Source organism: Syzygium oleosum, unplaced genomic scaffold (genome assembly GCF_021117445.2).
Source record: "Syzygium oleosum isolate NSW1041296 unplaced genomic scaffold, Sole_v2.1 Sole_v2.09, whole genome shotgun sequence".
NCBI classification, from domain to species: Eukaryota; Viridiplantae; Streptophyta; class Magnoliopsida; order Myrtales; family Myrtaceae; genus Syzygium; species Syzygium oleosum.
The window spans coordinates 938,438-992,045 of NW_026607493.1; the positions used below are offsets into that span (position 1 = coordinate 938,438).

Sequence of the window (53,608 nt, forward strand, 5' to 3'; positions counted from 1 at the left end):
ACGAAAGAGAGTATCTTGACCATGGAAGGACTCATTTCATATGTGAAACCCTATGTAATGTCTGCTAAGCTACTAATCCAAGAATCTACGTGCAATCAATACTCAGATGAATTTCGTTGGGAAATGTCCCAAGAGTCTCGTTAAGTAATTGGATGAGTGCCACTGATCCACATGACCAAATCAAAAGACATGATCTTCGGGTCTCTTATGTCATTTTGAGATGGTTGCTGATGATGAGGAAGGAAAGACACCAAGCAGCAGCAGCAGCAGCAAAAGAAATTAGTCACTTCTTTCCTGGGATTGGGAGGAAACAGAGACGAGAGATAGGAGAGGAAAGACACTTCATCTCGTCCCTCTCGTACTGGCGTTCACCGCATTTATCAGGCAGTAATACCTGTTTATCCAAATTAATTTCATCGATACGGGATGCGGACCACGGTCCTCCTACCCCAAGAAAGGAGAGACTTTTGCTTTCATTCTTCATCATCAATCATCAGGCAATTTGGCCGTGCCGAATGTTAGCTCGGCCAAGACAGATAACAAAACCTAAAACAATGGAACAAGCTCCCCTATCAGTGTCGCTGTAACGCCACGCTAACACAGTCAAGTCACTGAATGTTTACCAGTGAAGCACTGGGCGATTAATGACTATGACAGTCGGAGCTGTGACCAATTTAGTGCACATTCAACTCGTTTTCCTTTGCTAACTTTGCTCAACCTCATGCGCTGTTCTTTGGGATGAGCTCACCAGAGAGAGTATGCGCTCTGAAATCTCTGCCGAAGCCTCAGGCTTTGCTGCTTTCAGAGCCCGCTCTGACATCACAGCCAACTGTTTTTCATCTCCTGAAAAGAGGCAAAACAAAATTTGGTTATACTCCATCTGCTGATTTTAGGTCCACAAAAATTATCTTAGTCCGGTTGCATCTTACCTAACATCTCTTCAATTGCCACTTTGAGGGTGGCTGAATCAAGTTCATCTTCAGTTATGATCCTGGTTCCTGCTAAATCTGCCATTAAAGAAGCGTTTTTGAACTGATGTCCCTCGTCAACGTTGGGTGATGGGATCTACAAAGCCAATGAGAGATCGCTGGTACTTCAGCTTAGAGATACAAAAGCATCAATCTCTGTATGAGAGGATTGCTTAACTGCTATCCAACTAGTAGTTGTATCGTTCACGCAATATGTGACATCAAGCAAGATTGCTGCTTACTCTACATTATTTAGTTATTTTCATGCATGAAGTGCTTGATGGCTAAATAAAGAAATTATTGCATAGATTGACGAAAACTACTACTATAGAATAATTCAACACTAAGTCCTCATACCTTTTATCCAACCCTCAAAACAAGGAAGAAGAAGAACAAGAAGTATCCGATGGGAGACAAAAAGAACACAAATATCTACATTTATGCCAAAGTATAAATTACATCTATCAGAGAACAAATCATCCATTTATAGATGAATAGTTACTTAGCACTAGTTCTGAACCCAAATCACTTGAGACCTCCCATGGCATTTTAATTAACATTATACTAAGGATGAAAACCATGGACCTCGCTAGCAATGATGACATTCATGACACTTTCCAGATATAATGATTGCTCTCCAACATCTTGCTGAGTTCTTCTCTGGTAATTTAGATAAGAGATTATCCAGAAAGATGATTTATGTCGAGCAACTTTCTCCCGATTTATGCACCCATTAAAGTTTTCTAATGAAAGAGGACTCGCAAAGCCAATGAGCAAAAACTCTATTTTGTGTAGTCATTCTATTATAAACTATGACAGCAATATGCAGTGATCATACAGTGATGGATAAACTGGTAACAAAAGAATTCTTGTACTACCAGGATGGAAGGTTTTCCAGTTGCCAAAATTTCAGAACAAGTCATTGCACCAGCTCTGGAGACAATCAGGTCGGAAGCTGCATATGCCATATCCATGGAGCGCAAGAACCTTGAATTTCGCAAATAAGTCAGATCAATAGATAAAAGAAGTATCATCAAGAAAAGCCAGGCACCATGAGACAAAATGCATACACTATAGTAGACATACTTTATCCCTCAGACCAGATGATGAGGAGAATATTCACAGGACTCAGAGGTGCCTACGACAAATATAACACCCATCCCGTCCGGAAAAATGAAGTTACTGCAATCTTAAGGAAAAAATGACTTGCCTATGATGCAACAGCTGCTTATTATTGGCAGAACAGACTTGGGTTCACCCTTATCGAAAGTCTTGAAACCTTCTCTTCTCAATGATATAATATATGATGATAGGTGGTAATTTTGTTCATAACATATAAAAGTGGCATTCTCTGAAGCTGACTGCAGCATAAGTAGGTAATAATGTTTCCTCAAAACTCTTTATGATAGCAAACCTTCAATGTTGGCTCTTTCTTGATTGTCCTATTCCATCCACATTTTTATATTTCTATCGTGCATATAGTTAGTCTAATAGTGCCAGATTAATTCCTCTATCCCATGGAGGAATGACAGCATGTCGATTCAATTTGAGACTTCCTTCAGCAATGCATACTTTACCCCCAACAAAGAAACTAGACAGCCTTAAGTCGGACCATGCCATAATGAGAGAGATAGCTAACTAGTCAACCATCAAATTTAACAGTACTCACGGCCGCAACAACAAGCGGGGATGATTTCTAACGAGGCTTTCCATCTCGTCAAACGACTCCACCCCAGTTTGCCATATGATGAACAAGTTCTCGTTCTCCATCAGCATCTGGTTATACAAATTCAGCAAGGCGATGTTAATAGTATAAGCACCCAAAGAGCCGCCGAGCACCAAAACCACTTTCACCCCCGAATCACCCACGCTCTCCACTTTCGGGAAGAAATATAACCTTGCCTCCACCTTGGAAACATTCCTCTTCAAGGCCAGCCTCACCGGGTTCCCGCACACCACGCACTTATGCTTCGGAAAGGAATCTACCGTCGAATTGAACGCGACAAACACAACGTCCGCAAAATGTGCGAGGATCCAATTAGCCAAACCGGGAAGTGCGTTCTGCTCTTGAATCACAAGCTTAATCCCTTTCAAAACCGCGGCCAGACAAACAGGAAACGAGACATATCCGCCGGTACCAACGATAATATCAGGATCGAATCCTTCCAATATCCGATAACTACGAATCAACGACTTAACCAAACGGTAAGGAAGAAACACGTTGCGGGGAGAGAATACCGGACGGTACAGCGGAGCGGCGGGAACGGAGGCGAAGTCATAGCCCGCAGCCGCGACCGCCGTGCTCTCCATGCTCTTGGGCATGCCGAGGAAGAGGACTCGGGTCCCAGGTTTCATGATCCTGAGCTCGTCCGCGATCGCCAAGGCCGGGAGTATGTGGCCGCCGGTGCCGCCAGCGGCGAATGCCACACGGAGATCGCCGGTCGAGGTGGACCCATCGGAGCTCTCGGCAGCCAGGCGACAGAGAAGCTTGATGGACCTGCAACAACAACGAATTGGACACATAATTCGTACTGAGAGACAGAGACAGACACAGAGAGAGACAGAGAGCTTGCCTGGGAGCTCTCGGAAAGGAGCGGCGGTTTGGCGGATGGAGAGCGGGGTTGGTGGAGAGGGAGAAGTGAGAGACGGCGACGGAGGAGGCCATGTTTCAGGGGTTGGAGTGAGGGTGGAGCTGGAGGAGGTGATGCTGCATTGGGGCTCTTCCGGAGGAGAAGGAGAAGGAGACAGATTCAGCGACCGTACTCTCTCTTGGGTTTCTCTTTGTGGTTGTCTTCTGATATCTGAGCTCGCGGTTTTAGCGGAGCGAGAATGACAGTTGAATTGAAGTTGAAGAAGACAAACCGGTGGTGGGGTCAATCCTCAAAACTAACTGTTTCTCCAAAAAAGGTAATTAGCAGTCGTTATATAACCATATATCACATGAAAATTAAATTGAAATATATGTGGTTTACGATGAATTATAATCAAGATTCATCTCTTGATGACCATAGAAAGCTCGAAGTTGGTTATAAATATACATGAATAAGTGTATTGGAAATCCTAAAATTTATCGTAAAAGTGCAGTTGAATTTTAAAATTTTTAAAATGTGTAATCATATCCTAAAATTTGTCAAATTAGTCCGATCAAGTCCTAAAATTTGTCAAATTGGTACGAATTTGGTTATAAATATATCAGCACGTTCCGTTTGGTGAGTGTATCGCAATTGTCCTACAAAAGCACAAGTGCAAAATAACAGTCAAAGGCTTGCCCCGACTTGAGCGTCCTTTGAATGTAAGCTAAGATTCGAATATGTTGTGACCAATGATATAACCTAGAGGGGTGAATATATTATTTAACAGACTTGAAAACTTTTTTATGGAATTGAGTGGATGCAAGTTTGTATGTGCAAAAACAAACTTGATATAAGCAGAAATTACGTGCTAGCGTTGCTTTAATCAAATAAAATGAAATGGCAAGCAAAATGAGATAGAAGTAGATCCACGCACATTTATAGTGGTTCGGCTTGCGAGAAGCCTACGTCCACTCTTCCTATTGTAACTAGCAATATCACATAGAGGGGGCTGGATAGATTATTTTAAGTAACTCTTGACAATTTAATGTGGAAGTAAAACGGTCAAATTGAGTATTATCGAGTTCGAGTGAAGTCAGAATCTGAATATTTACAATGATATGATGATATTCACCAATGCACAAAATTCTATTAAAAATAATGAACAAGAGTAGAGATATAAAAGAAATTGCACACAAAATTTATAGTGGTTAAGCTTAGAGTCCACTCTCTCATGCTAACAATTGGATTTCACCAGTCAATCAATAAGAGGTTACACAAGTGAGTGATGATACTCTAGTTTGTGATAGTTCACTCTATCACACAGTCACTCTTTCAATGCCTCTCGAGATGTCTTGTTTGAAGAATTTCGTTGCAAAACAATCTTTAAAATTGAAGATCACTCGATGCTTTTTATATTGGAAATCTGAACCAAATTACCAACTGTGACAATATAAGTAATGAAGTTTTGTGTCTGAGTGTGTGTACCCAAAAGTAGATTTCCTAATTTGATGATATTCACCTTTAGCATAGAATTAAAAGAAATCAAATGGTCTGATGATATCTACATATAAACTTTGTTGATATATACATTGTTGCTCTGATGATATCTATGCATTAATGTTGATGACATCCATGAAGTATCTGTCTTAAGCTTTAGCCGCGATATTTAAACAACGTTAGAGAGAGTCCGAATATAGTTAAGATTAATATGAACTTCTCTTCATGAGTAGTTCCCGAAACAAAATACTTCAGTCATTTATCAAATTCTGGATAAACTATGGATGTTTTGTCATCTTCAAAATATACTATGAGGTTTTCTCAACACTTCCAAACTAAATAGCCACCAACAAAGTTGGAATTCACTCTTAAGGTCCATCCAATCTTACAAGTTCTTTCACTTAGTGCCAATGATAGTTTCAATGGTGTTAAATCATCAATAGTCACCTAAACGGAAAGAACACTCGCATCTATCAAACCACAATGGCAAGAGATAGTTTTATCGTTGTTTCACCAGAAAATGCTCCCGCGGCGAAATATAATTCATCGAAAGTCGTTCTTCGGTTCTTAATGTGAGGAGACCGGGTTCCATAGCGACTCCGGACAGGAAATATCCAGGGAGACAAGGAAAACGGCAAACTTTTACTCCGAACTCGAACCGACTATATGTACAAATCGTGCCGGAATTTAATCGACGACAAAGCTTGAAAATACAGTCGCACACGTACACAAAGATGTAACGCCGGAATTTAATCGATGACACAACAATCGGGATAGAGATACACGCCGGAATTTAATCGACGACACGAATCGGAAAGCTACAGCTAAGGAAAGATAAAGTGCAGTACATGAAAGTAAAGAGAATTGAAAGATAACAATCTTGTCTCATGTCCATGTGATGCCATGATTCTGCTTTCAAAATAACTGTCTCACGATCTTGTCCACAAGTGATAACTTCCTCATAATCATAGTTTCAAGTAACTGTTCTCTCAAAATACGCATGTATGCTCTTTAGTGGTTTCCAACAGTTACGTTGAATCCACTACGTTGGCGGTTCTTTTTTGACTACACTACGTTGGCGGTTGCTTTGACTCCACTATGTTGACAGTTACTTCTTCTTTCTGCATCTCCAACCAGTCACAACCGTCGACTTCCTCTTAATGTCGAAAACTCTACAGTGATTTTCTGAGTAAACTCAAAACATAAAAGTTGTAGATCCAGAAGTCTTCGTTCTTTTGGATTTAGAATTAGGTCAATCCGATCTGTCTCGAAGAAGTTATGACCATTTTCCCGAAATAGCGCAGAACTGAAATTTTGTCGAAGTCCTCGACAAGATGAAGTCACGACCGTCGACTTCATTTAACCTCGATGTAATTTTCTGAGAAAACTCAAAACATAAAAGTTGTAGATCCAGGAGTCTTCGTTCTTTTGGCTTTGGAATCAGGTCAATCCGATCTGTCTCGAAGAAGTTATGACCATTTTCCCGAATTAGCGCAGAACTGAAATTTCGTCAAAGTCCTCGACAAGATGAAGTCACGACCGTCGACTTCCTTTAACCTCGATGGATTCTACAGTGATTTTCTGAGAAAACTCAAAACATAAAAGTTGTAGATCCAAGATTCTTCGTTCTTTTGGCTTTGGAATCAGTTCAAGCCGATCTCTCTCGAAGAAGTTATGACCATTTTCCCAAACTAGCGCAGAACTACAATTTCGTCGAAGTCATCGACAAGATGAAGTCACGACCGTCGACTTCCTCTTAATTTCGAAAACTCTACAGTGATTTTCTGAGTAAACTCAAAACATAAAAGTTGTAGATCCATGAATCTTCGTTCTTTTAGCTTTGGAATTAGGTCAATCCGATCTGTCTCACAGAAGTTAAATCGTTATCAAAATTCTCGAAGGTTTTCTCAACAGAATCTAAGGTCGAGAGCTCTCGAAATCACTCAAAAATAAGTCTTGTACCACTTGATCAACCACTACCATAATAGGGATTAGCATATAAGAGCACGTATAATAACCATTCCGTTTCTCTATTTTTCTGTTCTAAGGAATAGGTTTGGAGCAATCCGTTTGAACGCAATTTCATTTTTCTATTTTTAGAACAAATTTTTAGTCCAGAAATATGTTTGAAACAAAAATGATAAGTAAAAATGTTCTACTTTTATGTTTTTAGAACAAAAAGAGAAATAAAATCTTTTATCATCGCTCACCCTCGTCTCCCGCCGCCCTCTGCATATGATTGTCGCCCGCCACCGTCCGCCACCCATTGATGAATGAAAAAGAGAGTAAGAGGGAGAAATTTTTTATTGTTATCAAACAAATTTCTATTACTTCAAAAGAAATTTTGTGTTATTATTAAGCGCATATTTCCGTTCAGAAACTCGTCCAAATAATAGAAATAAAAAAATCTATTTTTGGCCAAAAATTTATTCCAGAAACAGAATGGTTATCATTCGAGCGCCCTAAGCAATTCGGCCAAATGTTATTCGGAGTAGGCAAGCCGATATACATCATCAAGCTCAAAACCTAATGGAAAGAAATTGAAAGAAAATAAAAGGACAATATACAAATTCGGAGTTTTCTACAGCCCCTAAAAAAAATTATCCTTAAGAAAATTGATCATACCCGGATTATAAAATAAATAAATCTCAACCGCTCAAGTAAAACTTGCTAAAAGCTTTTGGGATTCAATGTCTTGAATTAAAGTTACAGCGAAATGCTGCATAACGCGTGGAGTACGACGATGGACCGATTTGTCGAACGGTGAATCAATCCTTCAATCGCAAGAGTATCGTAACTATATACAATTTTTATCGTGACTTTCACATACAAGTTTTCGTACCATACACAAGCCTAAGAATTTTACCATAAGCAGGAGTAAAATTCTAACTATTTTTTGATAACTCGGAAAACAAAAGGCGGGAAGAGGATAGATAAGCGGTGGTTGGTGGGCCCGATGGACGACGTGGCGCACTTCGAGCCACTTGATCTCGACTCCCCGTACGTTCTATTCTCGGATACGGATGGTTTGGTTTTTTTTGCACTAAACGACTGGTTTGGTTTGGACGGGGCTTTGCGTGCGTTGCCACCAAAAAGACCGAGAAAAATATCCCACCAATCGGAAAGAGCACTTCATCTCATCCCCGCAAATGATATCGAGGCGGCATCCACTTACATCGAAATCACGCTTTCTTTCGAAAGATTTAAGTTTTCAGAACGATTAATAGCGATCTTACGAAATCTCGCGAGTTATAAATATATTAAGATTAACTTATGGAATCGATTCGCTTATTCATGTGGGGTTGAATATTGATTGAATATTCCTATTCACAGCCCATCGTATCTGTGAGATTTTGATGAGGTCGCTGTTAACTGTTCTAAAAGTTTAAGTTGTTTGATGAAGGCGTGATTTAACATTTAATTACTCTAACACTCCCCGTCACGCCTAGTTTGATTTATTTGCCTAGTATTAAATGTGGATATATTAATTAGTTTGAATTCGGGACCTCCTAACTATGATACAATTTGAGATTTTGATGAAACCGCTACCAACTGTTCTAAAAGTTTAAGCTGTTAGATGAAGGCTTTGTTTAATATTTAATTACTCTAACAATACCATTGAATATATATATATCTAGATAGTCAAACATGCAAGTAATCGCTCAAATGCAAATTCATTGGCAAAGTAGGAAGAAAAAAAAAACTTCTTTGTCACTTCATTCGTTTTAAGGATGGGCAGTGCGTCGGTCGTGGCTACAGATTTTGACAGCCACCTTCAAGGAGAGTATTGCATTTGAATCGAGGGTCGTGGATCCTCATAGATCTGTGCCTCGGAAAACATTTATGGAAAGAGATGGAAGTATCGAGAGATTCCTGCGGAGTCCAAACAAATGTGAAATAGATAAATGTTGGGTTTGGGCCAGCTTTGGGAAGAGGTTTTGAGCCACTAATATCCCTTGAATAAATGTTGGGACATTTGGTAAAAAAAATTTCAACCGCTTTGAATGAAAGCTAGCATTGGCAAAGCTTGAAGCCCTCCCAAGGATCAATGAATTTTTTTTCAGTTGTATTTCTTGTCCTTAGAAACTTACTAAAATTCCACTCTTACCCTCAAATGCCCCTTGGATACTGCAAACTTAAGTAGTCGCACTAGGCCTCAAACCAACGACCTCGGAACTCGAGTAAAAATTGATGCTTTTTATTGAGAAAAAAAAAATTCGGACGAAAATTATCACTCAATGTAAAGTTGATGTCTTCTTTTTTTTTTTTTGAAATTAGCCCGTAAAAGATCTCGGAGGAAATGGTTTTACATTTCCCTGGAGCTCTCCCAATAGAGCCTCAAATATCCCGTGCAAAAGATGAAAAATTAATGGGGTCCCTGTTTTTTCATTTATGGGAAATAAGTACCAGTGAAAGATTCATTTCTTGCACTTTGACCCATTCGAGGGCTTCTTAGCTTCATTGGGCTCCTTAACGGGTCTACAACCAAACAAAATTGGGCTATGAAATTTGTCAAAATGACTCCATTCTGTTCAGCATTTGATAAGCTCAGGCCGCAAAATCCCAGGCCCACTAATCAAATTCACGTATGATGAGAGGAGACACGACCAAAGTGTCGCTATTCGAATGTAGTTTAGTCATCTAGGAAGTCAGAAAAACAATAAACAACGACGGACGGTTCTGGTTAGGTTACCCCGGATCCAAATGTGTGTGAAACCGTTGAAATCCACATCATTGGCTGTTTGACAATCTTGCTCGTGATGAGCCAATGAAGGCGATGATGTTTCCAGGTAGGTGAAGGTTTTGGACGGATCGAAATGCGCGTGAAGCGTTGAAATTCAGATCTTGGGCTGTTGACGATCTTTGCTGATGTTGAGTCAATGAAGATGGCGATGTTTTTCTGAGGCCGGCTCGTTTTGCATTTATAAGTGGCGAAGGAAGCAAGGGAAGACTCGCAGTTTGAAGCGAAGCGAAGCACGATGAGCCGCTTCCTTCTCTTGTTGAAGATGGCAGTCGTCACGACCCTGGTTCTGGCCACACACCCATCTCAGCTTCATGCAGGTGATCATCGAAGGAGACATTCCGTTCGATCTCGATCTGCTTTGTTCTTTCCTTTTTCGATTACGAACCGCTGAACGAGTTAAAAGACTTGATCGCATGGGGTCGAGTTTGATAATATGTTCACTTTTTCTTGGCTCTGGCATGTATATTGCATGATTCGTTTCTTTTTTCTCAGCTGAGTGTAATTTGCGAGTCTAATTGATGTAATCTGATCATTGATATCTGATGATCACAGGAGGTGAGATTGAGGGAACGAGAATCATGCCAAGCCCACCTCCACCTCCAAACCGAGGCAAATGGCAGCATCAAATCCCTCCTGAGACCCCTCCTCGGCTCATCCCTATTCATCCCTAAAGTCAATCGTGTACGCGTCACGACATGTTTCAATCTCCCGAAGTCGTAATGGAATAAACTGTCAGTTACATGTAGCACTGGCTTTTCCTTTTAGCTCGGTCATGTTGAATTGCCGGGAAACCTGGATTTCCCGGACATAGTTTTTCAAATCCGGATCTCTATCTTGACACTTTTGCATTTCAACAAGAGGAAAATATCCCAAGAATCAATACTCATCAGTCCGCAAAAGTTATAGCCTCGGTTCGATTCGCGTCGTGGTCCAAATCGTGAGATCGTTTATGGGCAATAGTTGCAACAAGTGCCATTTACATTATACACCATATACATGGAACTTATTCTGAAGTCCTAGCTTAGTTCGCATTTCAACAGTCATGTTCCTACTTGACCACAAACTGAAAATCAGCGTGCTTCAGACGCTATGCATACGTGCGCACTACACACAAGGTGTGGTGAATATTCATAGTCAAAATTCCTGATCAGTCAAAGCGAAAATGACCAAAGATCAACTAGAATCGATGCCATTCAGATCTCTCAAGAATACGTGACCCCAGCGCATCCACAATTCCAAGCCAAAATGGGAAAGAATAAACTTTAGGAAAGTATCGAATGCTCCCCAAACACAGCCAGGAGATCGTCGCAGAGAAAGACCGGTCGAGGAGCGCCAAGACTGGATCGGACAGCACCTGGCCGCTAAATCCAACAAAAATAAAACAGCCATTTTCGGGGAGCCCTAACTCCATCCGATATCATCCTAATAAAAGGGTAAATTATCTGGCATTAACAAATCAAATTAGGATCTCTATTTTTTTATTTTTGGTAAGCTCAAAGAATGGTTTTCTTTTTCTTGACACAAGAGAGAAGATATGAGAGAGCGTATTCGTTTCGACGCAAGTTATGTGGTGATATATCAGCGTGACCACTTCTAATCTTAAAATCATGTAAAACACATTCTCCAAAGTACACATGGATTTGTTAGAGATTCTCTCTCGATATCATTCCAATTTTCAAGTTATGAGAGAGCGTATTCGTTTCGACTTCTTTTTCCTTTTCTCGAAAAGAAAAGATATTATTTAATGTCATTTTTGTTTTAATATTCCTTGAAAAACCGAGTTTTCATGGGCCATCAAAGTTCAATAATGGAGGGATGAAATGGGGTGTCGACACGTGGGGAACATAATCAGTAACCCAAATTGGTCCCTCCCCCCTTTAGTAGTGACAGGATGAGGAAAGTATATGCTTAAGAATGCTTTGGCTTTTGCCTCCTTTTTTTTTGGTATTATTATTTCTTTCCATGCTTCATGGCAAGTTGCAAAGCTGAGAGATGAACTTTGTGCTTTGTGATCTTTTGATTCTCCAATACTTTTTAAATATATAGATGCACATTTCTCAATTGGATAGTATAATATTACAACATGGAGAACATTCCAAATATATTTTTGACCCACAGCGATGATGACAATTAGCTTAATTTTTTTTTTCAATATTAATCAAATCAATGAGGGTCTCGGATTTGAGCCTTTGAATAAGACGTTACTTTTTGTCAGCTCCTAATAATTTGGAGACAATATCATCGAGTCCGCACTAGATGATATAAATTGTTAGAAAGGCCGGTCCAAAAGTTTTGAACGGCAAGGCTCCGTTTGTTTTGCGAAAAATGAATTGAAAAAATATTTTCCTAAAAATGATCACATGTATTGCTTGCAATAACTAGTTAATGAAAAATATTTTCATTATCGATAACAATTTATGTCCAAACATTTTCGTGGATGATGAAATAAAGCCTAAAGACTCGCATCACAACCTAACATTTAAGCTATTTCGATATACTTTAGCATAAATCGTGACATAACCCGCCAAAGTATGCCGGTGTATCCTTACTCTTATGCGCACTATGGAAACTATCATCCAACTATCGTTGGTCCAAAAAGATCATTCGGTTGCGATGTAATTAGAGAAAACTTTAGATTTAGGAACAAATACCGCTCCAGAGCAAATATTCTACGCTGCGAACTCTACTTACTCGATATCCATGCTGATGGCTTATTGCAGACTAAAGCGATGGCGAGCAACAGAAGGTCACTCACTAGTCTTTCGCAATGATTTAGCTGGCTGTGACTAGAGATTCGGTCTCTAGAGCTATTATCGTAATCATCTGTGAAAGAACTCCTTTGTCCACTTCCAGAATATTCGGGCAGTGACTCGATGCTCCCTCGCATCCCTGGTCTTGCCATTGGTTGCTGTTCAACCACGTAGCATCTTGCAAAGATTCTAGTGCTTGTGGAGGGACCATTAGGGTTTCCATAAAGATCTATCTTTAAGAAATCAAGAAAATGAAAAACGGGAGAGAGAGAGAGAGAGAGAGAGAGAGAGAGAGAGAAAGAGAGAGCTGTCTTAATAGCTAGAGGATGTTAGATCAGATCTTGCCCGACAATGAAAGAGCGGTCTGTCTAGATGCCTTTACATCATTCTGGTGAAATGTATTATTTCTTGAGCAATTCACCCACTAGGAAAGGTGTTGTTATAGGAAAGTGAAAGTTTGAAAATTCCTAGGGTCCATGGACATCTCAATAATTTGTCCTGATACCTAATCATTAATCACGCCCCCATTGAATTCTTGGTCGGATAAGCTGATAAATGATCCAATAAAGTTCTTCACGATTCTCACAAATCAATAGAAGAGTGAACAGTTTAGGTCCTACGAGTGATCAGGTGGATTAACCTACCTTCAAACCCTAAAATTTGATTTTTTTTTTAAAGTAAAGCTAGGTCATCGCCAACCAATACTTAAAAGTGATTTACAAAGTTGATTTTCTAAATGATGTGTCAGACTGTTATTGATTATTAAATATAACACACTTTTTAGAGAGTCATTAATAATCTAATACATCATTTAGTAAAATTGTAGCGTTATTCCTTAGACATAGCGATGATCGAGCGAAGTGTCGGCACAATGTGGGCCTACCCTAATGTTGGAAGTGTACGGTGTGAATTGAGTATGATTTATTGAGAATTTATCAAGATATTTATTATTTACTATTCGTTGAAAATAAGAAAAGGTTAAAAAAAATAGAGATGGTCCAGAGAAGACGAATCTGTTTGCTATATACACTAAAAAACCAGAATCTAACTAATTTCCATTCCCTCTTTTTACTATAAATAGAAGCTACGGCCTGTTGGAGTCTCTCACAGGTCATCATCTCCCAACCCAAGAAACCCTATCCTTTCCTCATAAAGTAACTTAACTTCCTTTTCACTTTTATCGTCCGAAACCCTAGAGGCAGTGGCTAGCCAGCAGGGAGAAGGAGAAGATCATCTATCATCAAAAGGCTGCCTGTTTTTGTCCTTTCTGCTTAACTTGTTAAAATTGTTTTGATTTTTGTGAGAGAAAGAGAAAGAGAGAGGTACACTGGTGTTGTTGACAGAAGATAGAGAGCACAGATGAGGATGTGCCATTGGAGAGTGTTTCTGCATCTCACTCCTTTGTGCTCTTTATGCTTCTGTCATCTCACCTTCTTCCGCCCCTCTATTTCTCAGTTCATTAACATATTTCCTCCATATGGTTTTGTTGTGTATATGTCCTTTTGATGACATGCTCGAAATGGGTTTTCTTTTTTATTATTTTTCTTGTTTTGTTCAGTGAAATCTAGCTAATTTGGGATTTGTCCACCATTCAAGCTTTAGGCCTTTCTTGCGCGCTGAACATTTTTTTCTTTGAACAAGCTAATTATTCCTCACTCACTTGAGTTATGTATAATTTATACCTTGTTCTTCAGTTCCCTTTTTGCAGTCCGCTACTGGAGAAGGAAGGAAGAGAGCAACTTAGACAGTTTTCTGTTCTGATCCTAATTGCAAGGTATTGAACTTAGATTACAAATTGAAGGTAATGCGTGGTTTATATAGTTTGGGGCTCTCACCTTAACAACTAGCTTTCAGTAAGTGATTCACTCAATACAGATCTATGGAAGCTTGTATACAATATTGAAGTAAAAAATAAGAGCACAGATGATGAAGCGTTTACTAAAATCTTAAAGTCAGCCTTTGTTCATAGAGAACGAATTGAAGATACCCACTAAAGTTTATGAGGGCTCATGGTCAGGTGGAAAATTCCTGAAGTTCATAATTATTTTCAAGAACTACATCTGTGATAGCTGGTTATTGTTTTGTAGGTCTTTGGCTCTGATCTTTTATGCTCTTTCACATGTAATTGAAATCCATCTTCTATCGGGTATTGCTTCCCTTGGAAAGAAATCGAACTACTAAATGGATGGGAAAGAATAATCAGATACCAGACCATCAGTATAAGTTGCGTACTCTAAATTGCTGTGTGCACACCAAGGCATCATGGTTCAGATGCATAGGTTCCATCTCATTGAGTTATAAATGGCCTCTTTTATCGATCTGATGAACTAATACATGCTTTGACTTTCACATTACAAGTAGCTGGGGATGATTCGCCAACAAAACGATAAGCAGCTAGTATGGATACCAAAGTACCACATGGTTGGTGGGAGAGGTGCCTAGTCTAAGTACATGTGTGGTCAGAGATTATTCTTTCTGATTGTTCTGAAAACTGCCAATGCTAATTTGAAACATCATTGGCATCAGACATTCATTTACAAGTTACAATGACAGTGTTGTAATAGTGACAGTGTACAATGGGTTAGGTTTGTTCTTTCTTCCCGTTTTTCTTTGTTGCGATTATGATAAAGGAAAAGCATCTGCAAATGTTGGGCAAAAGTGTGTGCTCGATTTGCTAGCTTAGAAGCTTAACTAAGCTTTGGGAGCAATCTATAAATTGTTTTTACCTACACTTACACTTAATCCTTTTGGGGGTAGATAGAACATGATCAACTCGAGCTTACAAGTCTATCTTTTTTATCTTTGTAGTGAACTGGCATATGATGTTATCCCAAACATTCGGGAGCCAGACTAACAGCTTTGGCGCAGAGAATTTCATGAGGAAGAGGGGAGGTCATGTATGCAAGTATTGCTACTTCCGGTAATATTAACTGGACTCTCATCTATCACTCACCGACAATAGAGAAGTTAGTTTTCACAAGCGGCCTTGAGGCATTTACAACAGTTTGTTTGGTTCATTCGTACACACTTGTTGCTAAATTCACATTGTCTGCAGAAAATACACTGGCTGGCGGGGTTTTGCAATGAAAATCCATCACCCTAATCAACATTAAGTCCCTAACTGATGATAGATCAGAATAATTAGCATGCATGCAAATCTTGGGCTAGTGTTTCGATTGGAGTGTCACAAGCACGCTATGGAATGGAGAGTACTTGAGGAAAGTCAAGATTAAAGGTAAAGAAAGGTATCTTAGAATCCTTGTTCACTCAGCTTATTGTCATCACTGTCATTTTCCACTTATCATCACCTCGGAATCCCCAAGTTGATGATTGGTCATGCATTTCAAGACCTCTCAGCTGTACGTTTTCACTTTGATTTATACTTTTTTTTACGTGCCTTGACATATTTATGGGATAGATTTTGCCACTAAAAATTACATGAAAGTGAAAGAATATCATGACAAAACCGATAGTCATATTTATGTAGACAAAGATTTCCACCCCATGTAGGTTTTTTAATTGTTCCGCTCTAGTTCTCATTGCTCGCCCTTTTCAATTTATGATTAATACAGTCTAATGGCGTGTGCTAGGTTTCCCAGGGAATGCGATTTCTCGTAGTATCTACATCTATATAGAGATTGACTGACAGACTATAGGTCTATAAGAAAAGAAATTGTCTATAGGCCTTCCATTTTCGTCAAAGAGGTGCATCGAGACGTGAAGTGCTATGAGTTTAGAGCATGGACCATGCTTTACGAAAATCGAAGAGATTGCTTTTGAGGCTCTAGTCTGTTTGACATTGCTCCCCAGGCCCTACAAACATTATCTTTTGGTTTTGGTCAATTATGATGTGGAAATCATTACGCTGCTCAGCTCATGAACCGTGTAAGTCGCGAGCCAAAATCTCTGTAGCTCAAACATGAAAAATTTGAACACCGGGATTTAGGAAATCAAAAGGGACAGTGTTTAAAATTCGTTGGCTGTGGTGGAGAAGAGGGGTTAACAGACTTGAGATTGCTCTAACGCTGGTTTTACATGGCAAATCTGAACAAGAAGAAAGTGTGGAACATTTTAGAACGCGGCAGGTTATGATTCTTTGATGAAACTGGTGTTAATAGTTGAATAATTTTCCTAAGATGTATCCATGAGACAATGTTTAAGCTGTCTATGGTACATGATTAAGCTCCACGATAATGGTTATGGTGCAAAATATATGTACGTTACACTCCACATTTCTCTATCGTTAATTCATTGGTTACGGTTTCTTTAACTTTCTTCTTTGTTTTGTCGCCGTTTAGAGATGAAAAGATAATCATTCAAATGATCACTCTAAATGTTGCACTTGATTATCAGCTCATAATATGACTTCACGACATAAGTTGGATCAGTCGGCTCGTCATTTGACCGGTATAAAAATACGCGCTTTGCAATCGCTCTCCCATATTGCATGTTTAAGTATATTCATCCGGTTGCGCCAATGTGACCCTGTAGGTAAAGGTTTGTGTCCAAGTTGTGTACTTAAAGTAGTCGATGCAAAAGTTGTGCAGAATCTTTAGTTTCCATGGTTTCCGACTCATAACCCCGAATGATCAACTTGCAGAATCAAATCAAGTAAAAGTGGTGAAATTTCAAATCTATCACAATTGACATAATCGACACCGGAATGATGCAACATGAGAAAGAGAGAAGATATCAACTGAGAAGGTGTGAGAAGCTGAGAGGCTGAGGATGGATAAATGGTCTAAGCAATGGCACCATCGGAAATCAGAAATGCCTTAAACTGAGGAGATGCATCTAGCCAAGCATGAAGAAGTACAAGGAAAGGATTTGAGAGCAAGTGTGCCCAGAACAAATTCGGTTTGGAGACAATGATATCGTGCTTCGATGCGAACCTAAAGAGATCAAAAAAGAACGACGTCGCTATATATGCAAAGACATGAGATTTTGCCGATTAACCAGTGACACCAGAGGTTGAGCCTCGATTCTTCCCTCTGAGTAGAGGACAGTGGAGATGGAAATCCTCGAATTTTTTCACTTCCCTGAGATGGAAAAAAAAATCAAGAACAGAGTCGCAAGCATTCACAAGTTACATATGAAGCAAGTTGTTTTGTCATGATTCAAAAGTTCATGTTGAGGAACCTAAGGTTTATAAAAGTTGTATGAAGCACTGAATGCCTAGTTTTGAAATTGTCAATTACAAGATGATATCACACACAAAGCAAATATACTTCCATAGCTCTTCCCATCTTCTTTACTGTGAACAGGTATATGCAAAGTAAAGAACGCCAAATAGTAAAAAATGGAAGCTACATTTAAACCTCTCCGTCCACACAATATCCACAACCAAAGTGCAGTCAATATGATGCTGATCACTAATTTTAATAAGCCCTTATGGAATAAATATTCAGCCGTAACAGGCTAATAACCATTCAATCACGACAGAGTTATCCATTACCATCAGCACTTACGAAACTGACGACTCCAGATCGTTGGGCTTTATCTCCTCTTTCAGTGAGTGACTATGCAGTTCCCGCGTAAAACTGGTAGTTGTGTCCAAGAAATAAAGAACAAATGACATCATGACGCAGCAGACAAACATCGGTATCGGCCCGAAGATCCAGAGGAAGAGAGGAAACGACACATAGAATGCCCGTAATCCCAAGGACCAAAAGAAGCTTCCCCGGTTCAAGTTCCGGGCGGCATATTCAATGGAATCTTTTTTACCTTGGGATGTAGGCAGGGTGGCCAAGAAACTGACATGGGCATAGTATCTGATGGACTGCACATTGCAGAGGAAAGCGACAAGGAAGCATACGAGTATAGCAAAGTACTTTATAGAAGTTATCATAGCGGTTTGGTTGCCGTAAACCAATTGTGAAGCTGTGGCAGTAGAGCTGGATGAGCTGCTTGCGAAAACACTGATCAGTGAACTGAGAGTGATTGCTGTCGTTGCCAAGAGTGTCGATGCCATAATATTGTTGCGTATCGTCTGGACGGTCAAGACACCATTCTTCAGGGGATCCTGAAACACCAAAATGGATGTATCACTTAAAAAAGTCAGACACAACATAATTGCGCAACTGCAAACCAGCTGATATTTCTCAAGATGCCATTTTCGAACTAGAATTTGGAGTTAATTGAAATATACTTTGTCAAATCCAAATTGGGTCTTGCTCTCGCATTGAACAGAGATATACATGCATGACTTATGAATATATTGATTGAACAGAAACATAGCTGTGCCCCAAATAACAGACGTCAGCATCACATTACTATCTTCCATCCTCTGATCTGAAAAAATAGGTTTATGCTTTGTTCTGCTTCTCCAATCTTGTAACTTACCAATGATACTTTGGACAAAAGAAAGAAAAATCACAGCAAGACAGTGCAGGTATCATAGGCTGAGCATTTCTCCGTAGATGGAAGAGTAGCATAGACAAGCTGATTTAATTTTGAACAGTGACTTGAATATTCTCTCTGGATCTGTTATGAGCTCTTCCAAACAGTACCGAAACGCTTAATTATTTTTTGCGGCCAAACACTGGACGCGATTGGACCGACAAAACTTCACCTGTCTTTGAAGCAGAACCAAAGGTTCACCTGTCTATAAAGCAGAACTGAAGGCAATCGAGAACTAAACCGTATCGGCCGTCACTTTTATTTCCTCCAAGTTTTAATTTGTCAAAATACGCATCCGGGGGGCATCTATGCCTATAACGCAACTCTGGACAAGTAATCTGAGGCGGGGAAAAGGACTGGTACTTAGTACTAGAAGAGGTACACCAAGTTCTGGAGCTAGTCTTCTGAGCAGATGAACAGCAATTGCTTTCTCATACATGTAGTACTTACTGGCCTCTCACATAGATTGAACTCGACATGAATTACAACAAAGGCATACACCAAGTTCACATTTTATTCCCTCTTTTCTCCTAGTCTGGGGCAGTTCTACTGTTCTAGTATCCCAGTATCTTCAAGTTCTGAACACAGAGCTCTGCTTGTGCCCATCACAGAGAACTCGTGAAATTCTAAACACCCATTAAGCCAAACAAAACACTGAGACGACACACGGAGATGGGATGAGCCCAAAACGCATGACCCAACAAAAGGCTCTACTCTTTCAAGCGAAAATCATTGGTGGGAGGGAGGGAGACTGACGGTCATGAGAGAGTGAACCCACTGGTGGCGAGACTCGGCGTTGAGGCCAATGACGGTGCGCCTTGGGCTTCGAAAGATGGTGACCAGCAGCCAGGCGTGGTACGCCCCCAGTATCAGCAGCCCGAGCGGCACCAACACGTAGTCCAGCCTCTGTTCCTCCATTCTTCCTCTGTGCGTGATCGGCGAGATGGGGAAACGGCGAAACGGAAATCCAGAGAGGAAGGGAAGGGAAGGGGAGGGAAAGAGGACGGAAAAGGGAAAGGTTAACGACACGAGAGTAATGGAGAAAGTGAGGTGATCGTCTATTGTGCTTCAATGGAGGAAAGTTCGCCATTTTGAGCTTTCTTTAATAGGCTTATCTGTCATCATTCCACCGTGATGACAATGATGACGATGTTGATTAGTAGGAGGTGAGTAAAAAGCAACAGTCCGGATGGGACCGAACCGGCCGGTTCCCTGTTCCCGGTTCCCAAAATTTAGACTAAGTGAATATTGGTCCGGTTCTTGATTCCACGTTACCCGGATCATTTGGACCGGATCAATATTTTTTTGTTTAATTTTTATTTGGCCCGCACTATTTCCATCATTTGATTGGCTCTTGACACTCTTATTACATTGAATTGACCACATTATTTCTGTCGGTATTGGGTCTCACTCCTGATTTAAAATGATTTCTTAACCTTCTTTTTCTTCTTCTTTGTCTTTTGTTTCACTTTGCTTCGAGACAAAAGTACCCATTCACACAACATTTATTAAGGTTAAATGTGGGATTACTCTTGATTTAAGATTATTTCTTACCTTCTATAAGGCAGGAAAAATGTCCAAAAAGTCATAAATCTATTGTGCGGCGACCAATTTAGTATTAAATCTTTCGATTTTATTAATTTTATCCTAAAATATTTGACAACTTACCAATTTAGTCACAAACCTTTCAATTGTGCCAATTTAGTCCAAAAGATTATGATGATTTGGCAATTCAGTACTAAACATTTTAACAATTTGCTAATTTAGTCAATTCGGATAATTTTGGTTAGAAATCGCTTATGTGGTGATCTAGTCAATGCCAACCGTTCTATGTGGCGAGACCGGCGCTAACGTGGATAATTTTTTATTTTCTTTTAATTTTTCGAAATTTTTTATAAATTTTTTGAATTTTTTCTTTCTTTTTTCTTTCCTTCATCCTTTGGCCGGTTGTCAAGGGTTGGCTAGGTCTACCTCGCCAGCCTTTGGCTTGTTAGCCACGCTTTGCGACTGGCGAGGGTTGAGCCTCATCGGCCAGTGGAAGAAGAAAAGAAAAGGAAAAAATTCAAAAAAAAATTATAAAAAAAATTCTTAATTTTTTTTAAAATGTAAAAAATAGTCCACCTTAGCGCCGGCTGTGCCACATAGGATGGCCAACGCTGATTAGACCGGCACATCAACGATTTGGGGGAAAATTGACCAAAATGACTAAATTGGCAAATTATTAAAAGATTTAGGACTAATTTGGTAAATTATCAAAATACAATTGAAAAGTTTAAAATTGAATTAGCTGCCGTGTAATAGGTTTAAGACTTTTTTGGACAAATTTTCCATTTCAGGGCCACATGATCAACGATTGATATACAGCCCATTGTGAATACGAATTCAGAAAAAAAAAACAAAAAAAGAAACAAATATTCTACTTACGAAGCATTTATTGATGGGTCAAAACTATTGAACACAAATGAGATTCGCTACATTCAATAATTCATCGCGCTAAAGAGTGCTTCCAAGTAATATAATAAACAGTAGTTTGGTGTTACTGATCACAAATTATACGAAAAACAAACGGTACATTAAAAAAATATTTAGTCGATTAATAGGTGGTCCAGAGTCGTTAATAAAATACAAGTGGAGGGTGGATTTCAGATAAGCCTCTTGCATTGTGTTCAGTCCTTGACATTAGATAAAAGGTGTCATGTAATAGCTTTGCGAACATGTATCTTCTTGCCCTTTCTTCATTATCAACAATTTCTTGTCTTGATTCAAACCGATACATCGCCAATGACAGGAGCTCTTCACATTACATGGTCAGAGACAGAGACAGAGAGAGAAGAGAGAGATCTGACACAAGCATGCAAAGATAATATTCATGTTTCCTTGCAAATCTGTGCAGAGGGTGGGCCAATCTTGCGCCATGGTTGTGGCCAATCTGGTAGTTTTTCTAATGATTGACAAAAGATGATGTTCAGATGCCAATCCAGGGAGTTCTTGTCCAAGTTCTTGTGCTTTTGTTTTAGTTGGTTTGTCTGTTTATACCCATGCCTCAATAGAAGACAACCACACAACTCATTTGAGCTTCGTAGCTGTTGAATGTCACCAGGACCTGCGTCCAAGTTCGGGCAACTTGCTTCGTTGGTCCACTAATTTCCTTGATGTTTTCTTGAACAAGATCCAGCATGAAACATTATTTTTTCCTAGAGATGAACAATGTCACTATGCTAGGCAATGTTCAGAACGAAGCCTTGTTGAGAATGTCCGCGAGTGCTCAATAGATACGAAATCAGAAAAGGAACGATTGTGGTCCGGCCGCTAGAGTTTATGCAATTTTTTATTTTAAACTTGCTACGTGTTTTGCCGTATCGTATCGTGCGATCGGCAAGAAGCTAGAGCAACCAACACCGGCAGAAGTAAAGAAAAGCACTAGTGACGTGGTCAGTGAGTTAGCAAGTAGCTCATGCCCTATCTTACTTAGCTCAACCATTGGATCAATTGAACACAACTGACTCGATTCGATTCATGTCAAAGCTAACAATAGACTGTCCAAGAGGAACTCGACTGCTTATCTTATAGGCACACTAGCGCAAACTGCAAGCTGGAGACCATCCTCTTCCCTGGGCACGACCCACGAGACATGTACAGTTACCATTCCGACAGTGCCAACTAAAGGCCCGTATGTAACAAAAAATCCACTACAAAGATGCGCCTAGCGTACGCAGACCATGCCTACTTAAGCTTCCATGGCGGACAAGCACACATCCTGTAGACCTTTTTCCTTATTGAATGCCCATCAAAAAAGAGGGTTGTTTCTTCAATTGTGAAACACCGCGAGCTTTACGCACCATCACCAGGAACGATATAGCATCGAGGGAAAACCAAAGTGCTCAAGTTTCCCACATTGTCGCACAACATGCAGGTACAAGTAAGCGTACAAAGAAACGACAGAAAAATACCGAAGAATTAATCTCTCAACCACACCGAGCCGCGCATTAATAATATCTTTCTCCATTACGGTATGAAAAAGAAAGGTCCTCAGGAGGAAGTTACATATTAATGTACATGATATAAGTCAATTATTCTGGAGAGGCTTTTGACAAATTATGATCTCTTTATAATTACTTGAGGAATACAAGGGAGCAAAATTTTCTGTTCAGTTTTTACACAGAAAAGCTGAGCCAATGATTTGGCATGGGTGCAGCTTTGTCCAAGCGACAGTTTGAGCCGCTTTACCATGCAAGCTTTGTGTAGCTGATGCTTGAACTCCTCAAGTGCCTTTTCCTGTAGCTTTTCCCAGGGAAGTCAAGCTCCATCTGCATAAAAAAAAAGGAGAGGCCCTAAGTTCCCCCATGTGGTGGATGACTAGTTACACTAGGATAATACCCCCAATTCCTATATCCAGCAGTTACTCGCAGATACATTTCCGATTTCCGAATGCTACCATTAGAAGCTAAAGAACCTATAACAAGACAACAGCTCAACCAAAAGCGCAAAGGTGATCTACCTAATGAGCGGTTTCCTTTGTGCCGGAGGCGCTGGAGGATTCACAATTGATGGTGGTGCCATAAGTTCAGCAGGCTTGGGCAGGAAAGAGCAGACAACAAGAGAAAACATAAGATACAGGCAAACAAAACCAACAAAAGTAAGAAGCAACAAGAAAAGAGAGTTTTCAAGATCTGCCAGTAATGTCCCAAAAACTGCCTGTAAAACTTTTATCAGGGGAAATAAGCATGACAGCATCTTCAAACAATTATTTTAAGCTTGACACATTTAGGGCCCACCTAAAAGAAGAACAATGTGTGCAACCGCTGAAAATTCATACCAAATAACCTCTCCACATTAATGACAGAACGATAATTTCTAACCTGAGTATAACCAAGAAAGGTCAGCAGAGATTACCTCGAGCTCCTCTAAATCCCCACATGTGTAGAAACTACCAGAGGTACTCGTTCCATTGCTAGACGTTACTGCTGTTGCTGCCACATTTGATGTCAAAGACACCACTGGCGGGCTTTTCTCATTTTTAGCCGTATCTTCATATTTGTCTTTCTGTTTAACATCATCTTCAAGTTCATCAAGTTCTTGGGAAAAATCTTGGCAGGCAACATATGATACAGATGTGATCTTTTCAATTGCTAGATTCTCTGCTTCCTTTGAACTTGATTCATCAGCAACAGAACCTGAAGGTTTCCCATAGGCAGAGCCACCTGTTATGTGATTTTGAACTACGTCATGCCCTATATCCCCAGCTCCATTAGTCGCATCAGAAGTAAGGACACTTTCTTGAGCTTCTCCAGCAGATGAAGGTGAAACAGCCACAACTCTCGCACTTTTTAAGTTTGACTCTACCTCCTCCTCTCGCTTTCTCTTCCTGTCATCGTCTATTTCATCAGGAGTACCCTGTCCTTCAGAAGATTTATCTACTTGACTACTGCTAGCAGCTTTCAACTCCGTGGCCCGCCTAGAATCCCAAGTAGCTTTTGATGGACGGGGAGGTCGAACACCACCAGGAAAGACGAAGTTAGGGATATTCTTACGCAGTACATGACTTACATAAATCTCCATCCCAGGCTTCCATAATGTGTACAAATTGACAGAACGCTTAAATTCCTCAACAGTTAACCTAATGTCAAACTGTTCACCTCCATTCGCTGGAACCCCTTGTTTTCGTTGCAGACCCATAAAATAACAGTGATGAAAAGGTCTGGACTTGTCTGAAAAATCACCCGGGTGGGGGTGGCACTGAAGCATGTTATAAGTGTGCCTCTCAATCTACATTTGCACGTCAGCAGCTTAATCATTATACTCATATATGTCTCAAGAATATGGAAAAGGAAAACATCAAGAAAAAAATGTTTCACCTTCAATGTGAGCTGACGTAGACGAGACTCAACCCAACCTTTCCACTTTCTTAAATCATCAGCATTTTCTGCAGAGATATCTATTTGCAGATAATTCTTGTATGCTTCAAAAAAGGCAAAAGGCTCAAAGAGTGTATCCCACTCAGCCTTGCTAGCCTCCATAGCCTGTCACCAAGCAGAAATATCGTATTTATGGCCAAGGGAAATCTGGAGGAAGATCTAACATATCACTATCTTCAGGCATGAAAGCCAGAGAGATAACAGAAAACAGGTCAAATAGGTCCTATGCCCATTAATAGATTAAGCTGTCCACCTATCGTGCTAAGGGGTGAAACAAGACGGGACAACTAATGCATTGACCTGGGCGATTTAAGGGACATGTGAGCATGGCTCACTATGAATCAACAGGAGCATTTACGTCCTATTAAATAATCACATTCCAAACCATATTCGCCTTTTTTTCATTTTGGTTTTAATTTTTCCTTTCTAGGGGAGGGGATGTGCAGCACGGGAGTTGGATTCTTTCAGAGAGGCACCGCTGCAGAAGCTGCAAATCCACCCCCAACATCAAGGCATATAGAGAATGCAGAAGAAATGATCCACCAACAGATACTAGGAAAATAACATTCATAGTCACAACAAAGCGCAGTGGAAAACTCACTTTACAATGTCAATTACTATCCATGCACCAATCAACTTAAACTCCTCCCAGATTAAATACCATGTGAATATTTGTAATGTTGAGCCATCATAACTGAAAGTTCCAAGTAAAACACAAAACTGTAAACATATACAGAAGACCAAACCATCATACCTCACATATATCACTCCCCCTTTGAAACTCTTCTGATATAATTCGCAGAGTACTGGTAGAGACATTATAGCTAGAATTCATGCAAGGGTATGCAGGAGTTATTATCGGCATCATATGGAACCTGTCCTTTGGATTTCTTCTAGGATCCCAGATCTGCAACCCAAGAGATCCTTCTTCGATATCACACAGCATGACAGGGTTTGGCCAGCGCCACTGTGTATAGACCCTGAAGAAACGGGAGACCAACATATTGGGTAAAGCATTAGGATATAGCTGGCATATGCGAGCAACAAGCAGAGCCCAATTTATACCGCCAAGAAATCCCGTAACCTATCATGACCAGAAAAAGGAGATGAGAAACTGCAAAGTATTCAAATCAAATAAGTCGAGCAGAAAAAATTACTTACATTGGAATAGACTCCACGGCGCTTCGCCCAAAACCTCATGCATCTCAATGTCGTACGGAAATTCTAAAGTCCAGAAAGAGAGACGCAATTAGTGAAAGATAATTCAGCAAAGTAGTAAAAGCCAAGAGGTCTCTCCATGCGCCTAAAATTCAGATTCAATGGACAGCAACCTGTATATTAGGAACCAGTCGCAGAATCTGGTCAGTTACTCTACATCCATTAAGACTACGAACTGTCTGGTCATCTGCATTCTGTAAAATTGAATCTTGCGAAATATCCAAGTCCTGCTCAAGAATAATATGTCATTCAAATGTTTTAAGCAAATAGTCAGACTAATCTAGAAAGTAAACTATAACACAGTCAAGCATGATAGGAACAACATTAGGTGAAGAAGTTCTCAGTATAGTCCTACACCTCCTGTACACCCCTATAAAGCACCAATATCGTCACAGTTACATTTATGCAGCAATTTTGACTTTACTACATCTGATTAAATAAGCTATAACCGTAGTTATTACACACTAACTGTCATCAACATGCGTATTTCTATTCATGTGAGTTCTCCTCCACCAAATTATACTTAACTTTCGGAATGTTCTCCCTATTTCCATTCTCCAATGCGGTAAAACCAAGAGTGCGTCTCAGAAATTACTTCACAAATGGAGTAGGTCCAGAGCTACCACTGGTATTAAAGAAAACTACAGAGTTTAATTTTAAAAAAGGAATAATGGTCCACCATCTGCAGAATAATGCTGATAGTGATGTATGTAGAATTGCACTCCAGTAATTAAAGCAAAGGTAACAAAGTACCTGACCAAAACACCACATGGTTTTTTCTAATATATGCAGTGATAAATGCAAGAGAAAGCAAGTTTCAGACGAGGTGCAGTACCAAATGCATGATTATTAGCAAAATCCAAAGATGTCACTTACTTCAGGGATAACCCAAAGAGACAACTTCGCATATAGAAGATCTATCGAAACACCATTAAATTTGAATCTCATCACAGGAACGTGAGCATCAGGTACAGGGTGCAGTTCTGAGACTTCGCTCATTTCAGACAGCATTCTCTGTAGTTCACCAAAGAAATCTTCCTGAATGCAGTTAGAGAAACAGTCCTTAGTTCATCAAACAACAAGAATTAAACAATGGCAAAATTGTAGCAATGGAGGTCATGAAAGCAGATCGCACTTCTCTTGTTGCATGTCTAGGTCCCACGCATAGTGTATCTATATCCGCACCAGGGCCATGCACCTAAAATTATAAAAAAGAAGAAAAGAAAAGTTGAACTTTACTATAAACTCAATCGGGACATCAGAACAGCGCAAAGAAAGAAAAACTCATAAATATGTAGGCAGTTATAGGAATGTGATTCAAACAATAGGTTTCTATAACCAAATAGAATTCCCACAACCCAGCAAATACTCATCTTGTCATGGAAAGACTGACCCAATTACAAACTTACATCAAATAAGACATAACTTCAGGTACGTGCTCACCTCAAGCTCTGTAGCAGAAGCTTGATTCCAACATTCTAGACCTCGTTATAGTTTCAAGCAAAACCATTCAATAACAGAATCACCCCCACCCCCTCTTCCACATCTTAAACAGCATTTCCAGGATTAAAATAGGTACAAGAAACCTATGAGGAAGAGCCCAACCGTAGAGGTGCACGACAAGAATAAGTGATAGAAAAGCTTTATCTATGGAAAAGAAGAATCAGGGGATTAGAGCCAAGAAACAAACTAGCAAACAAGCTCCTATCAAATGAAAATTTAAGATGTGTGCAACATATTATTGCCAATTTTAACCCCTTAACCTGAACATACTAAATCACGCCACTATTCTCTTCCTCCCTCACGAGCATCATATGTTTATATCCTTTCATCCATCATAAAATTTAATTCATAATAGTGCACCAAAAACGAACCAAATATCTTCCAAAGCATTATAACAAGGAGTCCTGACAACTTTAAAGTTATTAATCCTGATAAGTAACTCTCTTTTAATAGAATAAGAAGAAGGTTATCGTACCCCAAGCCGATAAGAACCAAACGTGAATATTTTTGCATTTGCTTCTTGAACCAGTTGCTCATTCAGCCCCTTTGAACGGCTTATTGACTTGACCCATATCTTCACAGTCTGCCACAACACAACATAATAAACTGCATCAGAATTTGATTCGACAGATGCAACAGTACTCTCTTACATGACACATACAATGAAGCAACAGCAAATGTATTGGCAAAAACAGTATATCACTTTGCAGAAAGAAACAAAAGGAAGTTGAGAAAGAGCTCAAGGCACAACATATCTTTTGAATTACTTTTCATTTGCCTAAGCTAACAGACATTAAATGAAGGACCTAACCTGGTCCAGCCTGCCAAGCACTTCCTCTCTACTCACAGCCTCCTCTTGACTCTCATACAATCCAGCATCTTGCAAAAACTAACATACCAGAATTCACAGATTAATAAACTGTCAAAGAACAATCAAGATTCATGCAGCCAAAGTAGACAATCTGGCAAAAGGAAGAACCTTTTCGAGCTCGCGGGTCTTTATCACATCATACTCTGTTGGTCCACTCAAAGAAATGGGTTCTGTGATACCCAAGAGCTGGCCACTACCACGATTGCTTAATAAGGGACTCCCCATTTAGAAATTGGGTACCTGAGATTTTCCCTCAAATACTCACTTTTTTGTGTTCTTTTTTCCTCTTTAAATTTTTTTTCCCCTTTCCTTCTTTGTTCAGAGTTTCTTTCACGGAGTGGCAGGGAAACGTTAGCACAAATTTAGAGTATATTACCAATTTCCCTACAAGAAAATCCAAAAGGAACTCAACAAGCAAGAAAAAGATAATCGCAATGAACTAGTCGTCACTTGTACAGAGCGTGGAGGAAGCAATCCACTTAGAAATTGAGCCCGAAACTACAAAAAAAAATTGCAACTTTCAACAAGAAACCCACAAGAAGGGAAAACCCCAACAGGGTATTATAAACCCGAGATTGCTTTCCTATCGACTAAGCAACTGAATACAATTGATCTCGCTCCTCCTCCTCCTCCTCCTCCTTCTTCCTTTTCCCCCCCACAAAAAGTAAACCCTAATGGAAGAGAAGCGAGCAAAACGATGACCCAGAACGGAGACGAGCCTCCACCGATCAAAAGGGCTTCGAGATCCCGATCGTTCCCTGCCGTCGCCGCAGAATCTTGAGCCGCGTGCGGGTTCGAATTCCCCCCGATTTTCAGCGGAAATTACAACAACCTGCGAGGTCGGTAGATAACGCAGATATCAAATTGAGAGGTACGGACAACTGGGGGGAGACAGAGAGAGAGAGATTACGATGATGATGTCGTGACGAAGATACGAGGTAGAAGAGGGAGAAGGAGAAGGAGAAGAGTTGCGAGGGTGGGCGTTTCTGGTGAACTTAACCGCGAAGTTTATAGGTGTCCGTGTTAGCACCAACCTCCTCCTCGAACTTTGTTTTAACGCGGAATATTATATAAATTCCGTTTTCCTCTTTGTCGAAAAATTGCAGAAATTTCGTTAGATAAGAGGGAAAAAGCGGAGAAATTTCTAAATTTGAAAGAAAAGGTTAATGAGAAAAAAAAATTATTGACAAACACTTATTAAATAAATCATTAAGGTAATTCTACTTTGATTTTCTCCGTGCGATATAATATAAATGATTCGGTTCTAAGCGAGACTCTCGAGATCCCTACGATGTAAAGCACTTAGAGAGTATTCCTTCCTTTTAAGGAAGATAAAGATATAAGCGGAATTGGGGATGCGAGGCATGTAAACACTAACACGTTAAAATAAGGAACGTCTCCGTGGAGCCCCCTCCAGAATAGGGACAGGCTATGGAGGCCCTCGTAGGAGGGCAAGCACACTTCCTTTCACCAAGGATCCAATAATGTCGTAATGAAAATATGGAAGAGAAGAAGAGGAGGAAAGTTGCGAGGGTAGGCATTTATAGGTGTCCGTGTCAGTACCTCCTCCTCTTCAAAATCTGTTTTATCGCTAATGCAGAGCAATTAATATATTTTAGTTGGCCCACAACTCATTGGCTTAAACTTTTAAACGAAGATGGGTCCAACTGAATATGTTAACGGACTTGGACTTGGACTTGGACTTGGGCTCTCTCTTGGTGATCTCCTCCTTAGGCGAAAGTATCGGGGTTCTGATATGTGTTCCTTGACAAATTGGTATCAGAGCTAATGGTCAATTGGTGGGGGTTCCAAATCTAGTCTAGTGTTTGGTGGATGAAATTGGTCGTTTCTGGGCGGTGGGCGTTGTGATGTAACAATGCAGGCTTGGTGGCTGACTTCATAATTCGAGATTAGTGGGGGCTCCAAATCCTATTCCAGTGTTTGCTAGATGGAGTCAGGCTTGATTTCCAAGAGGTGAGTATTGTGGTGTAACAATGCATATCCAATAACAGACTTTATAGTTCGGTCTAGAGAAAAACATCTTTATGCACAAGGATACCTAGATTAAGAGGAAACATACCTAACATTGAGCTGACACATGAGTGGGAGATTATTAAGATACATATATGAGTTTTGTTAGAAAAATCTCACATCAAAAAATTAGTATGGTATAGAGCAATTAATATATTTTAGTTAACCAATAACTCATTGGCTAAGTTTTTGAGTGAATGTAGGTTCAACTGAATATGTTAACAGGTTTGGACTTAGGCTCCTTCCTAGTGATCTCACCAAGAGAAAGATATTGAGTTTCTGTTGCGCGTTCACAACACAATATTATATAAATTTCATTTTGCTTTTGCCGGAAAATTTTAGAAATTTCGTTAAATAAGAAAAAAAAAAGGAGAAGCTAAAGGTGCTAAGATGCAAATCGAGGAAGACGAAGACAAAGGCTTATGGCAATTATGCTATCCCACACACAAACGGCTCTCCAGGCCTTTATAAAAGGGACTGTCATTTAGCTACCAAGCCCCTCTTCGAATTTTGATTCGCACTTTAAAACTGTTTTATAATAGCAGGATTCTGATGCACATGTTTCATACCATGGCAAGTGCAGAGCATACTTCCAGGACTAATCAGCGCACGTACGTTTATTTAAAGAATCATACCAGGCATAAAGGTAGAAGTGAGGATTCAAGGATTCATAATACATACAAGTTTTATTTCTTGAGGAGTGGATTCTGCTCGCCAATATTACAGGCGTGGCCTTTTATAGGCACGAATACAGACACGACTACACAAATGATCAATTATTGGCGAAGTTCTAGAAATCACCAATAATTTGACACTCCCTGACCGGCCATAAAGGCTTTAACTAACAGAAGACAAGGAAAACTCTGACAAGCGACACATACGACTTTTACAGACAACTGAAACACCTTAGACGATAGTTTTTCTTTGTTTCTGCACGTTTTCCTTCTTGCTACAGTGTTGCTATAGTGTCGAACAGTGTATGAACAGTGCCGAACAAATGCATGAACAGTGACTTTCCGAAAATTGGGCTGGTTTTTCAAACACATCGAGTTGGTTTTTTCAAAACGCTTGGCAAGGCTTCAGAGATCATATTTATGGATGGGTTCTTCAGTGTTGTCATCATCAGAGCTGTCCGAACTGCCTCAATCCTTTTGTTTCCTATAATTTTTGAGGATTCGTTCAATTTCCGCAATCTCTAGGTACACATCTTCATGAAGTTCCGAAAACTTTTGCTTTTTTTGTGAAGACTCTGGAACGTCTGCAGAACTTGAGGCGATATCAGCGGAACTTGATGGCATACGTAGCTAAGGAAAATTCTCTAATTGCAGTGACAGATTATCTTTGTCATCGCCTAGACTAAGTGCTAGTTGTAGCTTACTGTAATCATATGGGTTTTGCGATAATGGTCCTTCCCATGGATCCTGTGACTGAAAGGCTTAGGATGAGAACGGGGCCTCTTGAGATGAGGATGAGACAGCTTTATTCGAAGTAGCAGCAGCATCCATATCTGCTTGCATATCTATGCCATAATATTGTCCCAATGCTATATCAACTATCGCCTGATAGCTGTGATCAGCTGGGTGATCCCAAGACACGTTACTAGAATTGGCTAGCCATACTTCTAGTGGTATCACGTGGTTGTATTGACATAGAAATCTCTGGAGTTCTCTATATTCATGGGGAAGTGCCGAGATTTTGCATGGAAGGGTTTTGTAGAACTTTTCTGGAACTGGCTAAGGTTTATAGGTAGATACTCCTACATCAGATAGAGTTTTGCTCACGTCTCCATTTGGACGAATAAAAATCCATGGCCTGCTAAACAAAACTGTTGTATGTAACTCTGGATTGGATCTACAGGCTCTAAGCTGCTCTTGAAACATGCATTTCCGAGCTCTTAATAGTTTGAACCAATTAAGCATGTCATCCAAATGCTTAAACTTCTTTTCTCCTAAAAGAATTCTGCTAATAATGAAAATAATTTTGGTTGTTGGAAATTCAATGGCTATGGTATAAAAATTGAACAAATACCAACAAAACCACTTGAATTCCTCTAGGAATTCGTCTTCAAAATTAAGGGAGATAGGATGAATGAAAGGATATTATAGATACAGCCCGCTGGGTCTGAGACTTAATCCTCCGAACCTGCTGAAAATTAGCAGTTGATATTTCCACATTAATGCTAGCAGATTTTCATAAAAGGTGTTGTTCTGGATGTATTCAGAAACTTCTGGCGAGTACTGTCTGCTTGGCCAAGAAGGTTTTATCTTGATGGGGTTGAATCCATCGAATGGATTTCGCAATACATACATATTTATGGATGAAACCGGTGCAGCAAATTCTTTTGGCCTGAATAAGAAATCAGCAAGCACATTCTTTTTTCCTGCTATATGTTTGGTTTCAAAAGAATATTTTGAAAACCATTCCGCCCATCTAAGGAGTTGAGGATGAGGAGTTTGCTTTTGTTTGAATTTCAGCATTTGGGAGAATGAAGACATATCTAGTTCCACTAGAAAATAATGTCCAATAAGGTGAAATTCAAACTTCTTGATGCTATATTTTACTGCCAAGATTTCCTTGAAGGTTGAGTGATAATGCATTTCACTTGGCATAAATCTTCCACTTTTGTGTCCACAGATCTTACGTTTGTTATCAATTTCTTCGAATAGGATAGCAACCTAATATTCGTCGTTGGCATCTGTTTGCAGAATTCTCTTTTCAGTAGAAGGGATTTGTAAGGGAAGAAGATGCTGCATGACTTCCTTAAGGCAGCTGATTGATTTAATTTGTTGAGGTTCCCATGAGGGGGCATCCTTTTTTAGCATATGTTGTAGTGGACTCACCAAGCTGGTGATTTTTAGAACAAATTCTCTGAGATAATTGACTATCCCAAGAAACTGTTGGATTTGTTTGATAGAAAGATTTTCATCAGGAAATTTCTACAATTCTTCAGCAATATGGGGATCGGGATAATATGTGCCGTCCTTAAGATGCATTCCAAGAAATTCAATTTCGTGTTGGGCAATAATCATCTGCTTTTGGGATAGCATGATGCCATATTTATGTATCAGTTCAGCAAATTGGCTTAGCAATTTACAATGAGAATCCTCGTCAGGACTGTAAAGGAGGATCTCATCAATGTAAATTTGGGCATTTACCAGAATAGGCTAAAATATTTTGTACATAGCTTTCTAGAATAATGAAAGAGCTGTTTTAAGACCAAAAAGAGCACCATCCACTGGAAGTGCTGATTGGGGATGCAAAAATCCTAGTTTTGTGCTTGTCATCTAGACAAATTCTCAATTGCCAGAATCCAGCTTTGAGGTCAAATTTGGAATAAACCTTAGCTTGAGTAAAGCTGGAGAATAACAAATTCCGGTGGGGTAATGGGAACTTATCATCTTGGAGGAATTGGTTGAGTGGCTGGTAATTGATAACCAACCTCATTTTTTCTTTGTTCTGCTCAAACGCTTATTCACGTAGAATGCTTCACAAGACCACTGAGAATCGGATGGCTCGATTAATCTTTGGCGAAGTAAGTCTGAGCATTCCTTTTGAGCTAAGATCAAATGATCTGGATTCATTCCCGAAAGAGTTGCTTTGTTGGGATTGATATCTTCATTTTTCTTGAAAGGTAAATGGATGAAAAAGTCAAGATTTTTCCACAAAGGGTTTAGACATTTCAGGACAAAGTTAGAATGAGACTCTGCACATGCTCCAAGAAGGGTTTGGATGATAGGATCTAGTATATGCATCTAGATGGCAAAAAATCGTTGGATATCCACAAACTCTTTGAATTGTCCTTTGAACCAAAGTCCATTAGACAAAATTCTAAATTTGGGAATCTGGGTCAGAATGGTGAACTAGAACCAAGGATTTGAGTGGTGAGGGAACACTGTGGGAAGAACTGAAGGGTAATGCATTTGCTTCGGACTCTTGTAACAAAAGTGTCTCTAGAATTAAAGTCGTATGTGTCCCTTGTCAGTCGCTTGTCAGAGTTTTCCTTGTCTTCTATAAGTTAAAGCCTTTATGGCCGGTTGAAGAGTGTCAAATTATTGGTGATTTCCAGAACTTCACCAATAATTAATCGTTAATGTAGTCGTGTCTGTATTCGTGCCTTTAAAAGGCCACGCCTGTAATATTGGCGAGCAGAATCCGCTCCTCAAGAAATAAAACTTGTGTGTATTATGAATCCCAGAATTCTTACTTCTGCCTTTCTGCCTGGTATAATTCTCTAAACAAATGTACGTGCGCTGATTAGTCTTGGAAGTATACTCTGCACTTGCCATGATATGGACCCTTTGCATTAGGATCCTGCTATTATAAAACAGTTCTAAGGTGCGAATCAAAATTCGAAGAGGGGCTTGGTGGCTAAAAGACAGTCCCTTTTAAAAAGGCCTGAAGAGCCGTTAGTGTGTGGAATAGCATACCTGCCACAAGTCTTGTCTTCGCTTAAAAGGTAATTTTACGATTTCTAATATTATGATTTTTTCTTGCAATATATAATAAAGGGATAATGAACCAAACAGTCCCTGAGCTTTGGCCTAATATGTAATTTGATCCCTGAACTTTTAATTTGTTCAATGTAGTCCTTGAACTTTAGGTTAATGTTCAATGTGGTCACTGAATTTTTATTTTGTTCAATGTCATCCCTGAACTTTTAGTACATGTTCAATTCAGTCCCTGAACTATATGAAAATGTTCAATTCAGTCCCTGTACACCACCTTCATGGGCATCCAAAGATGAAAATATTGTGCCTGACGGTTGGGGTGGAATGGATACTATTGAAGTTGACAAAAGCATGGTGTCCGTTATTACACCACTATTGATTAATCTTGATGAAGTGGATAGGCTTGAGGAAGAGAAGGATCATGTTGAACCAATTACCATTGAGCTCCCAATTGGTCAACTAAAGATCGAAGAGAAAGAGGTTCAGCCTGTGATCATCACTTTGCCTCCAAAGGAGAAATTTGATACCAAATGTGTACCATGGGACTACACGCCTAAAGAAGTTGATGCAATAACCAGATCGGGAAGATGTTATGTACCAAAAGAAGGTGAGCACGAAAAGAAAGAAGTAACTGAAGAAGATGTCAAGCAGTTGTTGTCAGTCATGAGGACAAGTGAATATGAGGTAATTGAGCAATTAAGAAAGATGCCGGCACAGATTTCTTTGTTGGATCTCTTCAAGACTTCAGAAAGCCACAAAATAGTGCTTATGAAGCTTCTTAATGAGGTGCATGTCCCGGAGACGATTAATGAGGTACAATTGGAAGACTTTGTTGGTGCCATTCTTCTAAAGGATCAAATTGCCTTCTCTGATGAAGATTTCCCAATTGACGGGCATTCCCACAATAAAGCCCTGTATATTGCCGTCAAATGCCGGGGCAAGGAGGTGTCACGGGTGCTGATCGATAATGGTTCCGCACTTAATTTGTGTCCACTAAGCACACTGCATCGCTTGGGGATTAATGAAGAACTCATCAAACCTTCAAAGGTGACTGTACGTTCGTTCGATGAGATGAAGAAAGATGTTATCGGTGACATCGAGCTGGAAGTAAATATAGGCCATGTGCCTTTTCTGATCGATTTTCAAGTGGTAGACATTCTAAGGACTTTCAACCTACTGCTGGGGAGGCCTTGGATTCATATGGCTGGCGCCATTCCTTCTAGTCTTCATCAAAATGTTAGATTTGTTATTAATGGTAAAATGATTACCGTGCACGGGGAGACGGACTTCACCACAACTTTTAGTACATGTTCAATTCAGTCCCTGAACTATATGAAAATGTTCAATGTAGCCCTGAACTTGAATTAATCAAAAGGACTGCATTGAACATTTTCATATAGTTTAGGGACTGAATTGAACATGTACCAAAAGCTCAGGAATGACATTGAACAAATTAAAAGTTCATGGACTAAATTGCACATTGGGTCAAAGTTCAAGGACTGTTTGTGTCATTTTCCCTATAATAAATGATTCAATCCTAAGAAAGACCTTAAGGCTTCACCCTAGATCTCGATCGAACTTTGAGATATCAAGGATGTAAAGCAACTAGAGAGTATTCCCTCCACTTAGGGAAGACAAAGATATGGGGGGAATTGGAGGTAAGAGGCGTGCAGGCACCGCACGTTAAAATACAGAATGCATCCGTAAAGCCCACCCCACGGGATAAGGACAGGCCGCAAAAGCCCTTGTAGGAGTGTAAGCTCCCTTCTTTTGGTGACCTTACTCTTAACCAATCACCAACGATCCAATAATATCGTGACGAAGATACGAATAAGAAGAAGAAGAAGAGAGTTATGAGGGTAGGCGTTCCCGGTGAACTTAACTACGAAAAGTTTATACGTGTCTGTGTTAGTACCTTCTCCTCCTCCTCAAACTCTATTTTAACGCTATTGCAATATTATATAAATTCTATTTCCTTTTGCCGGAAAATTAGAGAAATTTCGTTAAATAAGGGAAAAAAATGGAGAAGCTTCTAAATCTGAAAGAAAAGGTTATTGAGAAAAAAATTATGACAAACGCTCATTGAATAAATAATTAAGGTAAAAACACGGTTTCTAATATTCTGATTTTTTTCATGCAATATATAATAAATGATTCGGTCCTAAACAAGACCTTAAAAGGCTTTATGGATTTCGTCCAAATCTCGGGATCCCCAAGATGCAAAGCAATTATAGGATATTCCCTCCTCTCAAATATGACAAAGATATGATGGGAATTACGCGTGCGAGACATGCAGGCAACGGAACATTAAAATAAGGAATGCATTCATAAAACCCGCTCTACATGATGGAGAGAGGTCATAAAGGCTCTCGTAGAAGCGCAAGCACCCTTCCGTTGATGAGGTTACTATTAACCAAACACCAAAGATCAAATAATATCGTGATGAAAATATGAAGGAGAAGAAGAGAAGAATTGCGAGGGTGAGCGTTTCAAGTAGCCGCGAAAAGTTTATAGGTATCCGTGTCAATACCTCCTCCTCCTCGAACTATTTTAACGCTAATGCAATCTTATATAAGTTTCGTTTTCCTTTTGCTGAAAAATTACAGAAATTTCGTTAAATAAGGGAAAAAAACAAAGAAGCTTCTAAATTTTGACAGAACAGGCTATTGAGAAAAAAATTATTGACAAGCACTCATTAAATAAAAATAATAATGTAATTCTACAGTTTTTAATATTTTAATTTTTTTCGTACAATATTTAATAAATGATTCGGTCCTAAGCAAGACCTTGAAGGGCTTCGTCTTGGATCTCCTTAGGATCTCGAGATCCTTAAGATGTAAAGCAACTAAAAGGTATTCCCTCATCTCAGGGAAGACAAAGATATGAGGAATTGGGAATGCGAGGTATACGGCCACTGACACATTAAAATAAAAAATGCATTCGTGAAGTCCGTCCCACAGGATGGGGACACGCAGTAAAGGCTCTCGTAGGAGCGCAAGCACCCTTCTGTTGGTGAGGTTGCTTTTTACCGAACAGTAATGATCCAGTAATGTCATGATGCAAATATGAAGGAGAAGAAAAATATGACAGTTGCAAGGGTAGTCATTTCTAGGGTCTTTTTGGCAACTTGCCAAATAGTGTTTGATTCTGTTCTTTTGTTCCCAGAATCAGTTTGGGAACAGAAATCCGTTTGTTAAAATTTTTGTGCCCGGGCACAATTTTGCCAAAAATTGATCCCATAATCAGTTTTGGAACAGAATCAAAAAAAAAAAAAAAAGTAGCTTCTTGATTCTGGGAACAAAAATGAGAATCAATTTTTTTTCTTCTTCTTTTTTTTTTGGTTTTTAATGTAGCTTCTAATGTCCGGCGCGAGGGCCACCCTCGCCGTATCTAGCGAGATTAAAATATTTTAATAAAAAAATATTATTAAAAAAATATTATTAATAAAAAAAATATTTTACCGGCCATGAATAAAAAAATTTATTTTACTAGCCATGGCCAGCGACTAGGCCATGAAAAAAATATATATTATTAATAAAAAAAATTATCGGCCATGCCCGGCGACCAGGCCATGGCAAAAAAAAAAGGAAAAAAATATTTTCAATAAAAATATTTTAATAAAAAATATTATTAATAAAAAAATATTTTACCGGCTATGGCCAGCGACCAGGCCATGGCAAAAAAAATTAAAAAAATATTTTACCGGCTATGGCCAGCAACCGGGCCATGGCAAAAAAAAATAAATAAAATATTTTCAATAAAAATATTTTACCCGTCATGGCCAAAAAAAATATTATTAATAAAAAAAATTTACCAGCCATGGCAAAAAATAATAAAAAAATTATTTTTTAATAAAAGTATTATTAATAAAGAAATTTTTTACCGGCCATGGCCAAAAAAAATAAAAAAATTATTTTTAATAAAAGTATTATTAATTAAAAAAATTTTACCGGCCATGGCCAAGAAGGAGGAGAAGAAAAAAAGAAAATAAAGAAATATTTAAATATTTAAATATATTATTAAAATATTATTAATAAAAAGAAATTTTATGCCGTTACCAAACACATTTTTTTTCTTTTGCTATTTCAGGAATAGAAATTTTAGGCCGTTACCAAACGCCTTTAAATGCTTAGAATCAATTCATGGGCACAGAATCAAAAAGAATCATTTCTGACCGGAATCTGATTCTGGGCACAGAATGGTTGCCATGTGCAGCCCTAGTGAACTTTATCGTGGAAAGCTTATAGCTTATGTCATGATGCAAATAATAAGGAGAAGAAAAAGATGACAGTTTCAAGGGTAGTCATTTCTAGTGAACTTTATCGTGGGAAGCTTATAGGTGTCTCTGTCATTACCTCCTCTCAAACACTGCTTTAACGCTAATGCAATGTTATATAAATCCTGTTTTCCTTTTGCAGAAAAATTGCAGAAATTTCGTTAAATGAGGGAAAAAAATGGAGAAGCTTCTAAATTCGAAAGAAAAGGTTATTGAGAAAAAAATTATCGACAGGCACTCATTAAATAAATAATCAAGGTAATTTTACAATTTTTAATATTTTTATTTTTTTCATGCAATATATAATAAATGATTGGAAAATTGAGCTACTCTCATTAAAAAAATTATTTCTAACGTTTGGAAAGCTTATAAAAATGAATCAACGGAAAACCTATACTTAAATTTACGAATATGATTTCCTCTTTAGAAAATGAAAATCATTTTTTAATATATGACTAGTTATTGATGTTTTAACCATAAACTCTATGCTTGAGCACAGAAACCCCAAAACTTGTTCCCTAGTCCTTTGACAGCGAGACCGGGTCTACTGAGGGCAAGCCCGGACCTATCAAGGCATTGCCCATGACCCCAATGCCCATGTTTAGGACTTCAATGGTTGTGCCCAAGACTCTTACACCTAGGCTCGGGTCCATCGAGGCTGGGCACGAGACTCCCGTGCCAGTGCTAAGGACCCCAACAGCCATGCTCGGTCTCGAGACCCCAAGGCTTTGGTTCATATTGGCCGGTCCCGAGTCCAATGAGGCTGGGCCTCGGACCCCGGATCCCTAACGCTGCGCCCAGGTCCATTGAGGTTGGCCCAAGACCTCGGTGCCCATGCCTAGGTCCTCGGCGCCCGCACCCAAGCTTATTGATGCCGGGCCCGAGTCCATCAAGGTCAGACCCGGGACCCTAGTGCCCGTGCTTGGATCCATCCAAGCTATGCTCAGGACCCCATCGCCCATACCCGGGTCCATTGAGGCCAGGTCTCAGACCCCAGCGCTTGCGATCGGGGCGCTAGGAAGCCGGGCATTAGCATCGGCTTCTTGAGCTCGACTTCACTGGACCCGAAAATCGGTGCCCATGCTCGTGCTAAAAAGCTGAGGATCCGGGGGCCAAAACCCCTTTTTTTAGTGCCCAATTCCTCGACTACCCTTGCGCAAGTCTAGTGTTCGAATAGTGTGTGCCCATTTAGGAAAATCAAATCAGATTTTCCTTCCCAAGGATTGGAAAATATTTTCCAATTCATTCTTAGGTCTCAGCTACACCATAAAATATTGTCATTTACCCCGACAACATTTTCCAGAAAATATCATATTTTCCACAAAACAAACGCATATTAAATGTACTTATCATAAGTTTCGAGGTAAAAGTGGGTTGGCTTAATTGATAAGGTTCGAACTCTCCGCACATAATGCACGGGTTCATATCTCATTGCCAGTAGTCCTCCTTGGTAGGCGATATGTATATCCATTATAGGACCTTCTAGACCTATAATATACCCATACTTTGGCTGGCTAATTCCAAAAAAAAGTACAAATTTTAGGTTGAGTGACAATTCTAGCCCAATTTTGTTTTCTCATAAAAAAGCACCAACTTTAGGTCGAATGACAATTCTGGTTTCGACTTTTTTTTGCCTCATAAAAAATCACCAACTTTCACACTTATCTCAAATCTGGCCCCTCATTGACTTTCTGTCTGAAGTCACCATTGTTTGAGAAAAAAAGGTTATAATCGTGAGCTTGGCGAATCTCGTCCATAGTGTCTGTCAACGGGCGATGGTTTACAACTTCAGATTATGACAAAACGACAAAGTCTGACCAAAGAGATTCAATCTGGAGATCTTTTTAACTTGCCGGTGAAGTGAAGGAGACGAACAGTTTCACTGTTATTCTTCAAGCTATGGCTCAGAGATCAAGATAATGAATAGTGCTTTAAATCCAGTCAGCAAGCCACGTTGATTTATTGCTAAGGACTGGATTAAGTTGGGGGACTGAGAATTACCCAATATGACCGAAAATGGGAGGACAAGAATGCCCCTCTCCTCCCGTGAGTAATTACTCTTTTGCCCTTTCACTTATTGGATAAGGACGAATGTGGGCCGTTGGATTTTGGATAAGATCAAATCTTGGCCATTGGATCGGAGGGGTAAGATAAGGGGTATTTTAGTAATTTCCGGTGGGATTTTAGAGTCAATTATTGGGGGTTCCATTTAAATATCTATTTCTCTCTCTCTCTCTCCTCACCCCTCCACCGATCGGCTCTCTCTCTCCCCTCTCCCTTGTGCGTGAAGCCACCTTGACCGGCCACCAGCTCGCCGCCGCCTGGTCGCCGCCCTTCTGCCGTTCACCGCCGCCGCTTCTCCTCCTTCCCGGCCGAGCCTCTTCACCGTCCGCCTGTCTCTCTCTCTCGGTTTCGCTGTTCTGTTCGGCCCTGCCATCACCAAGCCACCCCTGGCCATCGTCCCCTGGTCCATACAACCTGATCGCCGCCCCCAGCAGGCCGAACGCCGCCCGCCAGCCACCCGTCCACGGCAGCTCAGCCGCTCGCCCGCCTGACCGCCGGCACCTTGCTCTTTCGGCCGTTCTTTGGGCCGGCCGATTCTCGGCCACCCATCTAGCTTGTTGTCACGCCTTTCTAAGGTAAGTGACTCCCCAAATGTTACCTAGGACCTCGGGTATTGTTAGACATGTTTAGGGCTTGGTTCGGGTAGTTTAGGTGGCTGTTTTAGGACTGAAATGAGGGCTGGATGTTCAATTGTTGTGGATTAAATTATGGGATGAAAATGCGTGGTTTAGTGGACTCGGATAGGGCTGTGATGATGTGGAACGAGTAGGATTGAATCGTATGTTCGATTGGTAAGATTATGCCTTGAATGGACTTGTGTATGTGGTTGTGTGGCTTGTGGTTATTTGACTGAATTCTGCGTGAATGTTGGATTGAATATTGAGTGGCCGTGTGCCCTGTGTGTATGTGTGGCCGTGAGGTGTGGTGGTGTGATCGCGTGCTAAGTGTGTGTGGTCGTGTGGTGTGCTCGTGTGACGAGAATGTACATTTGCGAAGTGTATGTGAGGCGTGAGGTTGTGTGTGGCCGTGTGGTACGTGTAGAATGTGTGCAACGAAGGTACAGGAATGTAGGATTGGTTGGAAAAGTGATACCCTGAGGCGTGTTCGTTTACGCGAGGTAGGTTCCGTCCTGAGGCGTGTTCGTTTACGCGGGATAATGCCATCCCCGACGAGATGACAATGCCCAGCCCGACGGGGTGACGATGCCTGACGAGGTCAGAAAACCGTTGGCCTGATGCGTTTGACGCAGGCGCGGTAGCGGTGGAAAAGTTGGGAATGAGCTGGATTTGGCTTGTCGTGTGAGGATTGTGAAAGTTAACGCATGGCGTGAGTTAGTGTGCGAGTGCGGTTTGTATAGCGTAATGTAGTGCTCGATTATAGAGTAAAAACTACTAGGCATGGTATGGACGTGCCCAAGTAGGTTTTGCCTTATAATCGAGGCACGCGCGCGGTTGTGATGCATTACTGTGGCATGTTGGCTGTATTATTATCTAACATGCAGGGATGCGCATGATGGATTCCAGGTAGGATCGTATGTGTTTGTTAGTATGATGGATCATTGTGTGTTATGCGTGTTTCGTCTGGCGGTACGTGAAAGCCTATGTGGAGTTTGGGGTTGTGCACTTATTGAGATTCGTCCCATAGTTGTATAACCACAATTTCAGACCCTCAGCCTTAAACCCAGGAGGCCCGCCTTCTCTTTTTGGAGTTTTGAGGAGCCGCCCACGATGCCCCAGTGAAGCTGCAGACGATGTCCCCGTATCGTGGACCAAGTGATCTTCCGGGGGCTCGAGCCAGAGGATGCTAAAGCAGAGTGGAGGAGGGCGACCATTAAGTTTCCCTAGGGTATTTTAGGGGTTGTATAGAACAGGTCTGACCAGTCACCTTTTGATAGTTAGGTCGACCTATAGTGAAGCTAAGTTAATCAAACCACTTGATTCTTTTGTTATGTCGGTAGTTATGAATGCTCGTCTGTTAAGTTTGGCTGTAATATAATCTTTGTATGCTCGATGCATTGGTATTGTATAAAAATGTTACTGTTCTTTGACTGTCCTGATAATTTATCCCGTCGTCGTCTTATTAGTACGGGTGTTTGTATATTCGCTTCCGCATGTGTCTCTGATGTTTGGGTTGGGTCGGCGATGTTCCTGGGACGTCGCAACTATTTGACCGGAGTGGGATGTCGCGAGCTCGATGGGGTTCGGGGCGTGACACCTACCAACCATTCCCCCACCATCGCTGGCACCCCCACCGTCGCTAGTCCTTCCAGGCGATGGTGGAACGGTGGCGACGAGGGCTTTCCAACCCTCACCGCCTGGTTTCCAATTCTCCGTTTATGTTTATTTTAAATTTAGCTTATTATTTTATTTAATTAAAATAAAATTTGTATAAAAATTAGATTTAGACCAAAAAGATGTCGTTTTAGTCACGTCATCGCCACGTAGGAGAGAGAAAATTTTAAAAAAACCACATCAATCAAGTTGGACAAAGTTAGCAAAATGACTTGATTGCGGTTTGGGGTTTTCGTGATCAAAAAATTAGTTTTAGATAAATTTATCACAAATGTACCAATTGAAGTTTTTCGTAATATCAATCCAAATTTATTTAAATTAAATTAAAATATAAGCTAAAAAAAAGAAATGGAGAGTTGGTAACCATGCAGCGAGGGTTGTAATTGCCAGGGCGGCGACCCCTACCAACCATTCCCCCACCATCACTGGTCCTTCCAGGCGATGGTGGAACAGTGGCGACGAGGGCTTTCCAGCCCTCACCGCCTGGTTTCCAGTTTTCCCTTTTTGTTTATTTTTAATTTAGCTTATTATTTTATTTAAATCTAAAAATTAGATTCAGACCAAAAAGATATCGTTTTAATCAAGTCATCGCCACATAGGAGAGAGAATTTTAAAAAAAGCCACATCAATCAAGTTGGACAAAATTAACAAAATGACTTGATTGTATCAATTTAACAGATTTTAAAATTTAATTGCACTATTTGCAAGTTTTAGCACTCAATTGTACTTTTGTGATAAGTTTAAAGCACTTATCCCTTATTTATTAATATATCTTCAAAGTACTTATCCAACATATTAATGTTATTAAAAATTAATTTTCACAACATTAATCGAACATATATCATGAAGACAATCCTTTCAAACCTCATCGCATAATGCTACCGTAAATAGAAGAAACTTGAATACAGAAACATCACAGAGCATGAAAAGAAACAAGAGATCAAATCAATGAATCTTCATCACATCAGTGGATCAAAACATCCGACAACATTCACTAGCAAAGGAAATAATGTACAGTTTGTCGCCGCTGCTGCTATTCAATGTCACGGGCGAAAAAAGTACAAAATTACATAAGAAAATAAAAAAGAAGAAGCAGAATTCATTAGAGATAGCAGATATACAACGTCCACCTAAAAGCTGCTAAATTTCCTTCTGAAGAAAGATAAATGATATGTAGTCGGACAGACGATCATTTCCCTTCGGTTCACCGGTCGACATACTTAGATAAATGCTCCCCCTTACTTTTAACAAATTCTTTACATACACTCGTTGTGCATCACTGCGATGCGCAAAGCAATTTTTAGATTCTCCGAGCAGCAGCTTCGGTGTCTCAATGAAGCCTAGCTTTTCGAAAAAGAGCCCAAGCACAAATTGTAACTGGATCAAGTCATGCCGTTGATTCTCCTTCCCTTCTAATCAGCTCCTGCAGCAACATGACAAGAGCAAGTGAGTATCGACACACTTCCAGTTCCATGTAAACATCAAGGGGTAGCATCCCCAAGGGAGTAATAAAATCTTGGGGAGGACGGCCTAATTGAGCGAAGCAAGCATACCATCAACCCTATTTACATAGCTGTTTTCTTTGATGCGCATAACTCAATAAGATTGCAGAGGGATGATTGAGCTAGTGCGCTGGATCTTCTACGACCTTTGAAATCTAACTTTCTTTGTGAAGTCCAGAGCGCACATAATAGGCCCCCCACATCAATGCTGAATTGAAAAACTTTCAGGGATATGAAGTTTTCAGGATTAGGAATCAAGTGTTTCTTTCATATTCAAAAGGAGTTAATCTTTTCCGTTCAGAGGGACTTAAACTTTTAACGAATCCAAATGATTCTTTAGGTGAACTATGGAGCTGAATTTGCATTTGTTAGTTCCAGAAAATAAACTAAATGATCGCATAACGGAATATTTACCGATCTGGTAGCAACTATTGATTGTTGTTGCCTCTCCTTTTTCTCACGCAAGCACTCTCCACACCAACTGGAGAAATCCTTTTGATACTTCTTCATCTCCCTAAATATTGAACTGTGCCAAGAAAACCAAAGGGTTGAGAGCACATAGAGCAAACTCTGAATTCATACGCAGTAAAAAGTGAAGTGCCAGCACATTTTTTGTGAGCTGACAAGATTCCAGCAGTTTTCTAACGCCCTGAACAGAGAAAGAAATGAAAGGGACCAGGATAAGGAATATCCTTCCTTGACTGGCTCTCTATCAAATGTCCAACTTTCACTAGCCTTGTAATCAATCACACAAGGAAAGCAAATTGATGAATCTAAACCAGTATAGTGTAGTATCCATGAGTCAACGTAGATGGAGAGATGGAAGGTAGCTATCAGCAGACCCTCAGCAGTCAGTGGATAACCTAATGATCTATTCAATAATCAATACCCCAGGCATGACTATCTAAACCAACATAATAGGACCTCCCATGGATCGAGATGCAAGTGGGGAGAGAGAGAGAGAGACAGCATAAACCAGCGTATGCCCAGCTGCAACGGAACATTTACCAGAAGTGAACATGGACAAACTTTAATCTCACCATGAACGATATTAACACGCCTCAAAATAATTTCGAAGAACTTATTATCCATTTATCACAGTTTATCATCAGTGACCCCATCAACAAAGATAGCTGATTGCTTCTAACTCTTCAAGTCTTCCATTACTTTAATCTACCCTGCCTTAAGCAGTCCAATAAAAAAAAGAAACAATGAAATCCTTAACACACCAATGGCTCAACAAAAGAAGGAAGTGAAAACTACCTTCTACACCACAGGAGTAGATTAATCCTGTGACCAGAAGTTGTGGCCCGAGCACCATGTCGGTGACGACCACGATGAAGCACCGCTCGCCCAGGTACATGGCTATAGTCGAAAATCTCCTAATACAAGAAACAAACAATGCCAAGGAAGAGTATCAGTACAAGAACAAGGAGGCAAGAAAATATCCAAGTGACGAACAAGGTATATATAACTTGCCAAAGTGAATGACATCATCAATTAAAAACGAGCATAAAAGCCTGAATATCAATGGACAGGGATGCGTGTACATATGCAAGTAGGCATACGTGTCCATCGTATAAATATCAATGTGTGCAACAAGTTAAGTGATGAAACAATGTGATCGGACCGGAAGAATCCAGACCTTTATACTTGAACCCACTTGCTTTACCAGCAAGCAATGGTGATGGATATTTGTACTTTACCGAATGCATCATGTGCTTGTGGCTTGTTCTAAAATTACAGACTTAAAATGCATCTCTGTGGAAATCCAAAGTAAGCAAAATCAAATGAAATGTACATAAAACATAACTCTAAAACAATAAATCAATTCAACGAGGTTTGGTTACATATATAACCTACTTCTTATGCAACAACTAACACAAGCAAAGGAATCAGGCTATGGTCTAAGCTCGTCTAGGTGGTGTGGCCCATGGCTACTCAAGCTAAGATCATGACACACCGCACAACTCTAAACTTTGCTGTATATCAATTGCTTGTCCATCTTAAGTGATCCAGAGGTTCGTGGTTAAAGCCATAGTGACCAAAGTGCAATGCCAGGAACAGAAATGGAGAAACGTTTCACAGAGATCAAAAGACAAATTAAAGGCAGGTTAATACTGATTGGCACGTTTGTATCGTACAATTAAGAGGACAATACGATTCCACTGCCTCTAAAAAGAAAATTTTAGTTGCCCAGGATAGCTGAATTAAACCATTGATAAATCAAGAGGAAGTAGGGCCCCTATCCTAAGCAATGGCTTGTTAAATAGTAAGATAACAAAATCCTGTTCACATTCTACAAGTTGATTCGTATTTAACAAGTGATGTACCTCTGAATGGGTGCCTGTGTTCACATGCTTATCACACCGTGTCCCCCGGAAAAACAGCTCTCCACCAGAAAATTGCTTACCCAAGCACACATTTAGAGTTACTTCTGAGTCATCAACATGAAAACCTGCAAGTGTAAAAGAAACCGAGAAAGTCAGCCATCCATTAGGAAAAGTTTAAGCTTAAAAATTGCATATATGATGTATGATGATTTCCTGCAATTCGCCATGTCAATAAGTAGTGCACTGCATACTTTTTTGAAACTTATCATATGAGCTACAAAGAAAAGTTTCCGTAATTCCCCAATCAGCACAAACAAGAAAAATATACCAAAATCAAAATACTCGAGTCACTTGAGTTTGTAGGTGCGCGTATGTGTGCTTGCATGCAAGTATTTGGACCATGATATGCAAAATATATTACAGAATATCAAATAAAGAAAGCAGAAATTGGAAAGCAATTTCAAGGTAATTCAAGTCATCCATAAAAAAGAGCTTGAAAGGAAGAAAAACAGAAATAAAAAGAGAGAGAGAAAGAAATAGCCCAGCATATTGAATGCCTCATGTTTCTGATGAATATTGCTTAAGCAATGGCTAGCAAAGAAGATTTCTTCACCAAACAGAAAGACCAACCACTATTCTAAAAGTGATAGCAAAATGCCTATAAACTTAACCAGTCGTAAATGACAAATACAATTAACTTCAGTCTTCAAGCCACCAAAACCACAAAGGTCTCTCGTGCATTGATTTCTAAATTATGGCTACTTCTTTTTTTTGCAAAACTGGTTGCCCAAGGCTGATGAGTGATACTCTTTTATGGAAGAGATTGGCTATACGATACACCAATTATGCATAAGCATAACTATATGAGGATAAGAAAGGACAAAAGAAAATAAGAACCAGGGAACCATTTGACTAAAATTCTTAGAAAGACTTCCTGGGTTTTACAAAAGAATTTTGTCCCCTTAAATCTTCTCCTTTAAGCTAAGGTAATACTAAAGACGGGCATGGACCTCCAGACATTGACATCATCTGGTAAGCAGTGCACAGTTGCCAAGTGCCAACAAAATGGAAGATCTACAACACATATGCGCGGCATATAAACCCCCCAGTCATTAACTTAAGAAAGCAATTAGACAATACTCAAAAAGGCCAACCTACATACATGTAATACTTCACAACTACTCCATCCCTTAACATTGTTGGGGGCGAATATTCCTTCAAAGGATGCAACTCCTAAAGGCTAAGCATTCAATTTAGAATGCCTGATCTCAGATACCTCACTTTTATTGAGAGCCTTCCTTAAAAATAATATTCTCTCTAATTACCTAATCATATTAACATCTCTTAATAACCCCAAACTCCACCTTGGCCATAGTAAAACACTCGAATAAGAAACCAACCAAATTGGAGAAATTTTTTTAGAACATGGTTAAGCCACTAACCTCAACAATCATATAGAAACCATAATAGAGTCTTCTGAGAATACATGAGTCGAACAATTTTAAGGAGCTATAATACTAAGCTTGCTAGCTCACAGGCTACAGCAATTTATCAGACTATTTATGGTCTACATTTACTAAAGAAGCTCGACATTCAAACTCGAATTGAGGGTGAGAAACAAGAAAACCGCTGATACATTGACTTCTAATAGGAAATGCAGAAACCTACACAAAATTTTACCAGCAAAGTCATTGTGTTCAACACACTTCTCACACTGAAATAGCACATGCCTCACCATAATGACCAGAATATTGCATTTCATGAAAATATATGAGGAAATAACAGTGCAACTCGAGAAAGCACTTCCGATTTTGTTAACAATGAAAATCAACCAAATAAATGATCACTCAACAGCCTGAAATCCTTGACCAAAAAAAAAACAGCCTGAAACCATCTATCCTCTACTAATATTTAACATTAGATAAATCATGAAAATCATAATAGCACGTGGATGGATAACATTATTTTCCAGAGTAGCAGTGTCAAATGAATTGCTTACACTGTACTCACCTAAGTCAGCATCCCTATCTTTACCATACTCAACAACAAAGCCATGATGAGAATCGAGGGTGGATCCTCCAACTTCAGGAAAGAATACTGCACAAAGTAATACTTGTCCCTCAGTAATTATAAACTCCTGAATGCTCCAGCAAGTATAATAGCACAGAACGACCTTTTGAAATAGGATGAACAAATCCCTCCATCAGTTTGTCCAACATTGTCTCTAGGCCAAAATCATCAAGCACAGCTCCAAATTTATTCATGGTATTGGGCCTCATTATCCTAAATCTTACCTCATTTACCCAATCCTCAAAATTTTCCACCTACCCAGTCAAAGCACAAATCATAAGACAAGAAGCCAAGAAAATACCAGTCATTAAACAGAATACATTAAATCAGAAGATACCTCTAAGAGCAACAATTCACAGAATCGCGGTTGAAACATCTCAAATGTGAAGACACCGGGAGATGGTTCAGACATTATATTTCTAAAACTCTCCTCTGTTTTTTCATTGATTGCTTTAAGAAACGTCGGGACAAAGAATGCTGAAGGGTGCATGCTGTATATGTTTCGATGTAAAGGCTGCAAAACAGAGGATACTCTTATTGGAAAAGGCCTCAACAAAAAAGCAGGAAATGAAGAAAAATTACAGCAAAAACTTGGGCCTTTTCATCAAACCCCAGGAACCCAAAGTGACTATACAATCAGATGGACCAAGCACTTCAGAGTAGAATCAAGAGAATTAAAAGGAGCACTCAAAACTAAATCAATCCTTGAAAGATGGAAAGGGAAAAGGTGAGTAGATGGAAGGAATCAGAGGCACTGTAATAAGACGAGTTTCCAAAGATCCGCAATCTTCAGGCATCTACATAATTTCCAACATATCCATTCATTCAAGCACAATAAAATCAATACTTGAATCCTTTCATCATAACAAGGATCATTCTATCCAAGAAAGAGAGTCATGAAAATTTGGCACTCAAGAACACATCACTAACATCCCATAACCTCTATTTATATAAGGAAATTCCATCTAAATGTAAGACATGGACCAAAAGCCACATCATTTCATTATCTTGCAAAGATAAGCTAACTTTTTCAGCTTGGTTTTAGGGCCTCTCTCCAATCCCACACACAACTGCACCTTAAAACCCAATTGGAGCATCTATATGGCAGGATGCCAGGCGAATTCAAGTTTTATTAGGGCAAACACCCTCACCTCATTCACTCAGTTTCATTAGTTCTCCCGAATAACAGCATGTTCATTGCTTAGCAGAAGCAATCCATAATCTGAATTGTTTCAGGCGAAGGGAAAAAGGGAACGTTCTCCAAAAATTAAGTCAAACAATATCTATCGCAGATGAGTATCATAAACAGAGCGAGAGTCTAAACGTTAGTAACACCTCCATAGAGTAGATATTTTACATAAATGGAGGTAAAGAAATAATACAGCTAGACTGAACAGCCAATGTGATCAAGACAAATATGAGAGTAAAAGTGAAGGCAACTGCAAAGCCAGTGGAGACCAAGTATCTAAATCGTAAGCTTTCATGTCATGGAGGAAGTCCACAACTATGCTGAAGACAAACTAACGGAGAGTGCGCATCCAAAAATTTTCTGCTTAATATGCCTCTAAAATGTCGACAGCTCCGCAAGTCAAAAGTCTATCTCCATGATAAACATGGTATTGCAAATCAAAATATTATCTCATTCTCTTCTTCAGTTCAGACAGTGATCCCAATCACTGAGTTCCATCATGTCATTGCCTCTACACACCTAATCCTCAGCACCACCACAAAAAAGTAAAGACAGCATAGAAAAAAATCGCCATAAATATATATATCAAGTTTTCCTAAAAGGAGCTCCAATCAGCAACTTGAAGTTTGCCAATAGAGGAGAACTAGATTCTGCAATATCTAAAAGAGGTGAAGTCTGATGCTGACATTACCCATCAACTCAAAAAGTGAGAAACCGTTTAGAGATTGCTAGTGAGGTACCTGATAATTTGAGATTATCTTCTGCCTGTAATCTCTATGCCTTTGAGCCTGGTAAAGATATAGCAAAGCAACATAAAACCAGCTTCCTCAAGGAAACATCGATAAAATTGACATGGTTCCTGCTGCCTCAAGAAATTACGAGTGACACATGAAGCAGGAAACCACAACCTCAAACATTCACAAACATACAAAGATGCATTTTGAAATTGAAAAGGAGAGTTATATTGGCAAATCCTAGGAACTGAGTATTCTTTTTATTAACTGGTGGCACAGAGTATTTTACCAAGGCCCAACTGAATGAGATATCATCATCAAACAAGATATGAACACAACCAAGATTTCCTCCAAAATCCAACGGAAGTTAGTCAGGAGCCGTTGAAAGGACACCCCAATTCAATCCAAAGTGCGAAGAAGATGAAGCGAGAAAGGGCAAAACGAATATTTCAACGTCCACAAATCCTATAGATAATGAACCTCGAAAAATTCGGGTTCTCTGCTTCCGTAGAATTCAATGCATGAAGCCAAATTCGGTCAACTCAGCAGGGAAAAGCGATGAGAGAAAAGGGACAAGAAAAATCACAAAGCGGCATTGCACCGCAACGCAAAGCACAAGTCGTACATACTCTGTTCCGCTCCCCGTGAGGCAAGTACTTGAGCAGAATCTCCCTCATGAACTTCACCTTGTCGTCCCTGGAGACCCCCAGCATGGTCGGCGGCAGGTACCGCTCCAGCGAGCTGAAGATCGCGGGGCTGAAGTCCAGCTGCAGGTCGTCGTAGCTGTCCGGCCTGTGGTCCTTGTTAGGGTTCAGCCTGAGCCTCTGCTGGCTCGTCATCGCCGCCGCCGCCGCCGCCGCCGGGGCCGCGACCGGCGGCGGCCTGCTCGGGTCTCCGCCCGGGACCGCGCCGTTGCCGCCGCCGCCGCCGGGCCCGCGTCGAGGGACATGGGCCGCGTGTCCGGGAGACGCTCGGGAGGGGCGGGGGGGGGGGCGATCAGGGCATCGGGGAGGATGGCGCGGCGATGATCTGCGAGACGGGCGCGGAGGCACGGAATCAGGGGCCCGGTGGTGCCACCGCCATTGGAAGGGTCGATGGTGGTGGTGGTGGTGATGGGCCGTGGGAGGTAGAAGATGGTTTGCAGGTTTAGGGTTTCCTCGTCGTTCCCACGCTCGGGGTGGTGCTTGCTTCCGCGATTCAGTTACTCCGTTTTTGTGGTTTTTGAATGGGAGGGAGAGGGGGGGGGCTGCCAGGCCCGGGTCGACGCGCCGGGTGTGATTACGATCCGCACGCGCGAGATGAGGGGGCTTCGTCAGCCCTTTAAATGTGGCGCGTGTACGGGAGTCTCGGGAAGCGAGAGTGGTGTGGCGTTTTTCAGTTGGGGGGTCCCCTTTATGTTAACGTTAGGCGCTGCTACATTAGGGCAAGGTTTGCTTTCAAGGGACCGTCGCAGCGATAGCAGCATCAAAAAGTGTTTTTGCAGATTTGATTTCTAATGTGTAATTTGGAGATTGAAGTGTTGTTTTTTTTGTTTGTTATTGTTGTTTGTTTTTCGAATTTGTTCATTTGGGTTGTATAGTTTAGATGTGAAGTGCAAATCGAGATTTTAAATGTGGAAACTTTTTTTTTGGGGTCATATGTGAGTGAAATTCAAGGAGGGCATTTGGTATGTTCCCTAAATTATGGTAAACAACGACCAATATTTCTTCAAGTGATAATTTATGACCAACTCTCGGACCCGGGAAAAACAAATCTATGACCAACTTGAGTAATTTCTCGTGGAAAACTTCTCATTTCTTAACATTTAATTCGTTTTTATATCATTTGTGAATGGAGAGTTTAAACTCGGTATTCATCACCGAAACGTCCATAATACATGAGTAAAATATAAGAGAAATAATTCGGCACTCTTAAAGTTATCGCGAAAGTATGATGAAATATTAAGATATTCAAGTATTGCAATAGGGTGTTAAAACTTGTTCAATTCAACTGTGTTTGGTAGGGTGAGCAAAAAGGTAAATAAAGGATTTAAATGAAGAAGACAAATGATTCGATAGAATTGAGTTATAATATTGCTAAAATCTAGCCAGGCAAGAGAAAGGAAAAAAAATGTACTATGACAAAAATATCCTTTTATGCATTTGGATATATACGGAAAATAAGAGTATAAGTGAGAATGAACAAAAAATTATTTATTTAAATGCAAATCCCTCAATATTTAGAGAAATTTAG

General features: G+C 40.0%; 4 protein-coding genes and 2 long non-coding RNA genes across 9 annotated transcripts; 2 read left to right on the forward strand and 4 right to left on the reverse strand.

The window, feature by feature from the left end:
- Positions 1-445: 445 nt before the first annotated feature.
- LOC115680351 (uncharacterized) lies at positions 446-3,795 on the reverse strand. The gene is made up of 5 exons (XM_030604152.2): positions 3,542-3,795; positions 2,638-3,465; positions 1,847-1,955; positions 930-1,065; positions 446-843 (listed from the first exon to the last, which is right to left on the reverse strand). The coding sequence occupies exons 1-5, from the start codon at positions 3,631-3,633 to the stop codon at positions 704-706; spliced, it is 1,305 nt and encodes a 434-aa protein (XP_030460012.2). The 5' UTR covers positions 3,634-3,795; the 3' UTR covers positions 446-703.
- A 5,921-nt stretch (positions 3,796-9,716) lies between these two features.
- Positions 9,717-10,795, forward strand: LOC130139019 (uncharacterized). Its single transcript, XR_008817262.1, has 2 exons — positions 9,717-10,099; positions 10,335-10,795. It is a non-coding gene; the product is annotated as an uncharacterized LOC130139019 (long non-coding RNA).
- Positions 10,796-13,652: 2,857 nt separating this feature from the next.
- LOC115680356 (uncharacterized) lies at positions 13,653-16,716 on the forward strand. Its single transcript, XR_004005637.2, has 2 exons — positions 13,653-14,306; positions 15,341-16,716. It is a non-coding gene; the product is annotated as an uncharacterized LOC115680356 (long non-coding RNA).
- Positions 16,717-17,822: 1,106 nt separating this feature from the next.
- On the reverse strand, positions 17,823-20,048 carry LOC115680353 (uncharacterized). 2 transcript variants are annotated; one of them, XM_056314983.1, is made up of 2 exons: positions 19,710-20,048; positions 17,823-18,554 (listed from the first exon to the last, which is right to left on the reverse strand). In XM_056314983.1, exons 1-2 carry the CDS (start codon positions 20,019-20,021, stop codon positions 17,997-17,999), a joined length of 870 nt encoding a protein of 289 aa, XP_056170958.1. In that variant the 5' UTR covers positions 20,022-20,048; the 3' UTR covers positions 17,823-17,996. The 2 variants fall into 2 exon arrangements, with proteins under 2 accessions (XP_056170958.1, XP_030460014.1); XM_030604154.2 differs by having other exon boundaries at positions 19,688-19,992.
- Positions 20,049-22,917: 2,869 nt separating this feature from the next.
- Positions 22,918-29,473, reverse strand: LOC115680375 (nuclear poly(A) polymerase 1). Of its 3 annotated transcripts, XM_056314618.1 has the most exons (13): positions 29,349-29,473; positions 28,547-29,270; positions 28,379-28,456; positions 28,043-28,150; positions 27,200-27,262; positions 26,941-27,102; positions 26,178-26,291; positions 26,008-26,070; positions 25,601-25,930; positions 24,787-24,951; positions 23,825-24,697; positions 23,430-23,503; positions 22,918-23,238 (listed from the first exon to the last, which is right to left on the reverse strand). In XM_056314618.1, exons 2-13 carry the CDS (start codon positions 28,661-28,663, stop codon positions 23,193-23,195), a joined length of 2,193 nt encoding a protein of 730 aa, XP_056170593.1. In that variant the 5' UTR covers positions 28,664-29,270; positions 29,349-29,473; the 3' UTR covers positions 22,918-23,192. The 3 variants fall into 3 exon arrangements, 2 of the variants coding, with proteins under 2 accessions (XP_056170593.1, XP_030460037.2); XR_008817202.1 differs by having other exon boundaries at positions 23,791-24,697; positions 28,547-29,458; XM_030604177.2 differs by having other exon boundaries at positions 28,547-29,467.
- Positions 29,474-44,488: 15,015 nt separating this feature from the next.
- On the reverse strand, positions 44,489-52,583 carry LOC115680401 (2-oxoglutarate and iron-dependent oxygenase domain-containing protein CP2). Its single transcript, XM_030604204.2, has 9 exons — positions 52,006-52,583; positions 51,383-51,430; positions 49,791-49,967; positions 49,557-49,707; positions 49,394-49,480; positions 47,384-47,508; positions 46,314-46,432; positions 45,465-45,576; positions 44,489-44,971 (listed from the first exon to the last, which is right to left on the reverse strand). The coding sequence occupies exons 1-9, from the start codon at positions 52,213-52,215 to the stop codon at positions 44,936-44,938; spliced, it is 1,065 nt and encodes a 354-aa protein (XP_030460064.1). The 5' UTR covers positions 52,216-52,583; the 3' UTR covers positions 44,489-44,935.
- Between the last annotated feature and the right edge of the window lie 1,025 nt (positions 52,584-53,608).

Excerpts from the sequence above, each read along its gene's own strand:
- LOC115680401 (XM_030604204.2), bottom strand. The coding sequence starts at position 52,215 with ATGACGAGCCAGCAGAGGCTCAGGCTGAACCCTAACAAGGACCACAGG. Across the intron at positions 49,708-49,790 it reads GTGAATTGTTGCTCTTAGAG|GTGGAAAATTTTGAGGATTG; the intron begins GTATCTTCTGAT and ends TTGACTGGGTAG. Across the intron at positions 47,509-49,393 it reads AGATAGGGATGCTGACTTAG|GTTTTCATGTTGATGACTCA; the intron begins GTGAGTACAGTG and ends TTACACTTGCAG.
- LOC115680351 (XM_030604152.2), bottom strand. The coding sequence starts at position 3,633 with ATGGCCTCCTCCGTCGCCGTCTCTCACTTCTCCCTCTCCACCAACCCC. Across the intron at positions 1,956-2,637 it reads CCCCGCTTGTTGTTGCGGCC|GTTCTTGCGCTCCATGGATA; the intron begins GTGAGTACTGTT and ends GCGAAATTCAAG. Across the intron at positions 1,066-1,846 it reads CTGGAAAACCTTCCATCCTG|ATCCCATCACCCAACGTTGA; the intron begins GTAGTACAAGAA and ends TTGGCTTTGTAG.
- LOC115680353 (XM_056314983.1), bottom strand. The coding sequence starts at position 20,021 with ATGGCGAACTTTCCTCCATTGAAGCACAATAGACGATCACCTCACTTT. Across the intron at positions 18,555-19,709 it reads AACGCCGAGTCTCGCCACCA|GATCCCCTGAAGAATGGTGT; the intron begins GTGGGTTCACTC and ends TTGGTGTTTCAG.
- LOC115680375 (XM_056314618.1), bottom strand. The coding sequence starts at position 28,663 with ATGGGGAGTCCCTTATTAAGCAATCGTGGTAGTGGCCAGCTCTTGGGT. Across the intron at positions 26,071-26,177 it reads GACTGGTTCCTAATATACAG|AATTTCCGTACGACATTGAG; the intron begins GTTGCTGTCCAT and ends TCTGGACTTTAG. Across the intron at positions 24,698-24,786 it reads TACGTCAGCTCACATTGAAG|ATTGAGAGGCACACTTATAA; the intron begins GTGAAACATTTT and ends GTGCAAATGTAG.